This window comes from Rhinatrema bivittatum, chromosome 10 (genome assembly GCF_901001135.1).
Source record: "Rhinatrema bivittatum chromosome 10, aRhiBiv1.1, whole genome shotgun sequence".
Classification (NCBI taxonomy): Eukaryota; Metazoa; Chordata; class Amphibia; order Gymnophiona; family Rhinatrematidae; genus Rhinatrema; species Rhinatrema bivittatum.
The window spans coordinates 10459321-10531409 of record NC_042624.1 but is presented as its reverse complement, the minus strand read 5'-3'; positions in this window follow the sequence as shown (position 1 = coordinate 10531409).

Genomic DNA, 72089 nt, shown 5'->3' with positions numbered 1-72089 from the left:
TTATCTATTGATGTTACCAAGGTTACCACTGAGGTGATGGTTGGGGGGATGGGAAATGGAACTGGAAACTAACGAACACCAACAGAAAATGAAAAAGTGTTCACACTTCCCAGGTCAGTAAAGGTCACTTAGGAATGAATATGTATGTATGTATTCCTATTGGCTGGCTGTGCTCTTATCTATTGATGTTACCAATATGGTTGGGGGGATGTGAAATGGAAACAGTTGGAAGCTTGACAAAAAAAGTAATGTAATGATCAGCACTCACGTGACTAGAACTTGTTTGTTTATTATTTTTGTTAGCAGGCACCTGAAATGCTAGTGCATGTTGAATTTGCCAATCACTGTGCATTTTAGAAAGGTGGTCCTGGCTGGAACTGTACACAGTTCAAATATATGTAATTGATGGTTGGTAAGTGTATTTTTTAAGTAGCCACACTGGCACCAGTATGTTTACTTTTCCTCCTACTTAACTCACTAGCTCAGCTTTGTAAGAAGGGCTTCTCTGCTTGTGTGTTGTTTTTGTTTGGTGTGAGGAGAGCAGAAACATCAGATCTTTATTCAATCTACTACAGTCATCTCTTACAGTGCCCTATCCCTATTAATACCAGGAGTGTTGTGATCTTCCTGCACACAGTGCCCTAACCCTGATACCAGTCTGAGACAGCTCCCTCCCTGCATTACTAGTGAGAGGCTGGCTTCACAGACAGGGGGGAGCTGCCTGACCCTCACTCCTGACTTCCCCCATGTCCCAGCTAGTGAATGGTGTGTGGATGAGGGGGGGGGGGGGGGGAGGATGGTGAAGTCTGAGCCAGCTCCCTCCCTGCATTACTAGTGAGAGGCTGGCTTCACAGACAGGGGGGAGCTGCCTGACCCTCACTCCTGACTTCCCCCATGTCCCAGCTAGTGAATGGTGTGTGGGTGAGGGGGGGGGGGGGAGAGGATGGTGAAGTCTGAGACAGCTCCCTCCCTGCATTACTAGTGAGAGGCTGGCTTCACAGACAGGGGGGAGCTGCCTGACCCTCACTCCTGACTTCCCCCCATGTCCCAGCTAGTGAATGGTGTGTGGGTGAGGGGGGGGGGGGAGGATGGTGAAGTCTGAGACAGCTCCCTCCCTGCATTACTAGTGAGAGGCTGGCTTCACAGACAGGGGGGAGCTGCCTGTCCCTCACTCCTGACTTCCCCCATGTCCCAGCTAGTGAATGGTGTGTGGGTGAGGGGGGGGGGGGGGGTGGATGGTGAAGTCTGAGACAGCTCCCTCCCTGCATTACTAGTGAGAGGCTGGCTTCACAGACAGGGGGGAGCTGCCTGACCCTCACTCCTCCGGGGTATTGTGATCTTCCTGCACACAGTGCCCTATCCCTGATACCAGGGGTGTTGTGATCTTCCTGCATGCAGTGCCCTATCCCTATTAATACCAGGAGTGTTGTGATCTTCCTGCATGCAGTGCCCTATCCCTATTAATACCAGGAGTGTTGTGATCTTCCTGCATGCAGTGCCCTATCCCTGATATCGGGATGTGTGCAAGAAGATCACAACACTCCTGGTATTAATAGGGATAGGGCACTGTGTGCAGGAAGATCACAATACCCCTGGTATCAGGGTTAGGGCACAAGTTCTAGTCACATTGACTGATCACATTACTTGTTTTGTCAAGCTACCAACTGTTTCCATTTCCCATCCCCCATATACTGTCAGTAGGAAACTTGGTAACATGAATAAATAAGAGGGCAGCCAATAGGAATACATATTCATTCCTAAACTGACCTTAACTGACCTGAAAAGTGTCAAATTGTATCATTTTCAGTTAGTGCGCACTAACTCGAGTTAGTGCGCACTAATCGGAAAAAACGATTTTTAACAATTTTTTAACTAAAAAATCGTGCCTAAGACGATTTTCTTGCCCTGCCACACGATTTCTATCGTTAAGACGATATGGAAAACGATTCACATCCCTAATATTGGGCACATAAGTCCAATAGTCTGACAGGACCTGGCCAGCATGGCTCAGTGCTATCTTTCATGCTCACCAACTGGTGTATCCAGTGAACATGTCTTCTCGATGGTAGGGGACATTGAGAGCCCTCACTACTCAAAGCTGGTCCAGATTTGATTGAATAGCTGGTCTTTCTGAAAATCAATCTGCTTGGGTTTCCAGAATTTCCATGCAAGTGGCAAGAAGACTGGGAGCACCTTGAAGGCTTTGCTGCTGCTCTGCCTACCTGCCATACCCCAGATATACACCTTAGGAGCCTTAATGCTACCTCTCTGTCTGTGCCATGCTCAGTTTAGTATCTTAGGGGTCTTCTTACTAGGGATGTGAATCGTTTTTCTGACAATTGAAAATATCATACGATATTTTCAATGTCGTCAGAAATCAGGGGCTCCCTGAAACCGATAGAAAACCCCAAAAAATTGTTTGTGGGGATCTCTTATTTTGGGGGAGGGCGGGAAAAACGGCAACCCCTAAACCCCTAAACCCACCCCGACCCTTTAAAACAGATCACTTAGATTCCCCCACCCTCCCGACTCCCCCCAAAACTTTTTAAAATCACTTGGTGGTCCAGTGGGGGTCTCGGGAGCGATCTCCCGCTCTCGGGTCATCGGCTGCCACTAATCAAAATGGCGCCGATGGCCCTTTGCCCTTACCATATGACAGGGTATCCATGCCATTGGCCGGCCCCTGTCACATGGTAGGAGCACTGGATGGCCCGCAGGGGCACCTGCTACCAGGAGGTGAGGCACAGAAGGAGACAGAGGCTAGCTGGAGCTTCGCCAATAGCAACCCCGGGGTTCCCTCAGGTGGAGCCCTTGGTTACCCGGGCCATCTGGTCTTAGGTGGGCCTCGCAGGGTCTCCGAGAGAGAGAGTTCACGTGTGTGCCCACCACGAACAGGGGTGCGCAGTCAACATTCAGGCGAGAATGTCCAGAGGTCAGAGTAAAGTACAGAGTGGTCAGCTGAAGCAAAGGTCAATACCTGAAGTCAGACCGAGCGAAGTCAGAGCAGGCAGAAGTCAATTTCCGGGCAACGATCAGACGTTGTTTGTGGACAGGCAGGGATCAGGACTGGAGAGGTCAGGCAGGCAGAGGTTGGTTCCAGGCAGTGGTCAGACATGGTCAGGCAGGTGGAGGTCACGGCGCGGCGAGGACGCTATCACTGCCTAACTTCTGGCCTGATCTCGCAGCCTATTCACCACTGCCGAGTCTCCTTCTCCTCGGGGACTTCCCTAGCGCTTGCGCCTCTCCACGAGATTTAAAGGGGCTGCGGCACGCTTGGGCTGCCCGGCCCCCTCAGATGACATCATCCATTCAGCCCTATATAAGGCAAGCTCTGATGGCCAGAGCTTGCCTTTGCAACAAGGTTTCCTGCGTTCTTTTGCCTATAGGTGTGTGCTAGTTCCTGAACCCTACCATTTCACCTTACTGATCTTTCCGGAACCGACCTCTGCCTGTCCGACCACATTGACCTCTCCCGACCTGACCTCTGCTGCCTGACCATATCTGACCACTGCCTGGATCCGACCTCTGCCTGCCTGACCTCGTTGACCTCTCCCGATCTGACTTCTGCCTGCCTGACCATGTCTGACCACTGCCTGGAACCGACCTCTGCCTGCCTGACCACATTGACCTCTCCAGTCCTGATCCCCGCCTGTCCACTGACAACATCTGATCGCTGCCTGGAAATTGACTTCTGCCTGCTCTGACTTCACCCGGACTGACTTCAGGTATTGACCTCTGCTTTGGCTGACCACTCTGACCTCTGGACATTCTCTCCTGAACGTCGACTGCGCACCCCTGTTCGTGGTGGGCACACCTGTGAACTCTTTCTCAGAGACCCTGCAAGGCCCACCTAAGACCAGGCGGCCCGGGTAACCAAGGGCTCAACCTGAGGGAACCCCGGGGTTGCTATTGGCAAAGCTCCAGCTATCCTCTGTCTCCTTCTGTGCTCCACTTCCTGGTAGGAGGCGCCATCCGGGTCCGACCGAAGGGCCGTATGAATCCTGCACCAGACCAAGGGTCCACCTCCAGCGCAACAACTTCCATTTATAAATTGCCCCATATAGATTTTTAGAAATTCCAAGTTAGTGGTAAGAGAATATTTTAATAGGAATGAGAAATTGGAGGTCTGCACATATAAATAAGGTTAAATCTAATTCAGCAAGTAGCTTGCATAATGGAATAAAATAGATATTAAAAAGCATGGTGGACAAAGCTGACTTCTATAGCACTCCACATCAAATTTGGCTCCAGCTTGATGTTTCTTACACAGCTTCATCACCACCCAATGCAATAAACCAAGCACAGGTTCTGAATCTAAAAGTGTTGCCTAGAAACTTGCATAATTCTAACAAGTATCAGAATGCAACATTAAGCTATCTAAGAGTATAGTATAAGCAGATAGACTACCAGCAGTAGAGAGATTTTCCTGGATCACAACTTGTTTATTTCTAAAAATAAAAACAATAATTGCTTTCCCATAACTTTTCAGTAAATTACTTCTATATAATGTATTATCTGAATTAATCAGACTAAAAGGTCTGTAAGCTTGAGAATCATGTCAGCTCTGCTTGAAAATTGGCATAATTCCATTACTACTGTAATTACAAGGAACATTATATAATTTACTCAGTCACTTAAAATATTTTACCGATAACAGAGCTCAGATAACAGTTAGCATGGTGTGAGCTGGCTGAGTCATGGATAGAATTGGAATATTCTGTATCACAGGTGACCTAGGCCAACAAACTGAAAAACAACTTAGTAAAAATGTAACTTGTAATTTAGTAAAGAAGAATAGTTGCAGATATAGTGCTATGAACACGTATTTGATATATGTAGCATGATCTCAACAGAACTGCGCTTAGCAAAAGAATCAAAGGAATACTGCACCCCCCTATAGACAGGCCAGGAAAAGCCATATATCAAAATATAAAACATTTTAAAACAGCTGTACTGTCATCATGTTTTACTAGTGTATCAAGACAAATATAGTCATCCTTCTATACTTTGCCTATCAAGTTCAGTGCGCTAGAAAAGTGTGAGATGAGGCCAGACAGACTGCATCTGAGGCTATCAAGATAAATTAGAGACATTTTGGCAGTTCCACTGATTGACATTTTCAATGCTTTTTTAGAGTCAGGAGTAGTTCTGCAGGACTGCAGACAAGGGGATGTGGTTTCTTTCACAAAAGTGGAAGTAAGAAGGAGGCTGGAACTAAAGGCCGGTTAATCTTACCTCTGTGGTGAGCAAATTAAAAGAGTGACTGCTAAAACAGAGGATAGGGGTGTGCATTTGTTCCCTACAAATCAGGAATCCACAACGTATAGGGCTCTATTCGTTGTATTCGTGGGGAAGCAAAGTGTATCGCGATTACCCACGAATACAACGAATCTTCGCTGAATTATTTGGCCGCCTAAATGAGCCAATTTAAACAAACCCCCCACCCTCCTGACCCCCCCAAGACTTACCAAAACTCCCTGGTGGTCCAGCGGGGGCTCCGGGAGCCATCCCCTGCACTCACACCCTCTGCTGCCGGTTTCAAAATGGCGCCGATAGCCTTTGACCTACTATGTCACAGCGGCTACCGGTGCCATTGATCAGCCCCTGTCACATGGCCATCGGTGCCATCTTGTGCTCTTACCATGTGACAGGGGCTGACGAATGGCACCGGTAGCGCTTGTTACATAGTAAGGGCAAAGGCTATCGGCGCCATTTTGATTACTGGCAGCCGACGGCCCGAGTGCAGGAGATCGCTCCCGGACCCCCACTGGACCACCAGGGACTTGTGGAAAGTCTTGTGGGACCCTCCTGACCCACACAAGACTTGCCAAAAGTCCAGTGGGGGTCCGGGAGTGACCTCCTGCACTCCGGCCGTTGGATGCCAGTATTCAAAATGGCGCCGATCGCCTTTGCCCTCACTATGTCACAGGGGCCGATGGTCGGAGTGGGGCCAGGCTGGGCGCGAACAGGGTGTGCAACTTTACCTCTTAAAATTACCTGGTGGTCCAGTGGGGGCACCGGAAGCGATCTCCCGCTCTCGGGCTGTCGGCTGCCACTAATAAAAATGGTGCCGATGGCCCTTTGCCCTTACCATATGACAGGGTATCCGTGCCATTGGCCGGCCCCTGTCACATGGTAGGAGCACTGGATGGCCCATGCCATTTTTAAAGATGGCGCCGGTTGACACAGAATGTGCAAGTCCTATACTGTTCAGATACTATCAACAAATACAGTGGCATGGCCTTAGGGTAGGAAAACAATATTAGAAGAGCCCAGCTAACACAGAGGTAACGTTACACAGTCTTATAACATGCGGTGGCTTGCCATTCATATGTTCAACTAACGATGGGTGAGTGATACAGCCATTCTGTGTTTGTCGCAGGAGAATCTGGATATGGTTGTTGGACCTGGCTTCTCACCCCCACCCGCTATTCATAACACGCCAGCTGAGATGAGGTACAACAAGGCCTTATGTTCAACTCGCTGTGTCATATAATGCACCTTCAGAGTTCTCAAAAGTAGATTTCACTGTTTGGACAAAATGGGTGGAGCTTTAATGTATGCACCACCCAGAGTAGTGGGTATAGCGCTGCTATGCTGTATATTCCATAATCTCACCCTGCATCATGGTCTTCTAATAGATATACTTCAGGACTTACCCCAGGATCCACCATGACCACCTGCAGAGGTGCAGTACAACTCGCTGAGTGGCAGCCAGCTTCACCAAAGCCTGATACAATGCCACTTTGCCTGTTAGTAATCAACTACCCCTTCCCCTTCCATGTATAAGAGCCAAGCAGAGTGTTTGCATCAACTTTCCTCTTGAGAATATTTATTTTACTCAAGCTTCCTCTGTCTGGCGCCGTGTATGAAGAAACCATATTGACCTAGTTACGGTTCATCCTGACAATGTTGCAATTCACTATACTATGAAAAAGTATATTGCAAGTAAAGGGGACTACTTGTGTCTGGCCCAAGGTTTTCAGAATGATTATGACTGTTAAAGAGCCAGGTTCCTACATAGGCCAACACAGTGTACATAGATTGCCCTAGTTTGCTGCATTAGGCTGGCTGGGCCTTGGCTTTGGACACAGTCCTAGACCTCAAATGTTGTGGTCATAGTGGCATAGCTATCAGTGCTGGTGCAAGGATGCACGGGTTCCTCAGGTGGTGATGTCAACCTACCACATGGTCCTTCTCTCTCCCACGATCTCACGGAGAGAGAGAGAGAGATCATGCAGGCGCTGAGAAATGTGCTCACATCCACTGCAGTGCTCGTGGCACACTGCCTGTTTCCAGGGCCCTAGGTGGTTGCCTAGTTTGACAAATGCCTTCCGCCAGACCTGATGCTATGCTGGGACTCCAGCTGCCCTTGGAGCATGGAGACCACCAGTTCTAGATATCATGGGAAGCCCAGCTAGCTGAGAAAATTTGAGGCACAGTGTCAATATACAGCCCTCATCCTCCCTCCTCCTCGCCTCCGCTCCTCATACCTCTCCTTTCTCCCCACACCTCTCATGCTCCATCCTCTCCACAACCTCTTCTCCTCCACACACCTCCTCACTCTTCTACTCACCTCCTTACTCTTCTACTCACATCTTCCACACACCTCCTCACTCTTCCACTCACCTCATCTCTTCTCCACAACCTCTTCACTCCTCCACTTACCTCCTCCACACACCTCCTTACTTCTCAACTCACCTCCTCCGTACACTTCCTCACTCCTCCACTCACCTCCTCCGTACACTTCCTCACTCCTCCATTCACCTCCTCACTCTTCCACTCAGGTCCACACTGCTCCACTCAGCTCTTCCACACACCTCCTCACTCTAGGGGAAGTTGAATATCTACCTCAATATGTTTAAACTTTTTTAATGTATTGTTCAAATACTTTCGATTTTTAAAGTTAGTTTTTCTGTTAATAACACCTTGCATTAACATTGATGTTGTCAGATTCAAATCATACTTTGTTTAACCTGTTAGAGCTCACAGTTGATTGTGCTTCATGATTAACACTGAGTAGGACTTCCATTTCTTTTGTGCTAGTAGATAGGCAAGGAAAACGTTAACCAATAGAACATTCTTATCCATAGGTAGCCAGTAAAGAAGCACTCTATTGGTTCACAAAGGGCCTACTCTTTTCTCATCTGAAGCAAATAAACGTAGTGCAACCAAGTAATAAAATCAGATTCTGCTACCGCTGACAACTGTGTACTATTTCTTTTTTTTTTTTTTAAGGAACGGATTGTTGCTGCATCCTCTGTGAATAAAAAAAAAAAAAAAAAAAGGGCTTGTGCCGTGTTGCTAGGCAACAAAAGAGCACCCAGTGAGTGAGATTGATACAGTGTGGCAATTAAAGGTCTGGGCTGAGACAGAGAGGGAGAATGTGTGTTATTTTATAATAGAGAAACTTGCTTTTGTGGCTTAAGGAGTTTTCCAAGTTAGTTTAAAATTATACATATTACATATATATATGAATGAAAGAAATGATTGTTGTTCTCTATTAAAATAAAAAATATGATTCCTGAAAGGTAAGGGTAGCATTAGATAAATTATGTTAGGCAGATTCATGGGAAATTAATTTTCTGACTTTTTTCAGATTGTGAGAGAAACAATATTAAAGGGAAATAAGTTTAAATAACTTATACAGCAAGTTATATAATACAACTGACTATGGAATACTGACAGAGAGATTTGGCTACTTCCCTGTTTAAGTGACAGAGAAATTGGGATAAAGTGTTTAAATCTGAATAATGGCCAGGTGCTTGAAGCATCTAAGTGCCATGAAAGAGTCCTAGGGCTTTCAGTGTGGAAAATCCCATTTCTGTAAGCAGGTGGAGCTCTCAGTAGCCAAGTCGATCAGTGAGAGACCTCTAGCAGAGAGAGGGAGACGCAGAGACGTGAGAAATATAAAAAATGAAGAGTAGAACTAGTAAAGAAAAAAATAAAACAATTTTGGCCCAAGTTTCTAATATAATAAGAAGAAAAGAAACAAGAGTAAAAGGGATTGATATTTATATTGGGATCCAGATAGGGATACTTCAATTTTATTTAACACCTTGTAAGTTTCGCACAATCTAGGATCCTGTAAATGTTAGCAAAAATCTGATGTGGCCAGTTTGCGAAAGATTGACGCTAGAGTATAGTCAGAAGTTTTTCCCTTTATGTAGTTTAAGACAGGTTAATAGGAATAAATATAGAATACAGAAGAAGACTGCAAAAAGACACAGAAGGAAACTCTCTGGTTGGTGCCCAGTGCAAGAAAGATTTTTTTCAAGATAATCTCAGACCTGAGTGAGACCAAAAACATGGGCGTATAAATTGTAAATACCTTAAGGGGGGAATCCAAGGGAAAGATACTTATTTGACTGTCATATAAAAAAAACTGAGATCCCAATGTCAGAAGATAAAATATTTCTCCTGCTGAGAAGGTTCTATAAAACTAAAGGGCCGGATTTTAAAAGGGTTACGCGCATAAGTTATGCATGCAACCCTTTTAAAACCCCCCCTTTGCGCGCCGAGCCTAAGTCCCGGGGCTTCGCTAGGGGGGGGCGTGTCGGGGCCGACGGGTCATTCAGGGCGTTCCGGGGGGCGTGTTGGGGGTGTGATGCTAGCCCAGGGGGTTTCAGGGGCATGGCCGAGGCCTCCGAAACGGGTCCCGGGCCGGGGAATCGCGCGCCAGCAGCCTGCTGGCACTCGCGAGTTACGCCTGCTTCTGGCAGGCGTAACTTTTAAAACACAGGTGGAGGGGGTTTAGATAGGGCTGGGGGGGGGGGGGGGTGTTAGGTAGGGGAAGGCAGGGCAAGGTGCAGTGGGTGGAAGGAAAGTTCCCTCTGAAGCCGCTCCGATTTCGGAGCGGCCTCCCAATAATAATCTCACCCACCTTTAAACCTTCACTTATTTGTTCAAAATCAATTTTATTCTTTATTTAATTTTTTTAAAAAATATTATAATGCGGGGAAAGGTAAGTTTCATACGCTTGAATGCATGCCTTCCACGGCCTTGCTTCTTTTATGTAATGTAATCATTAACTTACCTCCCTCCCACTCCCTTTATTTTTTACACTATTTTTTTGAAAAAAATTTTTGTTATTGAGTTTTTGCTAAAATCTGTTAATATTCACTAAGTGATGCCCTTAAAGGCTTTTCAATCAGTTCTTGTTGTTATCCACTTTGATTTTGTAACCAAAACGCCAATATCCTACTACTGATTTCTGCCTATGAAGGCTTCTCAGTAATTCATTCTCCCTTAAACCCCAAATGGGTGAAAAATTATATTGCTTTTTTCTTAACAAAGAACTGTTCATATAAATGCCAAAAGTTATAGTTTAGAATGTAAGACTTATCTCCCAACACAGCTGTGTTTCGAAAAGGTGTCCTTTCTTCATCAGGGGAGCTTGTGTCCGTTCTTTAGTACGCTGTCTCAGGTTCTAAAAACTCTGCTCTGTGGCGTGCTTCTTTTGATTTCTTGCCTCAGGTTAATAAACGCTGATCCATGGCGTGTTAGTTCCTTCCTCTCTCTCGAGCTGAACGGCTCTGAGTGTCGGCGTTATTTCTCCTGCACTAAAGATTGTGCTTTTTTAAATTGGTCAGCAGATCAAAATTCTGCCAATGGTTAAGAGGACGTCATGCATGTTACGTCACACGTTGTGTTGTCAATCAAAATGTATCTCTGTTCCCGATGTTATATTCTCCAAGACTCACAAAGGACCTGTTTGACCTCGTAAATTTTCTTCTCTTATGTTATAAAGCAAATTCCTTCTATTCAAAGCAATGTTGTCCACTCAATCTCCTCATTTAGCCCTTGTGGGGCTACCGTATTCAATTTGAAAATCCAATGCTGTTCGTTGTAATTCAAACTTCTCTTCTGGTCACCTCCTCGTATATTATCCTCTACCATATCTAGAATGGTCCATCTTAATTGTTGGAACTGATGTTCATTTGTAACGCAGTGGTCAACTATTGGAACTTCCAACATTTTGGTGTTGAGTTTTGACTTGTGCTCAATCAGTCTCGTCCTAATAGTTCTTGACGTTCTGCCCACATAGTTTTTTGGACATGGGCATTGAATAAGATAGACTACATTCTTGGATGTACAATCAGTGTCTCTCCTCCTCCTTATGCAATATTTATTTTATTTATTTATTTAGCATTTTTTTATATACCGAGGTATAGCATAGATGCCTTCACTCCAGTTTACATATGGAACAACTTGTTACATTGAAAGATTTAAAACTTTAAAGTTTAACAATAGTGAGAAATGGCACCAAAAGAAGAGATATGAACAAAGAACATAGTGTAAACAGGGTAGATACACTGAATAGATAGGCAGAGATAACTGGGTTCTTCAAAAAGGAGGTATCAGTGGCTTGATTCAGTAGAGATTGTCCAAATGGAATATTTAAAGTTGGCAGTTAATGGGATTATAGTAAAAAGTCATTGTGAGTTGTCCTTAAGAGTATGGTTGAGAAGCCAAGACTTTAGGACTTTTTTGAAGGATTTGGAGTTTTCTTGCGCGGTGAGGAAGTGGGGTAGTGAATTCCATAGTTTTGGTCCGATGATGGAGAAGGCTCTGTTTCTGGTGGAGGATAGTTTGGCATTTGGGAGTGAGGCAATCACAAGTTGAAGTTTACTAGAAGTTCTTGTTGTGCGTTGAGGGCGAAGTATGTGTATAATGTCATCAAAGGCAGTGTAGTCGGCTTTGTAGATTGCATTGTGGATCAATGAAAGAACTTTGTATTCAATTCTTTTTTCTATTGGGAGCCATTGTAATTGGTTGAGGACAGGGGTAATGTGATCATATTTGCTTTTACCCGTTAGAAATCTGGCAGCAGCATTCTGAAGTAGCTGCAAGGGCCTCAAAGATGATTTTGGTAAACCAATCAAAAGGGAGTTGCAGTAATCCAAACCGGAAAAGATGAGGGCTTGTAGTACGGTTTTTAAATCGTGGGGGTGCAGAAGAGGTTTTAGGTGTTTGATTATTTGTAGTTTATGAAAACCTTCTTTAATTTTTGTAGAGATGTGTTTTTTGTAATTTAGATCAATGTCTAACCAGAAACCCAGGTCTTTCACGTTTTCTTTAAGTTGGATGAGGGTCTTATCGAAGTGGAAGGGTGGTATTGTTTTTAATCCAAGGTTTTTTCTGTTAATTAGGATATATTCAGTTTTGCTCATATTTAAGCATAATTTGAGGTGGATTAACATGTTTCTGATTGCATCAAGGTGAGAGGCTGCTTTAGACATGGCATCTTCTATTGTAGAGGAGATTGGAACAAGAATTTGTATGTCATCGGCATACATGTAATAAGTTATGTCAAGGCTTGATAAGAGATGGCATAAATAATATCCTGTTATGGGATCTTCCCATTCGCTGGCAGATCGACTGCAGGAGGTCATTCAGCGGTCGTTCCGGACCCCCGCTGAACGACCTCCTGCAGTCGATCTCCTGCCGGCGCCATTTTCCGTACGGAAAACGATTCGCGGCAGGAGATCATTTTCCGGACCCCCGCTGGACCCCCAGGGACTTTTGGCCAGCTTAGGGGGACCTCCTGACCCCCACAAGACTTGCCAAAAGTCCAGCGGGGGTCCAGAACGACCTCCTGCAGTCGAATCGTGTTAGTCTATGGCCGCCGCCATTTTGCGCCGCCATTTTGAAAAATGGCGTCGGCTGAAGACAACACGATTCTATTGCAGGAGGCCGTTCCGGACCGCTGCCGTTCCGGACCGCTGCTGGACCCCCAGGTAATTTAAGGCATTTGGGGGGGGGGGGGTTCGGGAGGGGGGGGGATTTAATTTAAAGGGTCGGGGGTGGGTTTTAGGGGGTTTTAGTGTGCCGGCTCACGATTTTCACGATTTTCATGATACTTTAAACACCCAAACAGCAACAATACGATTCCCTCCCCCTCCCAGCCGAAATTGATCGTTAAGACGATCGAGGACACGATTCACATCTCTATCATGTACTGGTAATATGGGCCAATGTCTCCGTATCAAAGCTATGACGGATGCCGTTGCTGTACTTTGCGGTATAATACAAGTCAATCTGTTCTGTTCTTATTTTATTTTGATATTGTAAAAGTTGATTGCGATCTGAGAATTTAGCTCTTTTGTAAGCCTTGTTGATAATTTTCTTGGGATACCCTCTATCTTTAAATTTATTTTTCAATAATTCCGCCTGTCTTTCAAATTCTTCTTTAGTGGAACAGATTCTCTTGTATCGAAAAAATTGGCTAGCCGGTAATCCCTGCTTGAGGGATAAAGCATGATGGCTTTGATACTTTAACAGAGTGTTTCTTTCTGTGCTTTTATGATGTACAGTTGTTTCAAGTTTCTGTCCCTTTTTATGTATTTCTACATCCAAATATGCTATTTGCACTTTGCTACTCTCTGCTGTAAACAGTAAATTATTATCAATCGTATTGATCCATTGTAAAAAGTTTTCCAGTTCATTTTTAGACGACGTCCAAATTAAAAAGACGTCGTCTATGTATCGGCGCCAATATTTCATGTTAGACCACCATTGTGAAGTATAGATGTATTGTTCTTCGAATTGTGCAACATAGATATTAGCCACGGAAGGGGCCAGTGATGATCCCATGTCTATACCATGGGATTGATGGTAAAATTTGTCTCCAAATCTGAAGTAGTTGTTAGTAAGCACTAATTCAAGAAGGTCATGTAAAAAATGTACAGGTATCCGATATGAACTTTTCTCTTTAATCAACCGTTTCATAACCGCTTGAATAGCCTGTTGTTGCGGGATTTGCATGTACAATGATTGAATATCCATTGTTATTAACCAACTTTCCTCTCGTGTAAGCCGAATTTCTGTAATTTCTCTTAAAAATGGTATTGTATCTTTTAAATAGGATTTCGCACTAATCACTATGGGCTGCAGAATTTTATCCAGGAAAATTGCTGGGGGTTCTAACACTGTATTCCGGAGAGAGACTATAGGTCTTATTGGAGGGGGCATGATGTTCTTATGCACTTTGGGGACAGAATAAATGAGAGGTACTTTTGGTTGTTTGCATTGTAGGAATTTTTTCTCTTTCAAAGTCAAAAAGGAAAATTCTTCTGTGAGATCTTGGAGTATCCCCACCAATTGCTTGGTGGGATTGTGATCTAGCACCTGATAATATTTTCTATCTTCTAAGCGCTGTAACTGGGTTGCTTGGTAAATATCTGTATCTTGTGTTGCGATCCCCCCTGCTGCTGCGCTGCAGGAGGTCTCTTACCTTCCTCCAGAGGCCGCTCTGAAGCCAGGGCCTCGCCTGCGCATCATCCAGGACTTGCTCCAGGGCCTGAGAAGCCTAGCTGTGCCGGTGGCTTGCAGCCTCAGTGTTTGGACTTCCTGTTGGGCGACGCCCTTCCCTAGGGGCTGGCCCGCAGCTCTCTACCCTAGTTATAGGACCAGCGGTGGGCGGTCCTGGCAAGCTCCTCCCAGGGAGTTGCCCTCTACCTCCAGTATTTAAGGACTTTCTGTTCACTGTGTCTTTGCCTTCGGATTGGGTTACACAGTTGCCTGTGGCCTCTCCCGATCCAGGTCCTCCGTGACTACGACTCCTGCTTGTCGTCAGCATGCCTTGACTCCGGTCCGTGACTCCGACTCCTGCTTGTCTTCAGCCTGCCTTGACTCCGGTCCGTGACTATGACTCCTGCTTGTCTTCAGCCTGCCTTGACTCCGGTCCGTGACTCCGACTCCTGCTTGTCTTCAGCCTGCCTTGACTCCGGTCCGTGACTATGACTCCTGCTTGTCTTCAGCCTGCCTTGACTCCGGTCCGTGACTCCGACTCCTGCTTGTCTTCAGCCTGCCTTGACTCCGGTCCGTGACTCCGACTCCTGCTTGTCTTCAGCCTGCCTTGACTCCGGTCCGTGACTCCGACTCCTGCTTGTCTTCGGCCTTGATCAGGCCTTACAGTTGGCTGTAACCGTGCTGATCCAGGTCTTCCATGATTCCTAGTCCAGTGTCCTTGCCTGATGTCTGCTCCTGTTTCTGCCAGCCGAGGGGGCTTCGGATGTGAGTATCCCAGCATCGGAGTTCCTGCTCGCCTGGGTCTTCCCCGCACCCTCCTTCTCAGCGTGGTCCGCGACCAGCCTTCCTAGGCTGAGTAGGGCGCGTCTGGGACAGGGTGGTCCGCGACTCAGTCCCACGGGTGGGCTGAGTAGGGCGCCCTGATGGACAGTGCAATGTTCCCGTCCAGCCTTGTCTTCAGTGTCTGCTTCAGCCCTTGTCCGGATGTCTACCTGTCTCTGCCTTGACCTGGTTCCTGAGTCTTCTGTCCTGTTGGGCCCTGGAGTGGCCAACAGGAGGGATTCGTCCCACTCGCTCTTGAGCTTCTGCCAGCCGAGGGGGCTTCGGATGTGAGTATCCCAGCATCGGAGTTCCTGCTCGCCTGGGCCTTTCCTGTGTCTCGCTTCAGCCCTTGTCCTGATGTCTCCGTCTTGCTTCTGCCCCGTTTGATGTCTTCTGTTTAAGGACTCTGTCTGCCCTCGCCTCTGTCCGGCCTGCTGCCCATTGCCGTTCCCTGCGGCAGGTCCGAAAGGGCCGGGAACAGTCGGAGGACCGTTCACTAGTCAACTTCCCCGTGTTGGCTACCATGGGCATGCAGGTCCGGCTGAGGGCCGGACTCCCTGTTTCTGTTCCTGCCTGCCTGGCTCACCATGCCTGCTCAGCTCACCTCCCACGGTGTGGCCTTGGGCTCCTCCTGGGGTCCTGCCGTGGCCCAAGGGCTCACCACCCGCCCGAGACGACCGCGCCCGCGCGCGCTCGTAACAGAATCCGAAGGCCATGAGCTCGGTGAGCTGTGCTTGTGATGGACTTGTCTGATTCCAGGATTTTTTCTTCTGTCTGCTTTTGTTTCTCGACCTGCTGGAGGCGCCAGCTTCTGCTCTTGCTTACGACCTGCTGGAGGCGCCAGCTTCTGCTCTTGCTTACGACCTGCTGGAGGCGCCAGCTTCTGCTCTTGCTTACGACCTGCTGGAGGCGCCAGCTTCTGCTCTTGCTTACGACCTGCTGGAGGCGCCAGCTTCTACTCTTGCTTACGACCTGCTGGAGGCGCCAGCTGTTTGGGTTCCCACGACCTGCAGGAGGCGCCTGCGCCCAAACCATCGTTTCCTTGTTCCCAGGATGGAGTTCCACGACCTGCAGGAGGCGCCTGCGCTCCTCCTGATGTTGCTGTAGTTTCTGCCTGCCCTCCCCCCCTCTTGTTCTTGCTCTTGCTTCTGCTTGCTTTTGCCTGTTTCTGCTTGCTTCTGCCGTGGGTGTGCTTGTTTCTGCTGTGTGCCTGGGTGTGCTTGTTTGTGTGCTGTGTGCGGCGTGGGTGCTCGTCTGTGCTGTGTGCGGCGTGGGTGCTCGTCTGTGCTGTGTGCGGCGTGGGTGCTCGTCTGTGCTGTGTGCGGCGTGGGTGCTCGTCTGTGCTGTGTGCGGCGTGGGTGCTCGTCTGTGCTGTGTGCGGCGTGGGTGCTCGTCTGTGCTGTGTGCGGCGTGGGTGCTCGTCTGTGCTGTGTGCGGCGTGGGTGCTCGTCTGTGCTGTGTGCGGCGTGGGTGCTCGTCTGTGCTGTGTGCGGCGTGGGTGCTCGTCTGTGCTGTTGGCCCTGTGTTGCTCGTCTGTGCTGTTGGCCCTGTGTTGCTCGTTTGTGCTGTTGGCCCGTTTGTGCTGTTGGTCCTGTGTTGCTCGTTTGTGCTGTTGGTCCTGTGTTGCTCGTTTGTGCTGTTTTTCCCTGTGTTGCTCGTTTGTGCTGTTTTTCCCTGTGTTGCTCGTTTGTGCTGTTTTTCCCTGTGTTGCTCGTTTGTGCTGTTGGTCCCTGTGTTGCTCGTTTGTGCTGTTTTTCCCTGTGTTGCTCGTTTGTGCTGTTTTCCCGCTCGTTGTCTGTTGGTCCTGTGTTGCTCGTTGGTGCTGTTGGTCCTGTGTTGCTCGTTGGTGCTGTTGGTCCTGTGTTGCTCGTTTGTACTGTTGGTCCTGTGTTGCTCGTTTGTACTGTTGGCCCTGTGTTGCTCGTTTGTGCTGTTTTCCCGCTTGTTGTCTGTTTTTCCTGTGTTGCTCGTTGGTGCTGTTGGTCCTGTGTTGCTCGTTTGTGCTGTTTTCCTGCTTGTTGTCTGTTTTCCCTGTGTTGCTCGTTTGTGCTGTTTTCCCGCTTGTTGTTTCCTGCTTGTGGGTTCCCGTCCTCCTCGTTCCCGCGTTGTTTCCCCTGCTTCCTGTCTCTCGCCCTTCGCTCCTTCTCCCTTCGCTCTCTCGCTTTCCGCTCCCTTGCTCTCTGCTCCTTCGCTCTCCGCTCCCTTGCTCTCTGCTCCTTCGCTCTCCGCTCCCTTGCTCTCTGCTCCTTCGCTCTCCGCTCCCTTGCGCTCTGCTCCTTCGCTCTCCGCTCCCTTGCTCTCTGCTCCTTCGCTCTCCGCTCCCTTGCTCTCTGCTCCTTCGCTCTCCGCTCCCTTGCTCTCTGCTCCTTCGCTCTCCGCTCCCTTGCTCTCTGCTCCTTCGCTCTCCGCTCCCTTGCTCTCTGCTCCTTCGCTCTCCGCTCCCTTGCTCTCCGCTCCCTTGCTCTCCGCTCCCTTGCTCTCCGCTCCCTTGCTCTCCGCTCCTTCGCTCTCCGCTCCCTTGCTCTCCGCTCCTTCGCTCTCCGCTCCTTCGCTCTCCGCTCCTTCGCTCTCCGCTCCTTCGCTCTCCGCTCCTTCGCTCTCCGCTCCTTCGCTCTCCGCTCCTTCGCTCTCCGCTCCTTCGCTCTCCGCTCCTTCGCTCTCCGCTCCCTTGCTCTCTGCTCCTTCGCTCTCTGCTCCCTTGCTCTCTGCTCCTCCGCTCTCTGCTCCCTTGCTCTCCGCTCCTCGCTCTCCGTTCCCTTGCTCCCTCTTTGTTTTTGTGTGTGTCGCTCGCGCGGTCTCCGTTCGCTCTGTCTCTTGTTCCCTCGGTCCCGTGTTCGCGTGGTCCCGTGTTTCCTTGGGTTTGGTTGGTCTCTCGTCATGTTTGGTTGCTTGCTTGCCTGTGCTGTGTGTTTGGTTGCTTGCTTGCCTGTGCTGTGTGTTTGGTTGCTTGCTTGCCTGTGCTGTGTGGTTGGTTGCTTGCTTGCCTGTGCTGTGTGGTTGGTTGGTTGCTTGCCTGTGGTGTGTGGTTGGTTGGTTGCTTGCCTGTGGTGTGTGGTTGGTTGGTTGCTTGCCTGTGGTGTGTGGTTGGTTGGTTGCTTGCCTGTGGTGTGTGGTTGGTTGGTTGCTTGCCTGTGGTGTGTGGTTGGTTGGTTGCTTGCCTGTGGTGTGTGGTTGGTTGGTTGCTTGCTTGCTTGCTTGTGGTGGTTTGTTGGTGGTTGCTTGCTTGCTTGCTTGTGGTGTGTGGTTGGTGGTTGCTTGCTTGCTTGCTTGCTTGCTTGTGGTGTGTTGTGGTTGTTGGTGGTTGCTTGCTTGCTTGTGGTGTGTTGTGGTTGTTGGTGGTTGCTTGCTTGCTTGTGGTGTGTTGTGGTTGTTTGCTTTTCTTGCTTGGCTTTTGTTTTTGGTCCCTCTGTGAGGGGGGGGGATTCTTTGAGGGGGGGGTACTGTTGCGATCCCCCCTGCTGCTGCGCTGCAGGAGGTCTCTTACCTTCCTCCAGAGGCCGCTCTGAAGCCAGGGCCTCGCCTGCGCATCATCCAGGACTTGCTCCAGGGCCTGAGAAGCCTAGCTGTGCCGGTGGCTTGCAGCCTCAGTGTTTGGACTTCCTGTTGGGCGACGCCCTTCCCTAGGGGCTGGCCCGCAGCTCTCTACCCTAGTTATAGGACCAGCGGTGGGCGGTCCTGGCAAGCTCCTCCCAGGGAGTTGCCCTCTACCTCCAGTATTTAAGGACTTTCTGTTCACTGTGTCTTTGCCTTCGGATTGGGTTACACAGTTGCCTGTGGCCTCTCCCGATCCAGGTCCTCCGTGACTACGACTCCTGCTTGTCGTCAGCATGCCTTGACTCCGGTCCGTGACTCCGACTCCTGCTTGTCTTCAGCCTGCCTTGACTCTGGTCCGTGACTCCGACTCCTGCTTGTCTTCAGCCTGCCTTGACTCCGGTCCGTGACTCCGACTCCTGCTTGTCTTCAGCCTGCCTTGACTCCGGTCCGTGACTATGACTCCTGCTTGTCTTCAGCCTGCCTTGACTCCGGTCCGTGACTCCGACTCCTGCTTGTCTTCAGCCTGCCTTGACTCCGGTCCGTGACTATGACTCCTGCTTGTCTTCAGCCTGCCTTGACTCCGGTCCGTGACTCCGACTCCTGCTTGTCTTCAGCCTGCCTTGACTCCGGTCCGTGACTCCGACTCCTGCTTGTCTTCAGCCTGCCTTGACTCCGGTCCGTGACTCCGACTCCTGCTTGTCTTCAGCCTGCCTTGACTCCGGTCCGTGACTCCGACTCCTGCTTGTCTTCGGCCTTGATCAGGCCTTACAGTTGGCTGTAACCGTGCTGATCCAGGTCTTCCATGATTCCTAGTCCAGTGTCCTTGCCTGATGTCTGCTCCTGTTTCTGCCAGCCGAGGGGGCTTCGGATGTGAGTATCCCAGCATCGGAGTTCCTGCTCGCCTGGGTCTTCCCCGCACCCTCCTTCTCAGCGTGGTCCGCGACCAGCCTTCCTAGGCTGAGTAGGGCGCGTCTGGGACAGGGTGGTCCGCGACTCAGTCCCACGGGTGGGCTGAGTAGGGCGCCCTGATGGACAGTGCAATGTTCCCGTCCAGCCTTGTCTTCAGTGTCTGCTTCAGCCCTTGTCCGGATGTCTACCTGTCTCTGCCTTGACCTGGTTCCTGAGTCTTCTGTCCTGTTGGGCCCTGGAGTGGCCAACAGGAGGGATTCGTCCCACTCGCTCTTGAGCTTCTGCCAGCCGAGGGGGCTTCGGATGTGAGTATCCCAGCATCGGAGTTCCTGCTCGCCTGGGCCTTTCCTGTGTCTCGCTTCAGCCCTTGTCCTGATGTCTTCGTCTTGCTTCTGCCCCGTCTGATGTCTTCTGTTTAAGGACTCTGTCTGCCCTCGCCTCTGTCCGGCCTGCTGCCCATTGCCGTTCCCTGCGGCAGGTCCGAAAGGGCCGGGAACAGTCGGAGGACCGTTCACTAGTCAACTTCCCCGTGTTGGCTACCATGGGCATGCAGGTCCGGCTGAGGGCCGGACTCCCTGTTTCTGTTCCTGCCTGCCTGGCTCACCATGCCTGCTCAGCTCACCTCCCACGGTGTGGCCTTGGGCTCCTCCTGGGGTCCTGCCGTGGCCCAAGGGCTCACCACCCGCCCGAGACGACCGCGCCCGCGCGCGCTCGTAACATCTTGTACCACGATTGCTCCCCCTTTATCAGCTGGTTTGATAACAAGCTGCTGTTCGTTTGATAAATGTTGGAGGGCTATCCTTAGATTTTTTTGTTAAATTGTGATGTCTCGGAGTCTCTTTCTTTTCCATGATCTCTAGATCTCTCAATATCATGTGTTTAAATGTTATGATGTGTGGATCCACCGGACCCTGCGGTGCCCAGCGGGACTTAGGGCGTACTATTGAAATGTCTGTAGCTTCTGTTCCTCTATCTTGGGAACTGAAAAACAACTTAATTTGTAATTTTCTTATGAAACGGTGTATCCAAATGCGAGTATCAAAAGGTTTATGAAAATGTGTTGGGACGAACGATAGTCCGTTCTCCAATACTTGTATTTGATCTGTTGTCAAAGAGATTTTTGACAAATTAATTATGGCTGATGGTTGTTTTGGCTTCTGTTGCCTAAAAAATCTTTTGAATGTGATGTTCCTGTTTCTGATGGTTTTTGACCTCTTAACTGTTTTATTTGATTCTTGTCTTTCTTCCTCAATATCTCCTTCTTCAGAGCTACCCGAACTTTCACCAGATGAAAAATTGAATTTTACTTTTTGCTGTTGTATATCTCCTTGCCGATTTGTCTAATAACATTAATTGGCTCCTGATTTCCCCTCCCTATCTCCAGGGGCTAAACAAGTGGGTTCTGGGCCCTATTACAATTTTAAAACTTGGCAGGGAAATGGGGTTCTCTTCTGTGACCGCTGATGAGAGGGGACATCTTAGAAAACCTAATTAGAGAATATAACATTCTTTTTCAGTCACCGAGGGTTTTCTGATTCCTCAGGGCTGGTTACAATAGCGTTAAAAGAGCTCAGTCGCCACACGTTCACTCATGGAAATAAATTTCAAAAATGCACAGTCCATTCTCCTTGTTTGAGCCAGATATGAACCAAAACCAGAAATGATTTCTTTTTATCTGGGTTCAATCAAATCTTCCCTTCCTTGTTTTCAGGGTTGTTTTTCCATCTAATGCAGCTCACCCAGCCCCAATGAAAATGTACTCACCCTCAGCTAATTCTTCTGCCACATACTTCAGCCTGAGCTAGGCACACCAGCTTCGATTGAATCTGAGGCCAGTCTGAACCAGAGAGACCAAGCTAATCAAAGTGGGACCCAGGACAAGCCACTATGCACTTAAGATAAATTTAAGTCAATTAGTAACTGAACTTGGGCAAAATCTGGATCAATCACAGGTCAGCTATAGGGATGCAGCCTGGCCAGGTCTACCACTTTGCTGAGGATAATATGACAATACTAAATACAAAAAAATCCCCAACTGTAAGAATAATGTAAATAAACACAAATTATAATCTCACTTCAAAAATAGAAATGTGTGACAGGTATCTTATACATCAAAACAATGTGAATGACCATCATATAGCACAAGTATGAGCAGATAAGAAACTGCTTTGTAACCCTCTTAGTGCTGGAAGTTTTAATCATCAGTCATTCTTAATAAAACAAAACCATGCCTGTATTTAAAAAAAAAAAAAATTAGAATACATATAAAACATCAGAATCCTTGACAGAAGTAAAGGTTTGTTTTTTATCAATAAAATGCACTTATCTGTAGGCTTCTTTTTGCACCAGGATATATCTCCAAAGGGACCAGAAACGGCGTGTGTGTAATGTCCCAGATGTCACAAAGAAACCTTCTTAATTAACCCAACATTGCGACGTTTCGGAAGGATTGTTCCTTCCTTCTTCAGGGGAAAGTTGAAAACACACTGAAACAATAAGTAGCTAAATTCGACATTCTGTGAAAATATAATGAAAGAATTTAAAAACGGATAAGGCGGGTGCACAACTGTAATGTTAAACTCACTGTGATGGAGAATTCAGTGTAACTCAAGGAGGCAGCCAATCCCAAACTTGAGATAATGCTATGAACTGTCAAAAAGAAAATGGACTGACATTAGAAAGGCACAGTGCTAGTGAGATGACGTCAAAAAAGATGATAACTGCCCGCAGGGTCCATAAGAAATATATCACATCATATATATATGTTATAATAAATAAACTTACCGCGTTTAAGATTTTCCTTTAGTTCCAAAATGATTGAAACGGCACCGTTTCAACACCGTGCGCTGAAACCCCCGACATTTTAAAGAAGGAAAGGGCGCAAAATGAAGCTGTCACTCAAACCTATGTTTGCGTGCCTTCCGTTCTGTGACTCACTTTCTATTTCAGAAATGCACATGACAACTTGTAACCAGTGAGAAAGCATCGCTGTGTTCCACCAGTGTTTATTGTTGTAATTTAATATGATGTGTGCCTATTTAACATTACAGTTGCACACCGGTCTTATCCTTTGTTAATTATTTTCATCATATTTTCACAGAATGTCGAGTTTAGCTACTTACTGTTTCAGTGTGTTGTCAACTTTCCCCTGAAGAAGGAAGGAAAACGTCCTTCCAAAACGTCGCAATGTTGGGTTAATTAAGAAGGTTTCTTTGTGACATCTGGGACATTACACACACGCCGTTTCTGGTCCCTTTGGAGATATATCCTGGTGCAAAAAGAAGCCTACAGATAAGTGCATTTTATTGATAAAAAAAAAAATCTCTTTTCTGTCAAGAAGTCTGAAGTTTTATATGTAGTACAAAAAAATTCTGAAAAAAAAGGAAAAAGTACGGGCATGGTTTTGTTCTATTATGAATGACTGAAGATTAAAACTTCCAGCACTAAGAGGGTTACATAGCAGTTCCTTATCAGCTCATACCTGTGCTATATGACAGTCATTCACACTTTTTTAATGAATGAGATACTTGTCACACATTTATATTTTTGAAGTGAGATTATAATTAAAGTTGAGGATAAAACGACGCGCGGCCCAGCATCCGCTGCCTCCAGAGTCCCTCTTAGGTGGGGAGTGAAGACGGAAGTGCACCTCGCTGTGCCAATGCCTCTGTCCACACAGCAGGTGAATCTCTGCCATTTACTGGTAGGGCCGGTGCACAGGCCTTGCATAGCCATGGCCTTGCTGGGGTGGGATAACGGAGGGGAACTCATGTTTCTCCCTCTATTTAGCTAGCACATGGAAATTAGCAACCCTTCCACTCCCCTCGCCAGCTTTACTTGATTTGTTGTTTGTGACTCCTTTGGTGCTACGGTGAAAGGGATTGCTTACCTGAACCATTGCTTATTTGGGACGCTGTGGCTCCATCTTGCCTGACTAGCAGCAGACATCACTATGAGACCCCGGGAAGCTCACCTGTTGGTATGATATGGAGGCTGTTGCATGAGATGCCACCGGTGTGGATGTGGAGGCAGCCTGGATTGTAGCACTGAGGCTGCCTCCAGCTGCAGCTAGGCTGAAGGTGACAAGGTGGCACTGGAGATGAGGCAGATGTCCCACCCAGACGCTGGGTGGGACATCTTTATTGTTGGTTTGACTTGGGTTTATGTTGTGTGTTCTGTCATTTATTAAATACATCCGTGGCTCTTGCTGTTCAGAATTGCATGATTTTTATTACTAGTTCTTCATTTTTCTATTATGTTGTCTTACGTTGTGTGAAGGGGGGGTGAGTATGAGAGGAAAGCTGGACACTTCTAATCTCCGGGACTGACGTTCAGCCGCAGAGCAGCTACTTAAATTAGCCAGACACAGCTATCAAGCTAACTTAGCTGGGATATTCAGCAGCACTTCTGCGCTGGTAGATGTTTATCCGGCTAACGTTGGGACAGCCCTGCGGCACGGCCAGAGTGAGCTGCATAAGTTAAGCCACTAACTCCGCTCCTCCAGGAAGCGCTTCCCGCCCCACTCTATGTGCCTGAACCCGTTATGTAGGTAGAAAGTAGCCGCATACAGCAGTGAATATCACCGTTGTGAACTGTAGATGGATAAATTTTCAGATATCTTTTCAGTTCTCCATCTAAATGGCTTTTGAATATCGACCTCTCCACTGCCCTGATTGAATCTTTCTCCCCAGCTGAGATTCACAGATTCACACTAAATTTGAATATTTGTACTAATTTAGATCTATCAATAATGTAACCAAATATGGACTTTTTAAAAAGATAAATTCAAAGTGTCTAAAACTGACTCTGATTAATCAACCACGTGTACTGTAAGTGAAATAATTAATCAGACCTGGAGTAGGTTGCAAAGTGATAGCTATGGTGCCCCGATGGGGTGACTATCTACTTTCAGGTCCTCAACAACAGGTGAGACACCTCTGGCTTTCTGGCTTCTGAAAGTATTGCCCAAGGATGCTTTCAAACAGGCGTTCAGAAAGCAGGCATGGCACACCTGTTCATTATAACCTATACGCAGGCACTCAAAGTAATTACAGACATCAGCCCTTGAAGGAATGAATGCAGTTCTCAAAAATCTGACAAAAAAAGGAGAGAATGATGACAGGTCTTGGAGTCTAACAAATGTGACTGGAAAAGAAGAGCAAACTATGGAAAAGCAACTTACCCCAGGCTTATGAACAGAGGTACAGAGGGAAAGGGAAAAAGCAGAAAGATGAATAGTCGCACTCTAGTTCCATTTTAAAAGATAAAACTACAGAGTCAGCTAGCAGAAGGAAGGACTATTTGTTCCTGTAGTTATTTATTTCATAAACTACTTTTAAAATGTCCTCTATAATGTGATCAAAACAGTGTTTCAGGAAACTAAATGTTATCTTTGTTGCTGGAGGCTTGTGCTCAGTAACTGGGAATCTTTTGAGTATTAGGACATTAGAGCATAAAAAGGATTGTCGGTGTTTGGAAACCCAGCTGCAGTGATTAGATAGAGCCCTTATAGCCAAGCTAGAGAAAAGAAGCCAATATGCAACTGGGAATCACTTTATGCTGTGTAGAGTTGCAGAAAGAGTTGAAAAACAAGAATTGGTGCAAGTTCATAGCTGCCTGGCTTTACTGCTTCAAGGGATTCCAAGACCAGGGCTGCATTTGTATTAGAAGTGGACAAAGAGTTTTATTTTATGTTGTAAAATCTAAAGCTCTTTGAATCAAGGTGTCCATTAGATTATGAGATCAAACTTTTGAAAAAGCTAAGCTTCTAAATTTAGGCACCCAAACTAGGTACCCAAAATGAGGTCCCTAAATTAAGTGGAGAGGAGGAGAAGCCTAGTGGTTCGAGCAGTGGGACTATGAACCAGAAGAACAGGGTTCAAGTCCGGTCGCTCGCTTGTGACCTTGGGCAAGTCACTTTCCCCTCCATTGTCTCAGGAGCAAATTTAGGGCAGGATTCATCATTCCTCGTGGAATGATGAATTCCGGGGAAGGGGGGTGGACAAGCGAAAGGCTGCAGCTGTTGGCACCACGGTGGTGCGATTTTTGTCGGCTGCAGCCTTTCACGCCAATAGCGCCACCATAAAAGGTGCTGCTATTCGCCGCGCTACTGCCGGTGAGAATGTTCCTCATATTTTCGCCGGCAGCGGTGCCGCGGCTGACTCCACCCCCCTCCCCGTCCCTACTCCTCCCCTCCCGGTCAATTACATCCTATTGAACGTGAAAAGGCCCTTTTTATGTGCGATAAACCTTTAGAAAATAACCCCTTATATTGTAAGCCCTCAGGGGATAGGGAAATACCTACAGTACCTGAATGTAACCTGCTTTGAAATGCTTCCAAAAGTGGAATATAAAAATCTATTTATTCTCAAACATTTAGACACCTGTTAGGCCTAACTTACCTGACACCACTCCAGGCCCCATCTAAATTTAGGAACCTTGTAAAAGTAGGCACCTAAATGTAGGTACTCAGCGGAAAGAAAATTTAATTTCAACAGATCTAGGCACCTAATTCCTTAAGTCAGAAGCTAGATCTTTTGAAAACTGGCCTGCACGATTAATGTGAAATGAAAAGCTGAACTACTTTCGCAGGCATCTCAAGGTGTTTATTTACCTATTAGGGTTAGATCATCCTGTAACATAAGGTAAGATTCCTTGATTTCTGTATAGTAAACTGCTACTTTCATCTCTACTCCAGATCAGCAAGATAAGCCAATAAATCCCATAAGATTAGCATGGGGGCCATGCAGCAGGACCCGGGCTCACTTCCCAGGGCAGCCAGGGCTGGAGATGCCACATGGGCAGCTCTTATGCTCCTTTAGGGAGTGGGAGTCATAGTCATAGCACGGACGACAACACCTAGTGATTGGATTTAGGGCTCATAGTTTATGGCTCCCATCAGCCATTGTGGCCACAATTATTAAAGTATTTTGGGGAAGAGAATATAAAATAGGGGAAAAATTCCCAGTAGCAAGACTAAAGCCCTTGGCACCAGATCCCAGCCCTGCTTTGGACTGAACTTGAAGCCCAAAGGAGCAAGATCAACAGCCGGGTCAAAATTAGAAAAATAAATACAAGATTACCATGGCTCCAAGCTCCCCTTCACACTCCTCAGTCCTTCCACATCATGGATCTATAATCGCACGTGATTTCAATTACCCCAGTATTATCTGGGTAAAATGACAAATCAGGACATGCTAAGGAGGTAAAGATCTCAGATGAAAGAAATGACTGCTTCATGAAGCAGCTGGTATAGGAATCAGCAAGAAAGGGAGTTATTTTAGATCTAGTCCTTAGAGGTAGATAGGATTTGATGCAAGAAGTAACCGTTTGGGTCCACTTGGCAACAACGATCACGATATGATCAGGTTTGACAAAATAGCTGAAGGGAGGACACTAAGGCAATTTATTGCAACACATTTAACTTCCAAAATGGTTAGGAAAAAACTAAAAGGATTAACTGCAAAGACTGAGGATAAAGCAAGTATAGAACTTGTTTAAAAATACCATCTTGGAAGCCCAGACCAGATGTATTCCAAGCTTTAAAAAAGGCTGAAGGAAGGCCAAACAACTGCCACCATGGTTGAAAGGTAAGGTGAGAGAGACTATTATAGCCAAAAGAGCATCTTTCAAAAATGGAAAAGGGTTTTGAATGAAGAAAACAGGAAACAGCATAAGTACTGGGAAGCTGATTCTGAATGTTGTTTGTTTTGATATTATGAATGTATTACTGTAAACCGCCTAGATGGGCAGATACCTGCCTTATTGGCACGCCCTGATTGATGGAACGATATAAGGAAGTTCCTGCCTGCACTACCTTGCCTTGGCAATCAGGTCGGCACTGTAAGTGTCCAGCCTTGTTCCAGCATCCTTCCTTTCCAGCATCCTTCCGTTCCAGCGTCCTTCCTTTCCAGCGTCCTTCCTTTCCAGCGTCCTTCCTTTCCAGCATCCTTCCTTTCCAGCGTCCTTCTGTTCCAGCATTTCTACCCAGGTAGTACCCTCGGACTGTCTCTCTGGTACTGACCTCGGCTTGTTCCTTGACCTTCCTGTCTGCTGCCTGCATCCTGACCTCTGCCTGCCTTGTGACCTCATTTGACCTCTGGAACCTGACCTCTGCCTTGTTGACTGATCCTCGGATACTCACCTCGGCTGCCATTGACTGCGTCTCCTGATTCTGGCTCTGTCCCTTGCCTTGTCATCGCCTATGCTGTTTGGGTCTTCCTTGTCTCTCCAGGCCAACAGCGTTAAGTCTGACCACGCTCCCTTGCTGATCGTGGGCACGCCTCTCTGCTACCTCTCTGGGAGACCCTGCGAGGTTCACCTAAGTCCAAGCGTCCCGAGTCCCTATGGGCTCCACCCGGGGGGGACCTCGGGCTTCCAGTGGTGAAGCTCATCCTAGCCTCTGTCTCCTCCTGTGCTCTGCCCCCTGGGGGCAGGTGCTCCCTGGTCCCTACCAGGGAGCCGTTCACCACTGCTCCAGGACAAGGGTCCACCTCCATGCGCAACAGGTTACTAAGTGATGGGGTTACTAACAGGCCGATACAGTGTCCTGTGCGCGCAGTACAGTAAAGCAAAATATTTAAATTAGGGCTTGCGGTAAAAAGAGGCGCGTCCCTAGCGCCTCTTTTTGGATAGGAGGAGCATTGGCTGTCAGCGGGTTTGACAGCCAATGCTCAATTTTGCCGGGCGTCAGTTCTCGAGCCCGCTGACAGCTACAAGTTCGGAAATCGGACACCGGCAAAATTGAGCGTCCGGTTTTCAACCCGCGAGCCACGGGCTGATTTTAAATTTTTTTATTTTTAACTTTTTTTAACTTTTGGGACCTCCGACTTAATATCGCCATGATATTAAGTCAGAGGGTGCACAGAAAAGCACAGAAAAGCAGTCGTAAAATGTGCGACTTGGCTGTGCATGCAAATTTTCTCTCATGCATATTCATTGTGGATATCTTGAAAACCCGACTGGCTGGTGGGCCCCCAGGACAGGGTTGGGGACCACTGGTATAGGTGAATATGGAAGCAGGTTGGGGTCAGTGACAGGTGGCATTCAAAGATATCTAGGAGACAGACAGTGGTCAGTGGCATGTGGTGTACAAGGAAGTCCAAATATCAGGCCAAGATCAATACCAAGTCAGGAAGGCTAGGAGTAGCACAGGAGGAAAGGCACACTGAAGACTAGAAGAACTGAAGAGATGACCATGAAGGCTTATAGATAATAGAGATGTGAATCGTGTCCTCGATCGTCTTAACGATCGATTTCGGCTGGGAGGGGGAGGGAATCGTATTGTTGCCGTTTGGGTGTGTAAAGAATCGTGAAAATCGTTAAAATCGTGAGCCGGCACACTAAAACCCCCTAAAACCCACCCCCGACCCTTTAAATTAAATTCCCCATCCTCCCGAACCCCCCCCCCCCCAAATGCCTTAAATTACCTGGGGGTCCAGCGGCACACTAAAACACGGCACACTAAAACCCCCTAAAACCCACCCGACCCTTTAAATTAAATCCCCCACCCTCCCGAACCCCCCCCCAAATGCCTTAAATTACCTGGGGGTCCGTAGCGGCGGTCCGTAGCTTAAATTACCTCCGTAGCCTTAAATTACCTCCGTAGCGGCGGTCCGTAGCTAAATCGGGGGAAGGGGGAGAGCAGGAAAACCGGCACACTAAATCGTGTAGTCTTCAGCCGGCGCTATTTTGCAAAATGGCGGCGGCCATAGACCAAAACGATTCGACGCAGGAGGTCGTTCCGGACCCCCGCTGGACTTTTGGCAAGTCTTGTGGGGGTCAGGAGGCCCCCCCAAGCTGGCCAAAAGTTCCTGGGGGTCCAGCGGGGGTCCGGGAGCGATTTCCTGCCGCGAATCGTTTTCCGTACGGAAAATGGCGCCGGCAGGAGATCGACTGCAGGAGGTCGTTCAGCGGGGGTCCGGAACCCTCGCTGAATGACCTCCTGCAGTCTATCTCCTGCCGGCGCCATTTTCCGTACGGAAAACGATTCGCGGCAGGAAATCGCTCCCGGACCCCCGCTGGACCCCCAGAAACTTTTGGCCAGCTTGGGGGGGCCTCCTGACCCCCACAAGACTTGCGAAAAGTCCAGCGGGGGTCCGGAACGACCTCCTGCGTCAAATCGTTTTGGTCTATGGCCGCCGCCATTTTGCGGCGGCCATTTTGCAAAATGGCACCGGCTGAAGACTACACGATTTAGTGTGCCGGTTTTCCTGCTCTCCCCCTTCCCCCGATTTAGCTACGGACCGCCGCTACGGAGGAAATTTAAGGCTACGGAGGTAATTTAAGGCATTTGGGGGGGGGTTCGGGAGGGTGGGGGATTTAATTTAAAGGGTCGGTGTGGGTTTTAGGGGGTTTTAGTGTGCCGGTTTTCCTGCCCTCCCCCTTCCCCCGATTTACGATTTTTTGACGATAAATCGGGGGAATTGGTATTGTATCGTGGCCCTAACGATTTTTGACGATTTAAAATATATCGGACGATATTTTAAATCGTCAAAAAACGATTCACATCCCTAATAGATAAGACAAGGACCGCAGGAACTGGCGAACATATGGAACTGAAGAACAAGAAGCTGGAATGCTGGGACTGAAGATGACAATATACACTACTCACAAGTAGAAAGACCTGTTGCTGAGGCACTGGAGGAGCATTTGCAGGGGCCTTTGTCACCAAGTAGCACCTCCAGTTTGTTTCTGCCACTGGCCCTTTAATTCAGATGATATTGCGTACACTTGCACCCTAGGAGGAGCAGGATCAAGCAGTGTCGGCGGAGTCTTGCTACAGAAGCTGATGGTGATGTGCATCCATGCTGAGAATCAGTGTCCCACTGCACTGTTGGGGAAGGCAGCTAAGGCAGCAACAGGGAACATTGCAGCAGGTCTGGATTGAGGGGTACGTGCAGCAGTCTGCGAAAGAGGCCCGTGGACTGCCAAACACAATATATGCATAAGAGGTGACTCTTTGCCAATGGAAAATAGGCTCTTGAACTAAGGGTCATGAGATAAGGTTGAAAAGGGGTAGACAGGAGTAATCTTAGGAAATATTTCTTTACAGAGAGCATGGTGGTTATGAATAGCCTCCCAGTGGAAGTAGTGGAGACAAAAACAGTATCTGAATTCAGGAAAGCATGGGAATAATGCATGGATTCTCTAAGGAGAGATGAGAATTATAATGCTAAATTAATTGAAAGGACTGGCAGACTGGATGGGCTATATGGTATTTTTATGCCTTTGTGTTTCAATTTTTCTACTATTTGATAGATTAAATATTTATGATATATTAAACTAGGGATTTTTACCATTTTGGTTGATTTTAGATTTATATATGCATAGATCAGGTACTGTGAATACATTTGTGCATGCAAAAAATAGGAAGGCTAGAGGCATTCCAGGGAGGGGAGGGGGCAGCATTTATGCAAGTAAGTTACTATTTTATAAGCAATTTTCACGTGCACATGTGGCAGCCTATCTGCGAATATGTAGTCCTGCTCAATATGTGGAGTAAATCTTTGTTAACATTTTAAAAGTGAAAAAATGAGAAGGTGAGGGATCTGGGTGAAATGGAGTTCTTCAGGATGAAGAGCCAGGGGGATCTTCATGAATTGCAGATGAACTGGGAGAACTGGTAGACAAATTGGTAAAACAGGTTAGTTCATTGCCACCCACATGTTACAAAATCTTATGACTTGCACATGTAAAAGCCGAATTATGTCTAAATAACGTGTGTTATCCACTCACATATCCCTTTAAAATTTGAAGTAAAAATGCATAGGGATTTCATTTGTCCATATTTATCCAGCTAAATTGTGACTTATCTGACTAAGTAGTGCCTTTGCACTACATAGAAAGAGAAATTTGAATTTAACCAGATAAGTAGCTGCACTTAGCCTGCTAAATTTCAATTTATTTGGCTAAGTAGCAGCAGATGCTACTTAGCTGCATTATTCTGAAAACTATTATTTGTCCATCTAAGTAGTGTTTTTTGGACTTATCTGGCTATAGCTGGATAAGTCTAAAAAGCTCTAATTAGCTGAATAAGTCAGAACTTGCGCTGTTCATGGTTTTACATATGTGAGCATGTTTGCATGCATATAAACTCATATTTTGTAACCTGTGTATATCATTTGCATGCAGATTATAAAATACTATAGCAACTTTGCCCATATATGGGCACGTGCAAGCAGTTTTGAAAATTGTCCTCATTGTTTTTAAAATTCAACATTATGGGCTGAATATTCAAAAGGATTTATGTTAAACCTGGTTTTATAAGGATAACTTTCATATCTGGTTGTGCTACTTAGCCAGATTAGAATTTAGCTGGATAAGTATGCGTAAATGATGTACCTGTATATTTTTACAAAAAAATGGCTGAGAATGATATCCTGTAGAAAATTGATAGCCAAATCTTTGCAACAGAGGTGACGCCTGATCAGAGCAGATGCAAAGAATTGTTTCAGTTTTTCAAAGGCCTGCCTGGCTTGGGTCATCCAAGAATTCTTTGGCATGCCCTTACATGTAAGAACAGTAACATCATTGAAGGGCGCTGCAGGGGTTTTCCCACCTCAGGCCCTTTAAATCTGAGAGTGTCAGCATGCACATGTGCTAGGGGAGACCGGTGGCATCTTGCCTCACTAGCAAGGATGGTGGCGTATTGCTGCATCAGAAAGGAGAGCCTGGCAGCACTGGGTGAATAGTGCAACTTGTGGGGACCTCCCACTATCAGTGAAATACAATATCACAGTCTGAGATTAAGGGTCCTGCTCATTCCAGAGTAGAGTGGCCCAAGTCAGAGCCTCCCCAGTCTGTAGCAATATTATATATGCCACATTTTACTTATGGTCAGGGAAATGAGAGGCCTACAGGATAAAGATTATGAAGCACTGATTCAAAAAGTTCCCAGAAAATTGTGGTGGAATTTGCACCCAGGGTTGCTTATGCATACATTCCCTAGCTGAAGGAGGTTTAGGACCTAAAAGTGGTACTTGCTGTGATAGTGATCCAGAGAGCCCTGTGAGATGATTTTGAAGAAAGGCATTGACTTGTCTCTACAGGCTTGCCAGGTGTTGACTGAACATCTCTAGACACCTACTGTAGTTTTCAAAACACACAGTCAGCTCAGTGGGGTCCATATTGGCCAAAGCTTGATGTAACAGTTGTCATCTGTGAGTTGCCCCAGGAATGAGCAGCCAAGTGCTAGAGAGACAAATCCAGGTTACCATAGAAAGCCTCTAGTGCTGGTGGCCAGTGAGGCATGAAAAGAGGAGTTAGATTCCATCATAAACAGGGAATGACAAGTTTGGAAGAGAGAGAGAGGAGCAGAAATGAACCAGAAATCCAGAGGCCAGTTCCTGACGCCAAGGCTTCGGCTTAAGCCGGAGCCTGAACTGAGGCCCAACACCACGACATGGCCTGGAGGCTGGGTCCCGATGCAGGGCTCGTGGCCCAGACCCATACCCGACACCATGCCCAGCCCGGAGGCTGGGCCTGATGCCTAGGCCTCGGACTAGGATGGAGCCAGGACCCAGACCTGATGCCGCAATATGATCCAGAGGCTGGGTCATGACAGCGGAGCTTCAGCCCAGTCCCAGGCCCAATGCTGACACCCAGCTCAATGGCTGCATCCCAATGCCTGGGCCTTGGAGCAGGGTCAGGCCCAGGCCTTGGACCTCAAGTCTCGTAGCCAAGGCCTCAGAGCACTCCTCTTTGTCTTCTTTCTTCAGCTCTTCATATCAACTGATGTCGTCCTTTGGGGGCATGCTGGAGTTAATTAATTTCCTCTATTGTGCTGGCCTGCAACGTCTCCTATATAACAGATCTTTACTTCCACAGAGGCCCTCACCTAAGAACAGCCAGCATCAGCATCCAGGGGCTTAACTTAAGGGGAACATGGACTGGTGCTGGTGAGGCTCTAGTTGGGCCTCTGCTTCAGCCAGCTATACCTGTCGATGGTGGGGACCTGCAGGGCTCCTCCATGCAGGTTGCATCAACTTCACATAGGCCTAGGAGTTCACGTCTGCAAGATAACTAATAAAGGTATAATAAAAAAACAAAAATCTTCTTCCAAGCAAATTTGTTTGGCCACTCCATGTAAAAGGATTTTTAGTATAGTAGGTCCTATTTTTGGAAATGATTTACTTATGACAATCAGATCTGAGGGTGATTTACTCCATGTTGGGAAAATACTTAAAACCTATTTTTTTAATCAAGTGTTTCTCGCTCAATAAGGACTGCATAAGTAGGCATCAGGTATTTGCTTATATGTTACATAGGCTTACGTTTGTGTTTATCGTGGTTTAGTCTGTTCGTTCTGTTTTTGTTGTGCCTGTTTTGGTATGTTTATTGATGATTTTAATGTGTGTGTGTGTATTACACTCTTCCAAGATTTGTGGATTGGTGGAATATAAGTATTTAAAATAAACAAATAAATGTTGTTACAGTTTGAAGGCTTTTCTTATTTGCACTTAAGCAGCATTTGAAACAAATTGCTGCTTTTTTTTTCAGATTAGACTCCTGTTCCTCATATTTAATTTAGCTGTTACCTGATGAAGTCCTTTTGGCTTTGTTGAATTTGGTAAATTCCTCTTTATGTGCAAAGGAAATGCCAGCAATTTTGATGAGAACCATAATTATTGCAATTTTGAAGGACCCCCGCATGGATCTGGCAGCTTGTAGTAATTAGAGACTAATTTTGAATTTATTATTTGTTGCTAAATTAATTGAAAAGGTGGTGACTAAGCAGATCTCAACCTTTTGTGAAGCTTTTGAGAAGTTGGATGTAGCTCAAGGGGGGTTTTGCCCTGGGTGTAGGACCAAAACAATTATGGTGGCATTATTAGATGAAGTGTTGTCTTACTTAGAGGGGAGGATTGTTACCTCCTTTTACTGAATTTATCAAGTGCATTTGATTAAGTGGACCACTCTATTTTGTTTGATAGATTGGTGGATTGAGTGGTCAGGTGCTAAAATGGATATCCTTCTTTTTACAAGGGAGAGCTGAAATGGTGGCTTATCAAGGACTTATTCTGTTTTTAATAAAGTTTTGCAAGGGGTTCTGCTGGGGTTATCCCTGTCTCATTTACTTTTCAATGTTTTTTAGTGCCACTGGGGAATCGTATTCCGGCTTTTAGATTTACTTCCTATACCTATGCTGATGATATACAACTTACTGTTTCCCTGGGTAAGGATCCTGAAGACCTCTATTCTCACCTCAAAAATCTCCTTCAGAATGTATGCATTTGGATAAAGTAGAATGGTTTGATTCTGGATATCAACAAAATGGAACTTTTATTTTTGGGGTTGGGTCCATTTTTATTTAATGAGCAGTTGTTGGTATTGGCATAGGAAGTGAAATCATTGGCATTAGGTTGGATCCTCAGTTAACTTTGGACCAGCAAATCTCAGCTGTGCCAGATGGCATTCTTAGGTTTAAAACTGGTGAGCTAGTTGAAGTCTATTTTGAAAATGGATGCTTTAAAGAAGGTCACTTATGCCTTAGTTATGTCCCATTTTGAATATTGTAATGCACTGTATCTGGAGCTGCTAGACAAAGCTTTATGTATATAACCCTCCTGTCCCTCTGGGATCACATTCATAGCCTTGGGGAGCATTGGGGTAGGAGCTGCATTCATCTGAAGCAAACTTTTACTGAAAAGTCTACTAAGTAACCTCAATGTTCCATGGGCTTCAGGTGACACAGAAAAGAAATACTATCTTTTGTATACTACAAAGTGAATGCTTATAAGGTGTCTGATAAATATGCAGCCTCGAGCCTATCTCAGTCCATGCTCATAATGGTTATCTTATTAGGTAGGACTGTGCTTCTTTTCTGAGGGATTACAGTTCCCATCTGCTAATACCTTCAAAGATTTAGCCACACTTAGAACTCAAAGACCTACCTGTAATAGATGCCTGCCAGCTAGAAAACTGCTTTGTGTTGTGCAAAACATCCAGGATCATGTGCTTTCGGAAGACTCTTAGACCAAAGTTACCAACTGAGAGCAATCGATCAGTCCTTGATGTTTAAATGACCTGACCCATCAACCACTTCCACTACTGGTAAAGGTTTGGATTATAACACTAAACAGAATTTAGACAATCATCAGAGATGGTCTATCAGCTAACATGTAATTAACATCAGCTATTTCCCATTCATACTGAATTAATAGGGTAAAGATTTGGTAGAATAGAAGAAATGACAGTCTCAATAGAAGATCTTGGCTAGATATATTATCACACTCAGGGCACATATAAATGACTATGATATATAGTAGATACTGTCAAATATAAGGTCTGTTTCAAAATGGAGAGAAATACTGTTACTAGGGAATAAGGGCAATCCTAATATATTAATTATCCAGACTTCTTACGATGATGTATTTATCCACACATTTCAGGCTATCCTAACATCCAAGATATACATTGTGGAAGTGCAACAGCATCAGGCTCCATGGCATGAAGGATTGGCAGGTCTGGTCCACGTTGTACCAACATTAGAAACAAAAGTGAGAAACACTGGACTGGATACTAAAGCATGCTGTTATCTATCCCTTATGTAGACCCATTCTGCAGTCACAAGTGCAAAAAATACATGTATACCACAGCTTTAGAGAATATATGCATGAATGTTACTGATAAATACTCAAGTAATAACAACCACACATATACAGTATTTGCTATGTTAATTATATACATTACTTGCATTAACTCATCCCTTTATGCATGCAAATATATGCTATTTCAACATATATGCAGATATAAAAGACTGGCTCCCGGTATATATCTTCTTGCATTATGTCTAGAATGAGTGAAGCACTAGTGAGGAAGTCAAACTTCCTACTCTGGAAGGTGAACCTTCTTGCTTGTCAGGTCATGAATGTCCAGCATCTTCTGTGTGGCTCCCAGTCCAGGAAAGTGGGCTCATACAGGAAGGAGATGATATGGGTGAAGATCTGCCAAAGATTGAATACTGTCTTTCATAACAATCGCAGTGTGAAAGACTTGAGCCATAAGTGGCAGGTCCTCTGACACCTTATCAAAAGGAAGCAGGTCAGGATGAGAGCTGAGGGGCCTGCTAGCATGTCACCTTCATTGCAGTTGAATGATAGGTGCTGAGCATCATTCTGGATGCAGCTGTGGGGGAGGTCGGACAATTGGACAACTCCCAACCTAAACACCAGCAAGGTGAGTATTATATTTAGGAAAGTAAGATAAAGTATGTGTATGGACTGATGGATTATACCATATTTTGGTATATGTTGTCCTTGTACAGTAAAGGTGTGGGGCACTTGGGCACACAGGGTAGGCCAATAAGAACTCTATGCCTCCTGACCTTCTATCTAGACAGGATGAATAGCTGAGAATTGTATTAGCTACAATGGACTTGTAAGAACTGAAACTTTTCCATTTCCTTAATAAAACTCTCCAATAAAACATTCTGTACACCTATGGTATGGTAGAAGTTTTATTGATCGATGACTTTGAAATTAATGTCTAACCAGGAGTCTTTTCTTTATTGCATTGCCTCAGTATCTGTATGTATACATAAACTACAGGTCTGTTTTCACATTGGAAAAAGGTAAAGAGTGGAGTGTCTCAGGGATTTGTACTTGGACCAGTGCTTTTTAATATATTTAAAAATAATGTGAAAAGAAGCATGAATAATGAGGTGATCAAATTTTCATACGACACAACATTTTCCAGAGTAGGGCATTCCATGAGGTTAGCAAGTAGCACATTTAAGACTAATCGGAGAAAATTCTTTTTCACTCAATGCACAATTAAGCTCTGGAATTTGTTGCCAGAGGATGTGGTTAGTGCAGTTAGTGTAGCTGGGTTCAAAAGAGGTTTGAATACGTTCTTGGAGGAGAAGTCCATTAACTGCTGTTGATCAAGTTTACTTAGGGAACAGCCACTGCTATTAATTGCATCAGTAGCATGGGGTCTTCTTGATGTTTGGGTAATTGCCAGGTTCTTGTGGCCTGGTTTGGCCTCTGTTAGAAACAGGATGCTGGACTTGTGGACCCTTGGTCTGACCCAGCATGGCAATTTCTTATATTCTTATGTTCTTATGTTCTAGTTAAGTCACAAGCAGATTGTGATAAATTACAGGAGGTTCTTGAGAAACTGGAAGATTGAGTATCCATATGGCAGATGAAATATAATGTGCAAGGTGATGCATATAGGGAAACATAACCCATACTGTAGTTACATGATGTTAAGGTTCTATATTAAGTGTTACCATCTAGGAAAAAGATCTGGGTATCATAGTTGATATTACATTGAAATCATCAGCTCAGTGTGCTTTGGTGGTCAAAAAATATTAGGAAATTGAATTATTAGGAAAGGAATGACAAAGCAGAGGATGTCATAATGCCTCTGTATCTCTCAATGGTTGGATCCCACCTTGAATACTATGTGCAATTCTGGTTGTTCATCTCTAAAAAGATATAGTTGCAATGGAGAAAGTACAGAGAAGGGTGACAAAAATGATAAAGGGCATGGATCGGATCCCCTATGAGGAAAGGCTAAAGAGGTTAGAGCTGTTCAGCTTGGAGGATATGATAAAGCTCTACAAAATCATGAAAGGATTTCAATGGGTAAATGTGAAATGGTTATTTACTCTTTTGGATAATACAAGGACTAGGGGGCAATCCATGAAGGTAGCAAGTAGCACATTTAAAATGAATTGGAGAAAATTGTTTTTCACTCAACATGCACTTAAGCTCTGAAATGTATTGCCAGAGGATATGGTGAAGGCAGTTAGTGTTGCTGGGTTTATGAAAGGTTTGGATAAGTTCCTGGATGAGACATCCATAGGCACTGCTTGTTGCCAGCAATAGTAGCATGGGATCTATTTAATGTACGGAAAATGGCGCCGGCCATACAGTGTATGGCCGGCGCCATTTTCCGTATGGAAAAACGATTCGCGGTAGGAGATCGTTCCGGACCCCCGCTGGACTTTTGGCAAGTCTTGTGGGGGTCAGGAGGCCCCCCCAAGCTGGCCAAAAGTCCCTGGGGGTCCGGGAGCGATCTCCTACGCTCCTGCCGTCGGGGGACAAAAAAACAAAATGGCACCGGCGCTACCTTTGCCCTGATGACAGGTCAAAGGTAGCGCCGGCGCCATTTCTACAACGCACGGAGGTCCGAGAGTGAAAGATCACACCGGGACCCTTCCTCTGGACCCCAGGTAATTTAAGGCATTTTGGGGGGGTTCGGGAGGGTGGGAGATTTATTTTAAAGGGTCGGGGTGGGTTTTAGGGTTGTTTTAGTGTGCCGGTTTTCCCGCCCTCCCCCTTCCCCCGATTTACGATTTTTTGACGATAAATCGGGGGAATTGTTATTGTATCACGACTCTAATGATTTTTGACGATTTAAAATATATCTGACGATATTTTAAATCGTCAAAAAATGATTCACATCCCTACAGGATGCTGTGCTTGATGGATCCTTGGTCTGAAGCAGTATGACATATCTTATGTTATATAGAGGACCCCATTTTCCTGTTACTTCCAGACTCATAACACTGGACAGGTCTTTGGGTCAGGTACCACTTTCACCCTATGCCTCCCAGGATGTGAAAGTTAGCTGCAATTTTAATCTCCAGTGCCATCTTCCCTCTCCTTATATTCTAGGGCAGCTTGTAATGGAATCAGACTGGTGACCATTTCCTGGCAGGATGCTCTACCCATAATGCCTCCCTTTATACCCTTTTCTCTGCTTGTTGGATCCTCATCTCTCATCACTCTCCTATACTTCCCATAATTTCTTAAGTACAAACCTTTTCCTATGAGCCTCCTCTGTGAAGGTACTGTCCCTATGCTGGCACTCTGGGAATGTACCCCAACCAATACGTGAGCCCAGCACCTCCATTGCAAACGGCCACTATACTGACATTTGACAGGCTAGGCCTAAAGAAATCTAGGCCCTGCTGAGGGTACTCAGACCAGTTAAAGACATATACAGGATGTTTGTAAGGGGCTGATAAATAGTTTAAGGGGACACAAATGGCCACCCCTTACAAACAGAAATGTTATGTGTTTGAAATGCAGATAGCTGAGCATTCAAAAGTTCAGTTTCTAACTAGTTCCTGATTTTCTGAACAGGTTGATCCAGTCCAGTCTTTACTCCAAGGCATGCAGGGACATGTAGTCTAAGTTTTCTAAGAGAAGGCATTATGTAAGCCAGATCTACTAGCACTGCCGCCACAGCAATTCCCTCACTCAGCAACATTGCAGTGCGTGCGGCTCCCCTCGTCTCTTTCCCAGTCTTGCCTTGCTTTGCCTGCCCTTCTCCTTGCTATGTTTCTCCTGCCATTGCCTTGTCTCCTGCCCCAGGTCTTGTCTCTGCCTTGTTTCCTCTGCAGGGTTTCTCTTGTCCTTGCCTTGCCTCATGCTCCAGTCCCTTCCTTCCCAGTTCCTAGTTCCAGCTTCTCTCCTCTCTCTGCCTTCCTTTTTCCTCAGCCTGATTTCCAACTACCCTGGCCCCAGCTTGAACACTCACTCCTGCCGTTCGCTGCCTGCCTTGATCTTGGCCTGCTATGGATTTCGTCCGCCTGCTCAGTGGGACCTTACCTAGGTCCTGCCAGCCCCAGAATCCAAGGTCTCAACCTTCAGGAAAAGGGGGGGTGGTATAGTTGAAGCTAGCCCTAGTCCCTGAGCAATGCATGTCTGCCTGCCGTTGGCAGCAGTCCAATGTGTTTGCTTGCTAGGATGCGTCAACCATGCCACAGTTCAAGAGCCTAAATTGTCAGATGAGTCTTTATTTACAGTTACTGACAACACTGTGCCTTACACGATGTGCAGTGTAGAACAAAACTTGAAAAACAGTTGTGTAAAAGGAGTGTCCCTTAGACCCTTCTTAAAAGATCAGGCATTTAGCCTGCTCCAGCTTAAAGACAGCACACCAGGGAATCCTGGGTGCAGGGCATGTAATGGGCACGGCCCCAGAGGGAGGCTCCAGACCAGAGGAGACAGAAGTAAGGGTTTGCTAGTACTGCTTAACTCTGAATTGTGACCTTTGATTGCCAGCCTTGTTGAGGGAAAACAGGCTTTCTTTTCTGTTTTGAGGTCTGAACAATAAAGTATTGTTGTGGAGGAAGCCAGAGTCCAGACTGCTCTATTCTCTGGCAAGCCTAAGGCCGCTCATGCTGTGCCACAAATTGTCATTGGCTGAGTTTGAAAATGGATTTTCTTTCTTAAATACATGGGGAATCTTTTTGAAAGTGCTCAAGTGTGTGTGGGTTATCTCTCCTCTCTTTCTTCCCTCCTCTATTTCACCTTTATCTCACACCTTTTCTTGCTCTAACAGCCCCATCTCTTCTGTTAGTAACTTTCAGTGCAGCCTAGAGCTATGCTTACAATGGCATGAAGACATCCACAATATTAGTTATATCATTATGTGTCATTTCCCATCCAAAACAATACAACAAAAGCTAAGCAAATTTTGTTTTGTGTCATTATGTTGATTTAGTGCTTTCTAAGCTTTTTAATCCGCTCTGTTAGTAAAGTGTGCACATTGTGAAAATATAGCATGAGCACAAGTGGAATGAACAAATGAAATGATATGCACAGTAAAACAAAATGATAGAAATATCATAAATCCAAAATGAAATGACATAACACAAAATGATATTTTTCCATGCATGTCCCTAATGCATCTTATTAGCTGAGCCCGTGAATTGGCATACAAGCTGAAAAGTCAGCATCTAGTCTGAGACAGGTGTTAAATTTTAGGCCTTAGTGTGTGCTGAATAGCATATGAAGGAGAACATGCCATGCTGTCTCCCATATACCCACAAAAGCAGATGGATATACACACATTTAAGTACATACCTGCTACCATTCTTGGTGATCTTAGGAGGTAATTTTCAAAAACATTTTGTGTATAACTGTAACATACTTGTGGAACAATTTTCAAAAGCCCATTTATAAACTTAAAGTGCATTTATATGTTTAAACCTAGTTTTAAGCATCTAAATCATTTTGAAAATACCCCATGTGCTTAGCTCGCTATTTCAAGTACACACTAAATGGCCTTAGTGTGCATATTAAACTTTAGTGTATAAGTGCATTTTGTTCCAAACTTTGAGTGCATGCAGAAGGGAATTTATGAAATATTTAATACATTCCATAGAACTGAAATAGAATAGATTTGGGAACTTGTGGTTTTGTAATAAATGATGCAATGAAAAAGCACAGTAATGTCCAGGAAATCAAAAGCTAATTTGAGAAAAATTTAATTAGGAACATGTAGTACATTTGTAGAATGCCCTTATCTGAAGTATTGTGCAACTGAATGAGTGCAGAATTCTATTAATTATATTGATGCAAGAAAAAACCGGATTCTTTCTAGGTATCCCAATCTGCATTCACACATTACAGGGAATTTATTCTGAGATTCTTGCTTGCTTTACAGGGGGAAATGTGTACAACCTATGATGGTATGTAGCCATGTGGGAAATTAAAAATCCCTACAATTGTAGAAAGTTCTGTGAGATAGGGAAAATGGAATTTGCCATGTTGGAGAACAGGTGACGCCCCCTGATGAGGGGAATGTTTTCTGCTGGAAGTAGCTAACTATATCCTTCTGGTCGTAGTTCTTCTCTGGCTTTATCCAACTCATGCATCCTTGGCCTGGATGGATTCAGGTATGAAATTACAATATCGGGCACAAAGTCCTTATCCTGCTATAACACCCTATCCTAACATAGAAAAAAAGACAAAATGTCTTGTTTGCACAGAAATTTCTCATCCTGGATGTGATCTGGAGGAGTGCAGAGGCTCGGGGGCAGAGGTAGTCAGGAAGGGAGTCGGTCATTTAAAAAATATCACATGGGAGTAGGGTTTGGAGCAAGACAGCAGGCTTTGGGGGGGGGGGGGGGGAACTGATGTAGCAAAGAGAGGGGGGACCTGGGACACTCGTGCTTTAGATAAACATGTGGCTATGGGGATTTGTAATTGGGAAGAGAAAGGAGAAAGTCTCTTGGGGCATAATACCCCTTTAAAAGCAAGCATGGGGGTACCAGAATCAAAGATTGATACTGCCAGCAATTGCACATTCCCTTGACGGCCACAGCAACGTGTGATCCCAGCACGTGGGATTTACTCGGGTAAAGCAGTTGAGATTGACTTTTTACTCTTGTTAAAATAGTGCTAATAGCGCCATTTTGATGCGGCCTGGTAAAGAGGACCATTAGCCATGTAGATTGGACTTAGTTTTACTTGCAAAAATTGAATTTTAGGTAAATCTTTTGAACACCAACGACTTATTAAACTTTAATTTTTTTCTACATATGTGAACCTTCTCTAACTTATAATAATAGAGCAGAGGACGGCAGGTAAGAAAGAAATGATCCACCCAGTCTGTTTAGATGTCGACTCTGCTAGACCATATTCAAAGGGAACATATGCTGCTTTGGCACACTGTCTTTTAAAGTGGGTGGAGGTGCAAATAAGGGCAAGGGTGAATAAAGAATTGTTTTTTTTTTTTAAAGCCTGCAGGTCAGCTTGCACATTTGAAATAATACATTTGTCAAAGAAGATTTTGTACTATTTAGTCTATGGAATATTTTCCAATCCAGAAGTTACAGGAAATTAAATCCAGAAGGAAAGGATGCTGTTTATGTTGCGACGGCCGGTCGCAGGACTCACGACCGGCCCGTGTTACCTGCCTTCCCACGCCATTTCGGAGCTGGCCTTGCTCCAGGGCAGGATGGGGGAGGCGTTCAGGAAAGCATCCAGGCACTTCTGGCTGGGCCTCCTCCTGCGAGCCTGTGTTTCACGGCAAAGACACCGCCGAAGACTCCAACGGTCCAGGGCCTTAGGTGTGCATGTGCATGCCCCCCCTTCTCTTAAAGGGGCTGTGGGGCACCAGGACTGTCGGCCCCTCCAGATAACGTCAGCCCTGGAGAGGTACATAAGGTGGCTCCTGGCACAGGAGTTGCCTTAGCAACTTTTCCTTTCCTTTGTGGATTAGTTGCCCTCCGGCTCTTCTATCTGCTGACCTAGGTTGACCTTCGCCTGGATTTGACCTCTGCCCTTTTACGGACTTCTTTAGCGCTGCCTGATTCTGACCTTTGCCTATCCTTTGACCACATCTGTACACCGCCTGAAACTGAACTCTGCCTGAACTCCGACCATGTCTGACCACCACCTGGAACTGACCATTCACGGAGTCATAGTCTGAACATCGACCATGCACCCTTGATCGTGGTGGGCACACTTCTGAACTTTCTCTCAAGGAGAACCTGTGAGGCCCACCTAAGACCAGGCGGACCAGGTAACCAAGGGCTCAACCTGAGGGAACCCCGGGTTGCTACTGGTGAAGCTCCAGCTAGCCTCTGTCTCCTCCTGTGCTCCGCCTCCTGGTGGTCAGCACTCTCTGGGTCCAAACAGGGAGCCTACCATTCCTGCACTAGGCCTAGGGTCCACCTCCCGGCGCAACAGGTTGCTAAGGCCATGGACTCGGCGGAGTCTGTCCCGCTACAAGCCATTCCTGGTTTGGCATACAAAATACTGGAGCCACAGTGATACCTTGAGGCCTTGGCCTACTCCATGGGAGCGTCTTCAAAGTCAACTGGATTCCTACCCCAGGGCCATCCAGAAGCTCCAGTCAACTCTAGAACAGGTGGTAACAGACATAAACCAACTTGCTACCCAACAAGACTTCTTCCACCGGCTTAACATTCCTCTACCTACATCGGTGGACACCGTACTCCTGGCTCCCGGTCCTGCTCAGCCAGTCATTCCTTTACCAGCACCGCTCTGCTACTCGGGAACCCTAAACAATGTTGGGGTTTTCTCAACCAATGCCAAATGCCCTTCACCCTTCTGCCGGCACATTTTCCTGATGATCACGTCAAGACAACGTTCATTCTTTCCCTATTGGATGGCAAAGCCCTGGCAAGGGCCTCCCCCCATAGGAGTGCACTGACTCTTGTCAAACTTTCCACAGTTCATACTCGCCTTCAAACAAGGTTTCAAGGAACCGGGGAGACTACCTACTATGGGTGCTGACCTCCTCCACCTGCGTCAAGGGTCCCGTTCCTTAAACGATTATGCCATAGAGTTCCAAACCCTGGCATCAGAGTTAAACTAGCAGGGGACCAGTTTGCGCGCCATCTTTCTGCAGGGGCTCACGCCACGAATAAAGGATGAGCTAGCAGCCTGTGAGCTGCCTACCTCCCTGGAAGAGCTTATCGACTTCACTGGGAGGATTGATCATCGGCTTCAAGAGCGGGCCAGGGAGAAAGGTTCCTCCCAACGGAGCCATGTCAAGGAACTACTCTTCTCAACTGATGAGACCAACTCAGCCATGGAGGAACCGATGCAAATCGACTACGGTCATCTCACGGCCGCTGAGAGATCCCATCACCTTCAGGGTGGCCTGTGTCTGTATTGTGGGAACTTCACACAGTTCTTGTCCCAGTGCCCCAAGAGGAAGGAATGAACTTCACCTCAGGGAATGCCCGTGAAGGTAACCCTCAGCCTTACTACACTGACAATGTCCTTGTTCCAACTACCTGTCTCCTTGGAACTTCCCGCCACCAATTTTTCCACTCAAGTGTTGGTGGACTCCGGTGCTGGAGCAAACTTTATCTAACAGGATCTCATTGATCAGTACTTAATTTCTACCGGTCCACTGACCTCTCCAGTAACACTTTCCTCAGTTCATGGAGACCCTCTTCCAGGTATGGTGACTCAGATCATGACACCTCTTACCATGAAGATTGGACCGGATCACACGGAGCGTATCTCCTTCTATGTTCTACCTACATCTGGGAGTCAGGTAATCCTGGCATTACCTTGGCTGCAGAGACATCAACCATATCTTGATTGGACCACCGGCAGTCTGATCCTTTGGGGTCCACAATGTTCAGAGTCTTGTTTGAAGTTGGCGGTACCTCCCCAGACCTTAACCGTGGCTACTGTTCTTCCCAGTCCTCCCCTTCCTGAAAAATGGTCACAGGAGACCCAAACCGGACCCTCCTCCCTTCAGAGAAACGTCCTAGGAACAGTTTTCAACCATTTGAAGGAACAGCTGACACAAAATACCTCCGAGATTGAGGCGCTCGAAAAGGGGCACAAGCAGGCCATGAATGGCTTTGTGTCTCTCCTGGCTTATAAGGAGGAAGAGGTCATGAGTCTGCATACTTTGTTACTTTTGGAGGAACAGAAGAGAAACGTTCCCATAACTCCTTCAGAACTGCCAGGGACTCCAGTCATTACTCATGATCTCTCTGAGATCGGTGTAACTTGGCACTCCAGTCAGGATCGCCTTTCATATATACAACAACCCCCACTTGATGTACATCCCAACTTCTTGAACCCTCCAGAGGGGGCCCTTGAGGAGGGGGTACTGTTGCGACAGCCAGTCGCAGGACTCACGACCGGCCCATCTTACCTGCCTTCCCGTGCCATTCCGGAGCTGGCCTTGCTCCGGGGAAGGACGGGCGAGGCATTCAGGAAAGCCTCCAGCCGCTTCTGGCCGGGCCTCCTCCTGTGAACCTGTGTTTCATGGTGAAGACGCCGCCGAAGACTCCAGTGGTGCAGGGCCTTAGGCATGCACATGCCCCCCCCCCCCCTTCTCTTAAAGGGGCCGCGGCGTGCCAGGACTGTCGGCCCCTCCAGATGACGTCAGCCCGGTGAGGTACATAAGGCGGCTCCTGGCACTTAGGAGTTGCCTTAGCAACTTTTCCTTTCCTTCATGGATTAGTTGCCCTCCGGCTCTTCTGTCTGCTGACCTAGGTTGACCTCTGCCGGGATTTGACCTCTGCCCTTTTACGGACTTCCTTTATTGCTGCCTGGTTCCGACCTTTTGCCTATCCTTTGACCACATCTGTACGCTGCCTGAAACTGACCTCTGCCTAAACTCTGACCACATCTGACCGCTGCCTGGAATTGACCATTCATGGACTGACCACTGAAATTGTCCTCTGCTTTGTCTGACTATGCTACCTTGACTCTGGCCTTGAATCCCTGTCATACATTCAGAGACTCTCTTTTGGCCTTCTCTGATACCCCGGACTCCTAGTCTGAATATCACCCTTGATCGTGAAGGGCACACTTCTGAACTTTCTCTCAAGGAGATGCTGTGAGGCCCACCTAAGACCAGGCAGCCCGGGTAACCAAGGGCTCGACCAGAGGGAACCCCAGGTTGCTAGTGGTGAAGCTCCAGCTAGCCTCTGTCTCCTCCTGAGCTCCACCTTCTGGTGGCAGGGGCTCTCTGGGTCCGACCAGGGAGCCTAACAATCCTGCACTAGGCCAAGGGTCCACCTCCCGGTGCAACAGTTTACAGAATTTGTGTATGCAAACTCACTTGTAGGCTTTTTGCATTCTTTTAATCTTGATTTTCCTGAAACTATCAAGAGGACTCAAATGGATATAACTCATTTAATATGCTTCATGTGAAGGTTCTATTCATTCTCTTTACTAAAGGAGGGAATTTTTCAAAGAGTTACACAGGGTTTGTGTGCATAAAATTAAAATGTATGTGCATACATGCTATTTTATAAACCTCATGTATTTGTAGTGTGATATGTAAATGTTAGGAAAAAAAGGGGTTGATTAGGGTCATTCCAATGCCCCATCAATGTAACAGACACTGCAAGTTGACGCCATTGTTTAGGTAGTATGAAGGAATACTCTTGAGAAAGGAGAATATCATTACATTACCAATGATGGCCACCATCAATGTCAAAGTGTGAATGAAATATGATTGGTCAATCAATTCGATAAAAAGACGTTTTTAAAATAAGGAATTCCACTCAATTTGTTCATTCAGACCATGGGGGGGACGTAAAAGGAGTCAGTTGCCAGTGCACACACATACACTGTATGTGTGTGTGTGTGAGAGAAAGAGGGAGACAGAGACATTTTGGCATACACTAGAGTGCTATTAAGAGTCATGGTACAATATCAATAAATTATTTTGTGTTATCAATTCTCAAAAACCCCTGTAGGCACTTCAAATTCCATCATGGCACTGCAAGGAAAGGGCAAAGGAGCAGAGGATTTGATGCAGCCCAAACCCAAACTGCGAGAGGTATAAGTAGTATTAGTAACAGAAAAAAAAGGGAGTCCTGCCCATAAACTTAAAAGAGATCATTTTAGAATTAAAATGCCAAGCGTGAAAGCCAGCTCAAGCCAGAAGAAATTGAAATTTATGTATTTATTTATTTATTTAACAGCTTTTAATATACCGGTGTTCATGCGAGCACATCACACCGGTTTACAATAAACTTGAGAAAGGAGGAAATTACAAAAAACAGGGGATGGGGTATGGAGCAGGAGCGAAAAAAGGGGGGGGGGGAGAGAGGGGGAGAAGGTAAAGGAAGAAAGATAGCAGCTGAGAAGGTAGAGGAACGTAGCAGTATTTACATGAGAGACTAATTAACAAGGGTTAAGCATTGTCGCAAAAATTACAGCGGTTAGTGAAGAATGTATAGATTATATGGAGGATATATATGGTGGCTTATTTACAGCAATTATGGCAGGTTATAAAAGATAACTTAATTAACAATTAAAAAACAAGTATATATAATAGCTTATTTACAGCAGATAAGGCAGGTAATGAAATAACTCATTTTAACTTTTAACACACAGGTTGTACAGTTGTATGGTAACTAGGGTGCGAGGAGGTGTATGGTGGGTGGGGGGGGGGGAAAGGGTGGGTGGAAGGGTTGCAGGGGTGTGCGAAAGGGAGGGTTTCAGGGGGGTTGACTACGAGGGGTTGGATTCGGGGTAGGCCTGTCTGAAGAGCCAGGTCTTAATGCCTTTTTTGAAACTGGGTAGTGATGGTTCAAGACGGAGGTGTGTGGGTAGGGAGTTCCAGAGGGCAGGGCCTGCAATGGTGAAGGCCCTTTCTCTGGTGGTGGAGAGGCGGGCTGTCTTAAGGGGGGGGGGGTGTGAAGGGTGCCTGTAGTGGTGGATCTTGTCTGGCGGGTTGAGAGGTGGAAGTGGGGCATTTCCTTAAGCCAGGGGGAGTTGTTTTTGTAGAGCGTGTTGTGAAGAATAGTTAGGGTCTTATATTGGGAGCGGAACTGGATGGGCAGCCAGTGTAGGTCTACTAGGATGGGTGTAATATGCTCTCTTTTACGTGTGTTTGTAAGGATTCATGCCATGGCGTTCTGAAGGGTTTGAAGTGGTTTGATGGTGGAGTATGGAAGGCCTAGTAGCAGGGCGTTACAGTAATCCACTTTGGAGAAAATGGTGGACTGTAGGACTAATCTGAAGTCTTGTGTATGGAGTAAAGGCTTGAGCTTTTTAAGGATCTGGAGTTTGTAGAAGCCTGCTTTAAGAAGGGACTTGATGTGTGGCTTGAAGTTCAGGTGTTGGTCAAGAGTGACTCCCAGGTCTCTTACGGAGGGTGGTAGTGTGGGAGTTACGGAGGGTGGTAGTGGTAGTGAGGAATTTGGAGAGAATGTGCCACTGCAGCCTGTTCTTTCCCTTCTTGTTTTGGAGCAGGGGCAAAAGATGGGGCACCATCCAAGGCTGAAATTAGTAGGGCAGGGCAAGGACATGTAAGTAGTATGAGGGTGTTCGGTAATCTGTCTGAAACTGTGTATTTCTTTTCCCACTGAGTCTACACCTATCGGGACCGGCAGTGCTATAGACAATTCTCTCTATTACCCCCTTATACCTATATAATCTGAATATCTCATAAAAGATGACAGGGTTTGTCCACAGAATAGGACATTTGTTTGTCAGACTTTGCAGGATTACTATTTAGAAGAAAATAAACAGTACATGTAAGTTCTTGCTGCTTAACATAGGCTTATATGGAATAAAGCTCTGCATCATTAGTGGATTGAAACCTGCCAGAAAACTTAACTTGCTTGGAGTATTGGTAACTATCTTTTATCTTATTTATACTTTTACTGTTCTGTATCTTTAACTGTATTTTTTAATAATTATTATATTATTTTAATTGTTTTTATTAGTTTATTATGAAACTTTGTATTTATTTCTTTTCATTTAATTTTGGAAACACAAATATTTTTAAATGAATATTTTTAACTAATGTAAACCGATGTGATATGTCCTCATGAAACATTGGTATATAAAAATAATAAATACAATAAATTAACTAACTGGCTAGTTTCCATGCCCCCTCCCCCCCAACCTTTTCTTGCTCTCTGGAGCAGTCTCTGCTTGGAGGTCTCAGAGACAGTCTCTGGAAAAGAGAGTGTGTGTGTTCTTTGCCCCTGTCACAGCCTGGGTGAAGGGAAGCTAGCTTCAGCACAAGCAGCCAGGTAACAGCAGGAATCTCATGTGCAGATGTCTCATCTCAGAGACTAAGAAATCCCTTCACGGCTGGGAGAGGCAGGAATGATTGCTCGGGCATCATCTTGCCTTCTCTCTCTCTCCTTTCACTTTTAACAGCCCAATCATGCATTTGTAAACAGCTCATGCATAGTCAAGCAGTGGGATGGACGGGGTCATTTCTTCATTTCAGAGTGCTTGTTCCCCCTTCTCCATCAGTCAGGGGTCACTGCTTCTGCTGCATGGCGATCAGGTCTGGGGTCCTGTCACCGCTTGATAAGCACTGCTTTGCCGTATCAGTGATTTTCTCCATTTCAGATCTCTGACCCCACTCTCCATCGGGGGGGGGGGGGGGGGGGGGTCACTCTGCATGTCTGATGAACTGTCCTTGGATAGGCTGTTTTTCTGCTCTGAGTGGATTAAGCTGTTTTCGGAGTTCATGTGTGAGCCTCCTTTTTGATTGGTTGCTTCTTGTTATCAGGTAGTCTTGATTTTCTGATCTGTGGCTATCCTGGGGCCGCTTATTTCATCATTTGTTGAAAGAAGCTTACAGCCCTTAAATCAAACATGCAGATCAAGTAACCTGGGTAGTATTGTTGCCCTGGTCAAAAGTTCCTCATCTTGTTTTTCAGTTGAAACATATAGGTCTGCATCCATCTTTTAAAATCTGAGTCCCCCTGAGGACAGTATTCATAGAAGTTAGAATTCATATTTTTGCAGTGAACCGTCTAGTGCCACCCTACAGACATGGGCATCAGAAGTGCAACACCCAAAACCAGCAGCATATTCTTCTAAGGTTACTGCTTCTGAGAAAATAAAGACAGTGTTTTTATCAACTGCTTCTGAGGAAGAATCCTGTCTGGGATTCCCTGAATCAGAAATTGAAGAGGTAGCTGAAGAAAATTTGGGAGCTTTACCATCTTAGTCTCCAGTGAAGTAATGGGGGAGGGGGAGAAACATGATACTGATGGTGTTGAAAGCAACCCCTAGGAAGAGCAGGTAGTAGAGGCAGAGAGAGTGTGCAGTGCCCCTGGCCTTTTTCTTCACAATCTATCCTCAACCTCTATTCCAGTGCCAGCAAAAGTCATCGAGGATGCAAAAAAGAGAGTGTGCAAGACATCCATAAGCTGGAATCATTTTATAGTGAGAAAGGACCTATGTTTTTCCAATTGTTTTAATGGCAGTAAGGCCATCAGTGAAGGAAGAAACCAGGGCAGCTGACAAATGCTGATATGCAGCATCACCTGCAGAAGCAGCACTTGCTAGCATTGGCATCAGAGAAGATTTTCAGTACTAGCCTGGGGACTCCCACCTGCCACTCAAAGCAAAAGCCAGAGGAAAGGAGTTGAAAAGGAGAAGGCTTTTCCCCCAAGCTGATCCCACAGTCTCTTCCAGTCAGGTAGCAGGCCAGCAGTCTACAGTGACAACCCACCATAGAGGAATTGGGGTGGTGTTCTATATGACTGTCCTAGGGCAAGAGGAAGGTGGCTTTTCAAAGTAGTAATGATTCCCCTAGATAACCAACCCCTGCAGGTAGTGAAGAACATGGGATTTAAGCATCTGCTGCATGTTAGCCCTCAATTAGAAAGTGCCATCCAGGATTACATTTAGGAAGCAGGTTAGCCCAACCATGTACAACCAGTTTCATAGTCTCATACAGGCACAGCTGGCTAAGGGAGAGGGAAGCAGCATGCATTTAACTAGTGATATCTGGACCAGTGTGAATGCTATGCATGCATATGTCTCTCTGACAGCATACAGGTAGGACCTGGCTGAGGCAGGGACAGACAGCAACTCTAGCAGGACCAAGTATCAAGGTGCAGGTAGGCTTTGCTGCACACCCAGGTAATGGCTAGCCTTCATGCTGCATGTAATATTCTAGTAGCCATAAAAAAGATCCTGGAGGGTCGGCAAGAAAGGAGTCTTCATGCAGGTTTCTTATTGACAGATAGTAGGAAATACTGTGAGAAACAGGAATAATTTGGGATGTGGGCCCACAGTGGATTTCCGCTCTCTGATGTTGCAGAGGTTAGTGGTAGGGATGTGCAGAGCAAAGGTTTATGTTCATAAGTCCATAAGTCGAAAGGGGGGGTCAATTTCGGTCAATATGGACATATGGAGAATTCCATAAGTTGAGTCTATGTCCATACGTGCAAATAAAAATTTAAACCCCTCACCCTCCTTAATCCCCCCCCCCCCAAGACTTACCAAAACTCCCTGGTGGTACAGCAGGGAGTCAGGACGCCATTTCTGAACTCCTTTGCGAGGAGCACGTGATGTCGGCGTCACGTCGAAGTGACGCGGCGTCACGTGATTCCCCGCGCGATCGCTCCGGGCGCCTCGTTGCACCCAAGAGGAACTTTTGGCCAGCTTGGGGGGGTCAGGAGGCCCCCCCAAGCTGGCCAAAAGTTCCTTTTGGGTGCAACGAGGGTCCCGGAGCGATCGCGCGGGGAATCACGTGACGCCGACGTCACGTGCTCCTCGCAAAGGAGTTCAGAAATGGCGTCCTGACTCCCTGCTGTACCACCAGGGAGTTTTGGTAAGTCTTGGGGGGGGGGGGGGATTAAGGAGGGTGAGGGGTTTTAAATTTTTATTTAGGATCAACAATCGCGATTTCCAACTTATTCAACATAGCTATGTTGAATAAGTTGGAAATCTGATTGTTTTCGCCTCATCACTTTTTTAAGTTAAAAAAAAAAAATAAGTTGCGTTTTACATTTAAGTTCAAAACGAATGCACACCCCTAGTTAGTGGTACAGCAGACACGCCTTCATATAGAAACATAGAAATGATGGCAGAAAAGAACCAAATAGTCCATCCAGTCTGCCCAGCAAGCCTATGGTAGCATCAGCCACGCCATACAGGGGGTGGCATCTGCCTTTCCATACAATTTACCTCCATACTTTGTTACCCAAACTGTTAAAGTCAGGACCCTTGTTGGTTGCTGTCTGAGTCCAGTTCCACATTATCTCTTATCTCTTGCTGTTGAAGCAGAGAGCAATGTTGGAGTTATATCACAAGTTACCCATATGCTTATTTGTTTTCCCAGACCGTAAAATTCAATGTCCTTGTTGATTGCTATCCAAAACTAATTCCCCCTTTTCCTCTTTTCCCCCTGCTTATAAAGCAGAGAGCAATAATGAGTTGCATCAACAATATAAAGGCTTATTGGTTAAGGGTAGTAACCGCTACAATAGCAACTTACCCTCATATGCTCTTTTCTTCATTTCCATCCTCTAGCCTTCTGGGATCTACAGTATTTATCCCATACCCCTATGGAATCTTTCACTACTTTTGTTTTCATCACCTCCTCCGGAAGGGCATTCCAGGCACCCACTACCCTGTCTCTGGAAACATAGATAGATGTAGATTGCCCAATGGGTAGTGAACAGGCAACTGATAGAAAACCTTAAACTCTTGAAGGATGCCACTGAGGATCAGAGTTTCAGAAGCACCACACTGGATAGGGGATCCCATAGCAAATATTCTGGAAGAAAAGTCAAAGATTTTCTGTGTGCAAGAGGGAATGGAAGCAGAGGTATTACAGTTTGTTGACTCCTTGCAGCAGCAGGCGCAAACGAAACTGAAACATCTGACACAATGGTATACCTACATGCTTGACCCTATGAGTAGTGGTCCTACACAATTATACTGTTCTCTATAGTATGATAGCTGGAATAGGGTATCTAAAGGAGAAACCAGGTATACCAGCATTTTGAAATACCTACATGCTTGCCAGTTTGTGATCCATGAGTGAAAAGAAGCCTTGCCCACCAGTCTCAGTGTTTCTCATACATAAGGGGATACTGGCATCTAAGGTTGATGAACTGGAGTACCAGAGACATAGTGGGGATGGAGCACAGGAAAGGCTTGCCAACCTAGAGAGTAGTGCAGGCATGAACAGCACCCTGTCAGCTAGCATTCCTCCCCAATGTCAAAACACCAAAACTATATTGCCCACACAAAAACCTGTCTCCTGACACAAGCCAACCAAGCCAGCCAGGTAACCATTCTCCAGTGGCAAAACATCCAGTTATCCTTGTTCATAAGAGATTGGATCAAATTGCCCATGCAGGCTCTGTTTCCAGTGGGGAAAAAAAATCAGTGCTTGAATGAGAATGTACAAAACCTGCAATTAACAATTGTGTGATGCACAGGCTGTATCATTGAGCAGATTCAATGTCACCTTGGCCGAGATAATGCTAATTAAATAAATATAAATGGTAAATGTTTTGCAACTACGTATTGAAAACTTTGGGCCATAAGCACCTCTGATTACCATGATAGCATGGGCATGCCCCACCAGAGCCGGTGGCAGTATGGCCAGTAGGCTCAAGGGGGAAAAGGGACATTGACTAAAGGATCGAAGAATGCAGGTGGCACTGTCTGCAGACTGATACAATGCGACTTTCAGTTGTCTGCATTGTACTACCCATGGACCTAGTAGTGGACCCTGTCAATACCCATGGATCTTCTAGCCACTTTTCAAAGGGAAATAACACAGGTCGTTTCCTTTTGAGATCTGCCTGCACATTTGTGCTTCCTCCTTCAACGAGTGGTTGAACGGGAACAAAACACCATGCATATGCTTGAAAATCCTAATGTACATGCATTGTTTACTCCCACGATCAAAACACAGTCCTAGGAATGCTTCTTTTTCATTTGGATAAAAGGACATGTGTTATAAAAGCCAGCACATAGTATAAGCTGCTTTGAGGGGAATAGTTTTCAGTCAGGGAAACCACCTTGTTTATCCTGCTTAATCACTCTGAAAATTATCTTCTCTATGACTGAAGATCCTCTCTGTCTCATATGAACCCAGATCCACTCTTTTTGGTCAGAACTGATAAGAACATAAGAAATTGTCATACTGGGTCAGATCAAGGGTCCATTAAGCCCAGCATCCTGTTTCCAACAGTGGCCAAACCAGGCTACAAGTATCTGGCAAGATTCAAAAAACTAAGTCTATCCCATGCTACTGATGTTAGTAATAGCAGTGGCTATTTTCTAAGTCAAATTGATTAATAGAAGGTAATGGACTTCTCCTCCAAGAATGTATCCAAACCTTTTTTAACCCAGCTACACTAACTGCACTAATCACATCCCCTTGGATGGAGTAAGACATGATCCTTAGCCTCTTAGTCCTGGAGTGATTGGCCATCAATCCAATCTGTATAGTAGGGATGTGAATCGTTTTAGGACGATTAAAATTATCGTCCGATAATTTTAATATCGTCTTAAACCGTTATGGAACACAATACAATACAGATTCTAACGATTTATCGTTATAAATCGTTAGAATCGTGAGCCGGCACACTAAAACCCCCTAAAACCCACCCCCGACCCTTTAAATTAAATCCCCCACCCTCCCGAACCCCCCCCAAATAACTTAAATAACCTGCGGGTCCAGCGGCGGTCCGGAACGGCAGCGGTCCGGAACGGGCTCCTGCTCCTGAATCTTGTCGTCTTCAGCCGGCGCCATTTTCCAAAATGGCGCCGAAAAATGGCGGCGGCCATAGACGAAAAAGATTGGACGGCAGGAGGTCCTTCTGGACCCCCGCTGGACTTTTGGCAAGTCTCGTGGGGGTCAGGAGGCCCCCCACAAGCTGGCCAAAAGTTCCTGGAGGTCCAGCGGGGGTCAGGGAGCGATTTCCCACCGCGAATCGATTTCGTACGGAAAATGGCGCCGGCAGGAGATCGACTGCAGGAGGTCGTTCAGCGAGGGTTCCGGCGCCTCGCTGAACGACCTCCTGCAGTCGATCTCCTGCCGGCGCCATTTTCCGTACGAAAACGATTCGCGGCGGGAAATCGCTCCCTGACCCCCGCTGGACCTCCAGGAACTTTTGGCCAGCTTGTGGGGGGCCTCCTGACCCCCACGAGACTTGCCAAAAGTCCAGCGGGGGTCCGGAAGGACCTCCTGCCGTCCAATCTTTTTCGTCTATGGCCGCCGCCATTTTTCGGCGCCATTTTGGAAAATGGCGCCGGCTGAAGACGACAAGATTCAGGAGCAGGAGCCCGTTCCGGACCGCTGCCGTTCCGGACCGCCGCTGGACCCGCAGGTTATTTAAGTTATTTGGGGGGGGGTTCGGGAGGGTGGGGGATTTAATTTAAAGGGTCGGGGGTGGGTTTTAGGGGGTTTTAATGTGCCGGTTTTTCGATTTTTTCGATTTTTTAACGATTTTTCACGATATTTTACCCCCCCAAACGGCAACAATACGATTCCCTCCCCCTCCCAGCAGAAATCGATCGTTAAGACGATCGAGGACACGATTCACATCCCTACTGTATAGCGATATTTGTTACGCCTATTGGTCGCAGACGGCTGCGACCGATGCTGCTCACCTCATGCCTTCCTGCATCGACTCCTCTGGGGAGACTAGCGGTCTCCACCAGCTATCACCGACCTTCACGCCCTAGCTCTCGTGCCTTCCACCATGGCATGACAAGCTAGAACCCTTTTCACTCTCCAAAGATTCTACTGGTGGTCGACCATGAAGAAAGACACTCAAGTGTAAATAGAATCATGTCCCACTTGCGCTCGTCAAAAGCCTCTGGCAGGCCATCCTTGAGGACTCTTATAACCCCTTTCTGCACCCAGTGAGCCATGGACCCACATAGCCACAGATTTCACTGTGGACCACCCTGCTTCCTCTGGCAACAATACCATGTGGGTTACTGTGGACTGATTTTCAAAGATGGCTCACTTTGTGGTGCTACCTGGTTTTCCCTCAGCCCCGGAGTTGGCAAAATTATTCATTTGCCACATCTTTCGCCTCCACGGACTCCCAAGACACATCCTCTCGGGTCGGGGTGTACAATTGACAGCCAAATTTTGGAAGTCAATGTGTAAAAGATTTGATATCGCCCTGGACCTCACGTTGGCCTATCACCCACAGGCTAATGGGCAGACAGAGAGGACAAACCGAACCCTGAAGCAATTTCATCGGGTGTACGTGAACTCTCGGCAGAATGACTGGTCCGACTTACTACCCTGGGCCCAGTTCCCCTTAATCTCCCACCAGTCTGCATCTACTGGGTCGTCACCCTTTCAAGTAGTATATGGATGCCAGCCTCTACCTCCTCTTCCACTACGTCTCTCTGTATCTTCTCCTGCGGTGCAAGCTACAGCACAAGAGTTACATCAACTTTGGGAATACACCAAACAACTTCTTCAGCAATTTGTTGCCAGAGGATATGGTTAGTACAGTTTAGTGTAGCTGTGTTTAAAAAAGGATTGGATAAGTTCTTGGAGGAGAAGTCCATTACCTGCTATTAATTGTTGACTTAGAAAATAGCCACTGCTATTGCTAGCAACAATAACATGGAATAGACTTAGTTTTTGGGTACTTGCCATGTTCTTATGGACTGGATTGGCAACTGTTGGAAACAGGATGCTCGGCTTGATGGACCCTTGGTCTGACCCAGTATTCCCATCATTGGGCAGTTCCACAGTTCAACCCTGGAGACAAGGTATGGCTCAGCACTCATTTTATCCGCTTGAAACTCCCTTCAGCCAGCTTCGCTCCCCGATACATCGGACTGTTTCCCGTACTTCACCGGCTGGGACCAGTCACTTACAGTCTCCGCCTGCCCACATCGCTCAAGATTCATAACGCCTTCCACATCTCACTTTTAAAGCCTCTCATCCTGTCCAAGTTCTCCAAAAGACCACCTGAGCCCCAACCTCTGACATCAGAAGAGGATATTACGTATCAGGTACAGGACATCCTGGACATGAGGAAGCATGGAAGGCAATTGGAATATCTGATATCTTGGGAACGGTTTGGCCCTGAAGAAAACAGTTGGGAGCCTTCAGTCAATATACTTGACAAAGAACTAATCAAGCAGTTTCACGCCTCTCACCCTAGAAAACTCAAAGCCCCGGGGAGGGGCCCTAAGAAGAGGGTACTGTTACGCCCATTGGTCACAGACAGCTGCTACCGCTATCTTTCCTTGGGAGTTCCTTAGGTGCACACTCGCGTCCTTGGGCCAGTTTTATCCATGTCATGGCGGGAACCTCGGGGGCACCCCGCCGGATGATGTTAATTCTCTTGGTCATTTAAGCCGACTGGCCTGCCTGCCTACGACTTGGCAACAAGTTCCCTCATTGCTGAATCCACTCTCTTCGGACATGAGTTCCAGTTCCTGCTTCCTCGATGAGAGACACTCCGGGTACTCGCTTCTCGGGGGCCCTATTCTTTCTCTGGCTATCTGTTCCTCAGAGGGCCTTGCATCTTGGACAGCTACTTTCCCTGCTCCCTGGGGCTTCCTCTGAAGCCTTTGCTCTGCTACAGTGAGTGCCCCTCTCTGTGGACCTTTGCCATGCCTATGCTACTGAGGACCCTCATTGAGTGTACCCTGCTCTGTGGATCCTTGCTGTGCCTATGCTACTGAGGACCCTCCTTGAGTGTACCCTGCTCTGCGGATCATTGCCGTGTCAACGCTACTAAGGACCCTCATCGGTGTACCCCACTCTGCGGACCATCGCTGATCCAACATGACCGAGGAACCCTCACCGTTGTACCCCGCTCTACAGACCATCATTCTAATTAGTACTGATGTCAGCTTCCCGTGCTGATGCTCTGTGGCTCCACCCCCTATGGTCGAGCTCTTCTGCCCTCTCGTCTTCACTCTCTCTCTCCAGCACCTGTTGCTCTGTGCACACCCTGAGACTTTGCCTCCCGACGGTGAGGCTCATGGGGCTCCTCCCCATGGGTGGTAGCATCTCTCACCTCGACCCAGGGGCCCACCTACTCACAAACCTTAACAATATTCTCTCTTTCCTATTCTTCCAAAGATCAGCAAATTTTGAAGCTGTGGACTTTACTTAGTTCCTTTTGTTTGTTTCTCATTGTTTTCCTGAATATTATGACCAGTTTTGCTTGTCTATTGTGAAACTGGTGTTTTTTTCAGGCCTGCCAATAAAAAACTTTCATTAAATTAAGGTTTCTGGAATTGGAAGTTCTTTAGTGTGTATGGGTAGCTGAGGCCTTCCCCAAGTCTTAGCTGCCAATAGGTTCTGCTTCCAAGGTATTTTATTTTTTCTCTGCCCAGCTAACTGGCCACCCCTGTCCTGCTGCTGCACTCCTTTATCTTCTCTTTCTTCTGCTCTTACTCTTTGTGTTAGCCTTGCTCATTCCATTCTCATTCCCTCCTGTGCCAGCCTTATGCCATCAGCCAGCAGGACCTTCTGCATCCAGAGGTGTTTCCCTGTTGTGCAAAACCAGGGGGAAGTACACTCCTCTCTTGTCCGGGGCAACCAAGCTGGAGAAAGTGCCCTTTCCTCTGTGTGTGATATCACAAGAGGGTGCAAAGGTTTCTGAGAAAAAAAACACCCATGTTAATAGATGCACAGGTAGGTTTATGCATGCTAGTGAATTACTCATTTGTGTAATGAATTCTTTATCTGAACAGTGGGTGTGGGCTATTTTGATGCAGATGTGTCAAACTGCTTTCATGCTGTGAAAGTCATATGTAAAGCCCTTAATAAATAGCGTTGGATTCTACACAGGCATAATCAGCTATTAGACTCCACATTAGGACCCATGATGCTTAGTGAACTGACCTCTTAATGTCCAGTGCTAACCCCCTCCCCCCCCCCCCTCGTCCATCACCACCACCACCACCTGAATAAACTGCTTCCTTAACATCAGTATCCAAATCAATTGTGCAAGTCAGAACATTAGGGAAGAAATGTAAAATCTGGGTGCAGCAGAGCATTGCACACTGTTTCCCCGGCATCCAGCATTCTCAGAAATAGTGTTAGAATTCTACAGAGCTTAACTCAGAGACTCCTGACTTTAGTGACCAAGGAAGGACTATTGTTCTCTAACTAATTGGAAATTTATTCAACTGGGAAATTGAATTCAGAAGGTACATTGAGTAAAAACAACAGATCTGATCAAAGGAACGAAGCTTCAAGCCAAAGGAGAAATTTCTCCATATTTCAGTCTTCCCTCTGCAAATCTTGCTGTTACACATAACTCTTAAAGGTCTGTTCATGCAATTTCAATAAATATCATACCTTTTGGTGTGGTTTTGAAAACTCAAGGTACAATAAAACTTTAAGATTTTGCAGTATTCAATATGAATTAACTTTGCAGGAACATTGCATGAAAAGAATTTAATTTGCATGCAATTATGTGAAAAGAAAGAAATATTGTGTGAGAACTATATTTCATATGGTATTTGTGAGCTGCAAAATGTAAAGCACGTACACAGGTACAGAAAGCCACAGCAGAAGAGCAACACTTGAAGTGAGAGGATGTGCCAACTGTTTCAGATGTTCCAGATCATTTCTGGAAGCAAAAGAGACAAGTACCATTAATTTGAAACACATCTCTCCACCATTAATCATCCCTTGACCTCAGTGTTAGGAAGTGAAGCAGCCTGCTGAGACTCTAGATTCAGCAGAAAGGGAGATCTGCCTTATACTGGGACAACTGCAGTAGGAGAAACATGAAGGGACAAGTGACTGCCTCTTACAGATGGTTGGATATAGCCATCAAAATAGCAAGCAATAAGCAGCTGCTATGTCTGAACTGAGTAATGTCAAAGAGGGCAAACTATGCTACCTGAAATACCCTCTATTGCCATATCTTTCATATCAGAGAGCACGCCAAAATTCTGACCCTGTCTTACTGGTTCATTAAAAAGATTTCACACATAAGCAGGAGACTCCTTTGATTCCAAGCTCAGGACTTTATTCTCCTTTCTTATTCAGTACAAAAAAATTATCAATCAGATACCTATTGCCTACACCCCCATCCCCAGCCTTCTTATCTTCTCTGAAACATGGGATGGATAATTCTGTCTGTCCAGACGACAAAGGTCTCACTAAATACTTTTTCAAAAATAGTGTCCTCTATTTCTGAAACCTAAAAAAAGAAATTGGAAAATCCTAAATGACAATGATACAACATGATATCGGGCGCCCGCACTCAGGGAGGCCAGCCACCATCACCAGGCACCCTGCAACACCTCTCACCTCACAGCCATGAGAAGAAAAGAAAACTAAATCATCAGGAACTGGGAAAGAGCGGCGATGAGAGTGCTCCGATCCGAAGACCCCCCCCCCCCCGATGTCATTGAAGACAGCATCGGACCGTTAAATCGCCCCATACCACCAGGCGTCGCGCGCCGAAGGGGCATGACAAAGGGGCACTCCCCTTTGTGCATCTCTTAGTGCAGTCCGTAGTGCTAGGTCTATTTAAAAACTTAGCGATCGGATGTCTCTCGTTGTTATCATTCATTGTAATATGTTTGTAACCTTCCCATGTTTGTAAGCCGTTATGATGGCTTTATGTTAAAGCCGAATGACGGTATATAAAACCTGATAAATAAATAAATAAATAGATGACACAAAATTGTTATGGCCTGCTCTAGACAAGTTACCCAATCTCCTTCATTTAAGGGTTGTAAATATCGCTCTGCATAGGTTACCCTCATACATTAAAATTACCATGGTTATCCCATCCTCTTGCCATGAGGGAATATCTGTGTTTATCTCATGCACTATTTGAATTCCATCACTGTTTTTGTCTTCATTACCTCCTCTAGGTGGGCATTCCAGGCATCCACCATTTCTGTAAAAAAATATTTCCTGACTTTGTTCCTGAGTCTATCCCTTGGAGATTGATATCATGACCCCTAGTTCTACAGTATCCTTTCCACTGGTGAATTTTTAATCATTATGATTATTTACTTAATCACCATATTTTACAAATGCAAATGAAAGTGATGTACAAAAAATAAGTAAAGGCTAAAAGCTTAGAAATTACATTTACAATCATTAAAACAGAGCAATATACAAATCGTAATAAAGAATACAAAATGATGTATCATAACATAAAGCAAATAAAATGGCATAAAAATATAAGAAAAAACAAACACAAAAAACCCCTAAAAATTACGATATTAATAAAAATGCTAAAAGACCTGAATTCCAGTGGGATAAAGAATCAAATGCTAAAAAGCGATAGTCCTAAAAGGACTAACACAGAAAATTGTTTTCAAAGCCTAATTTGATATAAGGGAAGACCATACAATGTATCATTACATTTGTCAGTACGGCTTAAAATAAGTAAATTTATCAGGATCTTTAGATCTGTAAGCTACAGAAAATACTTTATTTGATGAAGAAATTGTAAAAAGTATTATGAACTTCACTCTACATTACATAGTCAGAGAGGTTTTAACAATGAATTGAGCTGAACTCCAAATAAAGTGATCATTTCTTTAATCAGAATGGGATTTCCAGCATAATGGGTGAGGTATTTATTCCTAGAGAACCAGATGGCATTTGATTTTGAAGGATTCACTTTTGGCTTACCATATCCTCCTGTCTTTTCTCTCCTCTAAATATACATATTTAGTCCTTCAGTCTAATCTCATAGAGCTTTTTGTGTAGACCTCACACAATTTTGATTGACCTCTGGCCTGCTTCTATCCTATAATCGTTTTGAGATATGGCCTCCAGAACTGAACACAACACTCCAGGTGAGGCCTCTCCTGCTGGTTACACCTCTTTCTATGCAGCCTGGCAACCCTCTGGCCTTGACCACTGCCTTATCATAATTTTTTGTTACCTTCATAAGAACATATGAAGTTGCCATACTGGGTCAGACCAAAGGTCCCACAAGCCAGCATCCTGTTTCCAACAGTGGCCAAGCCAGGTAGGGATGAGCAATCATTTTAAATGAAATAGACAATTGCAACACAATTGTCTATTTTGTCTCATTTCAGAAGCACTACAAAACAAAATTAAAACTGCTGAAATTTCAGAAAATTTGGTATTTCATGTTAAGAGTGCATCAACTGGATGTCATCAGATCATCAGAGTCTATCAGCTCTCTCCTGGTCTATGCACATCAGTCTCTCCTTTCATCACATACTGCTCCTTTGAATTTCTGTTTATCAAATACTTGACACTGCACCTTTTGCCATTGAATCTTAAGTGCCAAACTTTCAAACACCTTTCAAGTTTCCTTATATCACTTCACCTTCTGTCTATCACTTCAGGGGTGTCACTCAGTTGCAGAGCTTAGTGTAATTTGCAAAAATTCAATTTTTTTTCCTTTTAATCACTCTGCAATGTCCCTCACAAAGATATTGAGCAGACCTAGTCCCAGAACTGATTCCTGAGGCACTCTAGTCATCTTTCTTTCCTCCAAATGAGTTCCATTTGCCACTTGTCCTCTGTCTTCTATCAGTCAACCAAATGTGAATCCATTCCACCACCTTGGCATCCACTCCCAGGCTTTGCTGAAATCCAAATAAACTACATCCAGTTCATGAACCTTGATCTAATTCTTTTCATTACCCAATTGAAAAAAAATCAATAGGAAATCAATAGGAAATAAATAGGAAAGTTTCTGCAGTGGCAGAAACTTTCAAAAGGGCCAGAAGCAGGCTGGGTAGTGTAGGATTTAGCCCAGGTAATCCTTAAATGAGCTTTTTTTGCTAATTGAGCCAACAAATGGAGTCAAAGTAACACAAAATAGAAGCTGCAGCACTATATTGTTATTGCTCAAATAAACAGGACATTGCACATGTGAAATCCATTTATATATTTGGACACAAACTTGTGGAAGGTATGGCCTTGACACACATTGTATCATCTAAGCGGCATATTCTGGTCAACAAGTTGTCTCTGCCCGAACACTTGCATTGACACGTGAACTGTGCGTGAATGTGCTCGGTGATAAAAAAAAAAAAAAATTGCTTCTAAAATCCACAAATCACATGCCAATGGACTGTGATATATCCAGTAGAGATGTGAATCGTGTGCCCGATCGTCTTAACGATCAGGTTCGGATGGTGGGAGGGAAAAATCGGATCGTTAGAGATTGTGAATTGGAATCGTTCCGATTCCAATTCACATTGTTAATTTTTTAGTGAGGCCTGAGCAGATAAACAAAACCCCACTGAACCCCCCCCAAAAATGTTAAATTACCTGGTGGTCCAGTGGGGGGGTTCCCCCGGCGCGATCTCTCGCTCTTGGGCCATCGGCGCCATTTTGGCTACCACTGATAAAAAGGCGCCGATGGCCCAAAAAACAAAACCCCACCCTCTCGACCCCCCCAAAAACCTTTTACATGTACCTGGTGGTCTAGCGGGGGGTCCGGGAGCCATCTCTTCAATCGTGCTGTGAGGGTGCTGGAGGTTTCAAAATGGCGCCGATCGCCTTTGCCCTTACCTTGTCACAGGGCGCGGGTCGCTCCCTGTGACAAGGTAAGGGCAAAGGCGATAAATTGTGGGCATTTGTATTGTATCGTGTACTCTAACGGTTTAGAACACTTTTAAAATTATCGGACGATAATTTTAATCTTTCAAAAATGATTCACATCCCAAGTATCCAGTCATATTCTCTACTGTGGTTTCTGGGCATTCACATCATAAAGGAACCTATAAGGCCCCGGAAGGTCTAAAGAAAGAACTAAGATAAAGTTCTGAGCTTCCTGTTTTTCATTTCTTTGGGCTCTCTGCCTGTTTCTGCCTGTAACTTACTTGGTCCTGCCTTCAACATGCTGTGAATCTGTCTATAAGTCTGTAGCCTGTGGTTCCTGGATTGCTAAGAGATGTCTGGACTGCATGGATGTCAACCTAACAGTGTTATTCAGCAACCGGAAATGGTGCAGACATGAAGTATCTCATATCCCCCTCTTCCTGTGAACAGTGGAACTGTCTGGTGGGGGGGGGGGGGGGGGGTCAGGTGGTAAGTGGTCAGAATTTCCTGCTGGGGAGTTGGCCGAGAGCTCAGAGTGTAGGTGCTATCACTTGAAAAGGTGGAGTTGTGCTCTCACTTGTTGGATGCTCTCACTGTGGAATTTGGAGAGGACTCAGAAGGGTGGGTGATGCTGTCACTTGCCGGGGAGGGAGAAATCCCCTATTAATCATCCCTTTTACCAGGCTGGTTAGCTTGGGAAGTTTCCTGAGACACAAACATGAAAAATATACTTTTTGGGGATAACATGCATGTTTTTACCACTGTGTATGCAGTGTTTTAGCAGACACTAAAGTTTATTTCATGGCACATTAACTGTTGTTTTACCATGGCCCCAGAATCCTTCAAATAAGCTGGAAGCTACGAGCTATTTCTCTGGATTTACAGATAATAATCTGTCATCTGAACAGGGGGGAGTAGAGTGAATCACGGAAGGTCGAGGATGAGAGGTAGCTTCATCATCATCCACAGGACAGTGATGAACAATGAATGCAAAACAGCAGATGCATGCAAAGTAGCCTGGTATGCTGTCCACCACATGCTATCAGGCCCACATTTAGCACTTCTCTTGGCATCATACTTGATGAAGTGCTTCTAAATGTTTTTATTCAGCAGAGTGAAGCATTGCCGATGAGAGGACTTTCACATCCTCATTGCCAGTTTTCCAAGTTGCTCATGAAGGTGGGTAGCCTCCAGAATAACAGAATATTTTGGAGCAGCTCGAGGTGCAATAGATTCCTCGATAATGATAATAACAATTTTTATTATTATTCTGCCTTTCTTGAAACTCCAAAGCAGATTACATTCATATGCTATCAATATTTCCCTATCCCAAATTTGGGTACATTTTCAAAGGGTTTACATGTGGAAATTAGCATACATGCACATACGTTACTTGTAGTTGTGTACGTTACTTTATAAAGATTGAAAGTATATGCATATTTTTGGCTTCAGGCGTACATTTACCTGCACAATAAAGGGGCATTCTGCGGAGGGACCAAAAGGTCTGCACGTCAATTGCTATTTTATAAGAATTTACGCAAATACATTAGGCAATCTATTTGCACAATTTTACACCTGCTCATTAACTCGTATAAATGATATCAGACTCATCTGTGGTCTGCTATTTTTCAATGGTAGATCTGGATGAACTGGGGAGAGTTCAGGGTGAAATACTAGGAGGGTCTTGGTAAATTGGAGATGAACTGGGTGAACTGGTGAAGGTATTGCCAAACTGGTAATTTTAAGTTTGTGCACATATTTTAAAATATTCCTGCCTCTGCACATAAATCAAGATTTTACATACACATGATTTTGGGGGGTTTTTTACGTGGAAAATATATGCATGCTGTATTTTATAAACTGTGCATCCTAAAATAATAATCATGAAGGAGAAGTAAAGTTCCTAGGAGATTTCAAGTAGTGAGATTCTGTCAGATATAAAAAGTTTGAAGTTACGATTGATTGATCACAGTTCCCTGAGGGAGAATTTTCATCTGAAAAGGGGTCACGTTGGGTTTAGTCATCATGATGAGAGATATGTAAGTCAAATGTTTTTTGGACATTCGGTTTAAATTTTGAAGTTCCATGATAATTCTTTTAGGATAATTCTCCCCACATAACTTCTACCCTGCACGAACTCATAGCCCCTCCTCCCCCTCTCTATCCTCCCTTTTTCCCTGTCCCCCACCCTACTCGTAACCAAGTCATATTGTACATATTGTATATAGGCTATATGCCACTTCTATATACCCACATTTAATATTTAATTTTAATTTTATCCATATGTTACAATGTTCCTTATATTAATTGTTTAATCAACTGTTATCTTGTTACAATGTAAAAATAGGGCAGTTCCGGCTCCATTCAACCTGTTATTTGGAAACCGATGTGATATCTCATCGAATGTCGGTATACAAAAGAAATAAATAATAATAAATAAATAATATACAAATTTTTTTATTTGCAAAATAATTATGTGAAACATTTTCAATGGACTGTCATAACAAAAAAATGTTGTAGGTGGTTGGGTGAATGTTAATGATTAAAGTAGTTGTTCACAGTAATCTGGATAGTACTTTGTTTGGACATTTTTATGAAACTACCACTTTCAACCATATATTCAATTTCGTATTGACAGCCTGCCTTTTTTTATGGCTATGTGGCAGGGCGTATATTGAGAACATAAGTCAAAAGTGGAATAATTAATATCACTTCGACTAACATGACTTTGGCCTGGGATTTCCGTGGGAAAAGCAGGACGCTTTGATCTCAGACTGTGATGCCTTAGTCACAGCATTTAAATGCATTTTTGATGACTCAGGCTGTTTGGTTTCAGCCTTTACTTCCCTTCTCTACATGAAGCAAAGGACCCGTTGTAGAATTCTGCATGGTTGCAGCAGAGATGGGCTGGAATGACGAAGACATTGTTCTGGTCTTCTTCACCATATTAGTAGATTACTTCAAGGGTGCATTGACCTGCTGGGATCTGCCTTCAGATTTTGATGCCTTGATTTCTGTGTGTCTACACCTAGATGCCAATATTCATAAATGATAATCAGAGCTCCAGTATTCCACCATGAGACTGAAGGTCCACACTGTCTCATAGACCAATCCCATTCCACCATTCCAGGATCCTATAGAACTGGGCCATATTCATACTCACCATTCCCAAATGGAGAAATAATGCAGGAGGGAGCTGGGGCTTTCTCTCTAATAATATCAATGGCAAAGCTGAGCTTTATAGTTCTATGGTTTGTATATGTATGTTTTGGTAGTATTAGTTGTTATTTACTGATTATTTTTAATTTTATTGTAAACCATCTGGATAATTTGGTTTTACATGTGGTATATCAAATTCAATAAATAATAATAATAGTAATAATATTGCACTGACTCCAGGCAGAAATTGTCCAAGTAAACACAGGTGTCAATGTTCATCACCGGTCTCACAGGATCAGATTCTTTTGTACCTTGTTGAAGTGTCCCTCAATCATGTGGACCAGCATCATGCAGTCTCATTATCCTTGCATTGGCCATTGGGATCCATAGAGACCCTTGCCTATATCAACTCCAGGGCAGCATGCAAGTTCATTAGCCTGGATGTTTCCCGCCAGCACAGAATTCCTATCCAACCTAATCCTGCACCAGTATCCATTGTTAGAACATAAGAACATATGAATTGCCATACAGGGTCAGACCAAAGGTCTATCAAGCCCAATATCCTGTTTCCAACAGTGGACAAGTTAGGTCACAAGTTCCTGGCAGGATCCCAATGAGTAGATTCCAAGCTGCTTATCCCATGAATAAGCAGTGGATTTCTGCAACTCTACCTTAATAATGTTAATTGACTTTTCCTCCAAGAATTTGTCTAAACCTTTTTTAAACTCAGCTACACTAAAAGCCTTCACCACATCCTCTGGCAACAAATTTGAGGGCTTAATTATCGTTGAGTAAAAAAATATTTTCTCTTATTAGTTTTAAATGTATTAACTAGTAACTTCATTGTGTGTCCCCTGATCTTTGTACTTTTCAAAATAGTAAACCTGATTGTTTACCACCATTCTATTCCACTCATTATTTTATAGACCTTTATCATATCTGCCCTCAGCATTCTCTTCTCCAAGCTGAAGAGCCCTAACCATAACCACTTTAGCCTTTCCTCATAGGGGAAATGTTTCATCCCCTTTATCATTTTGCTTGCCCTTTTCTGTACCTTTTCTCATTCTGCCATATCTCTTTTGAGATGTGGTGACCTGAACTGCACACTATTGGCCGGATTTCAAAAGGCCTGTGCGCGTAAATCCCAGGGTTTACGCACATGGCAGGGCCTTGTGCGTGCCGAGCAAATTTTCAAAGGGGCCCAGCCATGTGCTTAAACCCCAGTATGCGCACAAGTGCTTGGTTTCATCAAAGGGGCAGGCCAGGGGGCAGGGCAGGATGGATGCCAGGCAGGACAATGGCCATTAGCCGCTGTCCTGGGGAAGCATGCGCCAGAGCTGGCTGGTGCATGTAAATTACTTCTGCTCCCATGGAGCAGCAAATAATGAAATAAAAAAATTCAGGGCAGGTAGGTAAGCTTTAGAGGGTGGGGAGGAGAGGGGAAGTAAGGTTAAGCAGAAGGTTAGGGAACTGGGGAAGGCCCAAATGTGTCACTGCGCGAAGTTTGCATAAATTCACACCCCCCCCTTGCACTTGCCGCCCACACAAATGCGCGCGCTGATTACAAAATCTGGCGCACATGTGTGCGCGGCCATCGCATTTTATAACATGTGCACCCCAATACTCAAGATAAGGTCATGCCATGAAGCAATACAGAGGCATTATGATATTCTAGGGATGTGCAGAGGGACGCCATACGTTGCATTCGTGATTCGGATTCGTCGGGGAACAGATACGTTGCATTCGGCCGTATGGCGCCCCGATGTTTTAATACGGCGATTTCTATTCGTGTGCCGGCTAAAATTCAAATTAACTACAACCCCCCCCACCATCCTGACCCCCCCAAGACCTACCAAAACTCCCTGCTGGTCCAGCGGGGGGTCCGGGAACCATCCCCTGCACTCACACCCTCGGTGCCGGTTTCATCATGTCGTCGATAGCCTTTGTCACAGGGGCTACCGGTGCCATTGGTCAACACCTGTCACATGGCCATCGGCGCCATCTTGTGCTCCTACCATGTAACAGGGGCTGACCAATGGCACCGGTAGACCCTGTGACATAGTATGGGCAAAGGCTAGTGGCGCAATTTTGAGCAGTGACATCGGACGGCTGGAGTGCAGGAGGTTGCTCCGAGACCCCAGGGATTTTTGGCCAGCATGGGGGGGCCTCCTGACCCCCACAAAACTTGCAAAAGTCTAGCGGGGGTCAGGGAGCGACCTCCTGCATGCCGGCCGTCCGATGCCAGTACTCAAAATGGCGCCGATCACCTTTGCCCTCACTATGTCACAGGTACCGACGGTCGGCCTCTGTGACATAGTGAGGGCAAAAGCGATCTGCTGCCAGTATTCAAAATGGCGCCATCTTGTGCTCCTACCATGTGACAGCGGCTGACCAATGGCAACGGTAGACCCTGTGACATAGTATGGGCAAAGGCTAGCGGCGCCATTTTGAGCAGTGACATCGGATGGCCGGAGTGCAGGAGGTTGCTCTGAGACCCCCAGGGACTTTTGGCCAGCATGGGGGGGCCTCCTGACCCCCACAAGACTTGCCAAAAGTCCAGCGGGGGTCAGGGAGCGCTCAAAATGGCGCCGCTAGCCTTTGCCCATACTATGTCACAGGGGCTACCGGTGCCATTGGTCAGCCCCTGTCACATGGTAGGAGCATAAGGTGGCGCCGATGGCCATGTGACAGGGGCTGTCCAATGGCACCGGTAGCCCCTGTGACAAAGGCTATTGGCGCCATGATGAAACCGGCAATGAGGGTGTGAGTGCCGGAGATGGTTCCCGGACACCCCGCTGGACCACCAGGGAGTTTTGGTAAGTTTTGGGGGGGTTCAGGAGGGTGGGGGGTTTGTTTAAATTTTTATTTAGGTGGCCGTATAATTCTGGGAATATTCGTGTATTCGTGGGGAATCGCAATACATTTCGCTTCCCCACGAATACTACGAATAGTGCAATATATGTTGCGGATTGCCAATACGGCGAAAACGAATGCACACCCTTATGATATTCTCTGTTTTATTCTCCATTCCTTTCCTAATAATCCCGAGTATTCCATTTACTTTCTTGGCTGCTGCTGCACACTGAGCAGAAGATTTCAACTTATTTTCAACAATAACACTTACCCCTAGATTCATCAAAATGCTATACTATTGCATAATGCCTGCAGTAAGAGATGTGTTTTGGGTAATTTTTAGAATTACTGCACCACTCAGTGCTTTGCATAGGTACTATCACATGGTGTGGTAAACTTTTCACACCTCCCAATGCTTCCTATTTCACAGCTCATGAGAGAGAGAGGGAGAGAGAGAGAGGGAGAAAGAGACAGAGAGAAAGAGACTAAACCAACATCTCACATCAAGCTATTAGCTGTCCCTCCTATAGAGATATAAATAGTTGATTACTAGGCGGGCCTTATAAATAGTCTCTCTCTCTCCCCCCCTCCCCCTCCCCAAATGCAAATTGTGTTATAGCTGCTTCAGGCTTAAAATCAGGAAAGAAAGGTGTAGTTATTTCCAGATTTGTGCATGTTCTATGGAAACATATCTCCTGAATATAAACCACAGCATTAGAGCACATAACACACAATCTGCATCATGCTGTATGGAAGCACATCTCTGGAATATAAACCACTGCATTAGAGCACATAGCACACAATCTGCAGCATGCTGTATGGAAGCACATCTCTGGAATATAAACCACTGCATTAGAGCACATAACACACAATCTGCAGCATGCTGTATGGAAGCACATCTCTGGAAAATAAACCTCAGCATTAGAGCACATAGCACACAATCTGCAGCATGCTGTATGGAAGCACATCTCTGGAATATAAACCTCAGCATTAGAGCACATAGCACACAATCTGCAGCATGCTGTATGGAAGCACATCTCTGGAATATAAACCACGGCATTAGAGCACATAACACACAATCTGCAGCATGCTGTATGGAAGCTCATCTCTGGAATATAAACCACTGCATTAGAGCACATAACACACAATCTGCAGCATGCTGTATGGAAGCACATCTCTGGAAAATAAACCTCAGCATTAGAGCACATAGCACACAATCTGCAGCATGCTGTATGGAACACATCTCTGGAATATAAACCTCAGCATTAGAGCACATAGCACACAATCTGCAGCATGCTGTATGGAAGCACATCTCTGGAATATAAACCACGGCATTAGAGCACATAACACACAATCTGCAGCATGCTGTATGCAAGCACATCTCTGGCATATAAACCACAGCATTAGAGCACATAACACACAATCTGCATCATGCTGTATGGAAGCACATCTCTGGAATATAAACCACTGCATTAGAGCACATAGCACACAATCTGCAGCATGCTGTATGGAAGCACATCTCTGGAATATAAACCACTGCATTAGAGCACATAACACACAATCTGCAGCATGCTGTATGGAAGCACATCTCTGGAAAATAAACCTCAGCATTAGAGCACATAGCACACAATCTGCAGCATGCTGTATGGAAGCACATCTCTGGAATATAAACCTCAGCATTAGAGCACATAGCACACAATCTGCAGCATGCTGTATGGAAGCACATCTCTGGAATATAAACCACGGCATTAGAGCACATAACACACAATCTGCAGCATGCTGTATGGAAGCTCATCTCTGGAATATAAACCACTGCATTAGAGCACATAACACACAATCTGCAGCATGCTGTATGGAAGCACATCTCTGGAAAATAAACCTCAGCATTAGAGCACATAGCACACAATCTGCAGCATGCTGTATGGAACACATCTCTGGAATATAAACCTCAGCATTAGAGCACATAGCACACAATCTGCAGCATGCTGTATGGAAGCACATCTCTGGAATATAAACCACGGCATTAGAGCACATAACACACAATCTGCACCATGCTGTATGGAAGCACATCTCTG